The following is a 60,948-nucleotide window of genomic DNA, read 5'->3' as shown; positions in this document are numbered from 1 at the left end:
AAAATATCTACAGACCCCTCACATCCTGGACATAAACTGTTTCCACTCCTTCCCTCAAAACGAGGCTATAGAGCCCTGCACACCACAACAACTAGACACAAGAACAGTTTTTTTCAGAAAGCCATCACTATGCTAAACAAATAATTCCCTCAACACTTGGTCCAACTATTTACAAAGTCTGCACTACTATTATTATTAATTTTCTCATCACTCCTTATCACCCAGCCCCTCCCACTTGTGACTGTATGACTGTAACCTTTGCAACTTGTATCCTTACAATTTATATTGACTGTTTCCTATTGATATTGATTGCTTATTTATACCATGACTATTTTAAGTGTTGTATCTGATGATTCTTGACTCTTGACGAATGTATCTTTTCTTTTATGTGCACTGAGAGCATTTGCACCAAGACAAATTCCTTGTGTGTCCAATCATACTTGGCCAATAAAGAATTCTATTCTGTTCTATTCTATTCTATTCCTATTCCTATTCTTCTTCTCATCCTTCCTAGTATCTATCTCTTCCCACTTATGACTATAACCGTTGCTTGTATCTTTATACTTTATATTGTTTTGTTTCCTAGTATGCTTTGATTGCTTATTAGTAACCTATGACTATCACTAAGTATTGTATCTTATGATTCTTAATGAATGTATTTTTTTTCCTTTCGTTTTTTCCTGAGAGCATATGCACCAAAGACAAATTCCTTATGTGTGCAATCACACTTGGCCAATAAAGAATTCTATTCTATTCTATTACCTGGAGGTTGGACTACACCTCACATAATCCTCTGCCAGACTCAATTTAAGCACTAGAGGAGATAGGATCCACTCTTGCTGAAGCTATCAGGTTGGGGAAGGCAAGGCCTACACGCCCCACTTGGGGCAGAAAGGGTAGACTTCTCAGACTGGCCTCCCTTGCAGGGGTGTTGTGCCCAAGGGGGAGATGATTGCCCTCCTGCCCACATGAGATCATACACCCGTTCTTTACAAATGACTGTGTGCCATAAGGTTTGGGTCAACTTTTAGCAGTCGCTCAGACACAACTAGTCCTCAATTTACGACCACAACGGAGCCCAGAGTTTATGCTGCTAAGTGTTGTTAAGTGAGCTTTGCCCCCATTTTATGACTTGTTGTTAAGTGAATCACTGTAACACGGTTGTTAAGTGAATCTGGCTTCCCCCTTGACTTGGCTTGTCAGAAGATCCCGAAAGGGGATCATGTGACCGTCATAAATGTGAGTCAGTGGCCAAGCCTCCAAATTTCGATCATGTGATCCAATGGGATGCTGCAACGGTTGCTAAGTGTGAAAAAATGGTCAAAAGCCACTTTTTCTACTTGGAGCAGTCACTAAACAAGCTGTTGTAAATTGGGGACCACCTGTAGATTTTATTGCGGTTGAAAAAAAAGCCCCTTGCAAAAACAAAGCTTCTAAGCATGTGCAGAGTTCCTCCCAAGACGCCCCGCCCCCTCTATCCCTCCTTAAGCCCCGCCCTTTGCTCTCCCCCGCCTCTTCTAGCCAATCCCGTCTTCGCTCCCCGCAGCTGCTCCCAAACCCCCTCCTTCTTTCCTTCCCCTACGCGGCCTCCGATTGGTCGGCAATCGGGGGGGAGGGGAAAGCGCGAGGCGCGCGTGCCGCCACCCCGCCGGCCAATCATCCGCCTCAGCCGGGCGGCGTCGGCGTCGAAACGACACCGGGGCGGGCCAATGAGGCGCCGCCAAGCGCGTGTCCCGCCTTCCTTCCCCTTACAGGCCGGCGGCCACGCCCCTCCCCGGTTGCCTGGCGAAGCCTGAGGCCTGGCCGGGGCCTGCTCGCCCGTCGCCGCGATGCCGCACGGCTTCAAAGCCGGAGACTTGGTGTTCGCCAAGATGAAAGGCTACCCGCACTGGCCGGCCCGGGTATGTGAGAAAGCCGCGAGGGGGGGACGGACGGGCGGGAGGGGGAGGAGGGGCGGGCGGGAGGGGTGGGGGCGGCACGAGAAGAGCCGTCGCCTAGCAACCGCGCCCTCCCCCCTCCCTCCCTCGTGGCGGGGGGCGGCTCCCCCGCCTCCCTCGGAGCTCACCCTCCACGTGACTCCATCACGGGGAGGGGGCAGGGAGCCCTCCCTCTGCTCTATGGTGGGGGGGGCTCATCCTGTGGGCTCAGGAGGCTTGGCAGCAGGAGGGGAGGGGGGGTGAGTGTGTGTGTGGGGTCCTCCCCCCTTTGCAACCCCTTTTCCTTTGCAAACCTTTTGCAAACCTTTTGCAAATCTGCAGGGCTCTCCTGCAAATTCCCCTACCTTAGCATGCACATTTCAGTGCGGGGGGGGGGTTGAGTGCAACGGGGAAGTCGTGCAAATGCACCCCTGCATCCTTTCGGCGTGCAATCTGGGTCTTGTTTTCGTGTAAGGATAAAGAAACAAAAACAAAAAAAAAGCCGCCACCCACCCACCCCCTCCGCCCCGTGGGTATGCATGCAGGTGCAGGATACGGTTGCTTGCTCTTCTATAGCTGCAAAACACCTCTTCGACCGGTCCCTGCCATTGTGTGCATGCTTGTGTGGTTTATAGATGGTTTGCATATATGTGTGTGGGTGGGTGTATATGTATGTGTGTATATATGCAAACCACCTATAAAGTGCATGTGCGCGCGCACACACACACACACACATATATATATATATATATATGTTTTCTGAGGTTCTCGCAGGTATTTGTATGTGGATCTTTGGTTGTTCGGGTTTTCTCCCGCGTAAGATTCGAAAACCCGAACAACCAAAGATCCACATACAAATACCCGCGAGAACCTCAGAAAACATATATATATATATATATATACATACAGAGAGAGAGAGAGATGTTTATATGCGTGAACAGGTGAGTCCTTTATATGTGTGTACAGGGTTACTAACTTATTAACCGTAGTGATTCTCTTAACAAGGTCAAGAAATGTCCTAAAATGTTAAAACTCACTTAACAAATGTCTCACTTAACAGCAGAAATTTTGGACTAGGGTTGTGGTCTTAAGTCAAGGTCTACCTGTAGGTATGTGCATTAAATCCCATTTGGGGTAGCAATTAAGACCCTGGAGACGGTGAGTTCTAGTTCCGGCTTAGGCATGAAATCCAACTGGGTGGTTTGGGTCAATCATCGGGAGACGGTGAGTTCTAGTCCTGCCTTAGACACAAAAGCAACTGGGGGGGCGGGATTTGAACCAATCACCAGGAAATGGTGAGTTCTGGTTCCATCTTGGCATCAAAAGCAGCTGGGTGACTTTGGATCAGTTCCTCTCTGTCGTCCCAGTATACCTCGCGGGATTGTTATGCGGAAAAAATAAAAGGAGTATTTATGTGTGCCATCTTGACTTACCTGTACAATAAGAAAGCCAGGATTAGAACGGTAGACTTTATATCGTATACTGCATAGACGCACGCGCACACAGAATACATACAATATATGTGTATGTGTATACAGACAGCATATGTCCCATTTAATGAAAAGAAGGCCTAGGGGAGACATGATAGCAGTGGTCCAATATTTGAGAGGTTGCCCCAGAGAAGAGGGAGTCAATCTATTCTCCAAAGCCCCTGAGGGCAGGACAAGAAGCAATGGGTGGAAACTAATCAAGGAGAGAAGCAACCTAGAACTAAGGAGGAATTTCCTAACGGTTAGAACAATTAACCAGTGGAACAACTTGCCTTCAGAAGGTGTGAGTGATCCAACACTGGAAATTTTTAAGAAGAGATTGGACAACATTTGTCTGAAATAGTACGGGGTTTCCTGTCTGAGCAGGTGGTTGGATGGATGATCTCTTAAGCTCCCTTCCAACTCTGTTTTATGTTCTTAGAATATATATGATGTCCAACACTAAATAATAGCTGCAGGCTCCTTCTGGCCCAAGCGTCAGGCCAATGTTGACCTTCACAAAACCCCAAGGGCTCCTCCTACTTGAGTGTGGAAGAGTTACCTGCCTATGTGTCCATGGGTAGCATAGTCCATGGTCTTCTTATCAAAGACTTGTTGAGTTTCTGTTGCATTACTCCATGATTTAATCCAGAGGAGCTAGGCTTGAGGGCTTGGGGAAACTTTTAGCTCTGGCAGTCTTCTGGCAGTTATATCTGAAGGGACCTTGGAGGTCTTCTAGGCTGACCCCTGCTGAAGCAGGAGACCCTGCACGATTCTGGACAAATGGATGTGCAATCTGTTTATCTGTTTTAATGTGTCCTCTGTGCCAAAGAAGGACAACAAGCCAACTTAGCTATTCTGTTCTTTGGCTGAAGAAAGGAAGCTGCAAAAGGATTTTTTTTTAAAAAAAATTGTTTTTATCTGCTGGACTCCTCTGTTAGCCATCACTTGAGCTGTAGGAAGGATTTCCCTGTTTCTAATCAAGATTTTGTGCTTGGGTTTTATTGACAATTATCCCTGCTGTCACATTCCATGAGATTTTCACAGGTGTGAGTTTAAATGCACATCCATACTTGTGTCTGCCCCATTTCTCTCTTCAAAGTCTTAAGCCACATAATCAATACGGTAATGAAAGCAATAAATAAATTAGCATATCTGTCCCTGAAATAACTATAGTTTTCTGAGTTTAAATATTTGCCATTTGATGGGATAGGCATCGAGGAAGAAATAGCATTAGGAAAATAATTCTGTCTTCTTGCATCCCCAGTTTGGTATAAATTTGGCCCTGTAGGCTGGTTATTATTTTAAGTTTGCTCATTTTAAATTCCCACTCCTCCTACCACTGATGATGTCCCCTAGTTGGGTAATGAAACGTCTGCAAAGAAAACCACGAAGCCCAGAGAGCACCAACGACCCCACCGTGTTTTAAGTCCTTTTGACGTTTGTATAAGAAGTTGCATTGCGAACAGCCTTAGGCTAGTATTCAGAATACAGAATAACAGTTGAATGGGACCTTGGAGGTCTTCTAGTCCAACCCATTGGTCAAGCAGCAAGACCCAATGGTTGTCCAATCTCCTAAACAACTTTTAAAAAATTCTCCCGAAGCACCCACAATTTCTGGAGGCAAATTGTTCCGCGGATTAATTGATCGATTGATGGGTACCATCACCGCTATTTTAAATTAAACTCATCTGACACACCTTGTCATACATTCAGCGCTCTCTTTCCTGCACCCAGAACCTGTCCTTTGTGGGTGGCTCTGCTTGCTACCTCTCTCGGTTTAGTTGAGCATCCTTTAAACACACGTTTTCCTGACAATTACTTCCTGGCTTTAACTTCAAGCCATCCGCTCCATTAATTAGTCTGCTAATCCTCCCGTCAAATGCTCCGTTTGCAGGCTAAATTTACTTTGCCGGTTTACAGCCTTTCCCTGAGTATGAAGGAAGTGAATTGGATTGCTGGAGAGAGAGAGAGAGAGAGAGAGAGAGAGAGAGAGAGAGAGAGAGAGTAATTCTTAGAAATTTGGGCTGGCTTGGGGGGTCATGATGAGGATTTCTGCTCTGGAATTTCCTTGAGGATCTTTGTCAGCTAGTTCTCTGGGTTTTTTTCCGCCCTTTCATCCTTTTTTTGGAAAATAAGGACAATATAGTATAAGTGGTACTTTGCTCCATAGTAGTAACTCAGAGAGGAATCTTGGAGTCCTAGTGGACAACCATTTAAATAGGAGCCAGCCGTATGTGGCAGCTGCCAAAAAAGCCAACACAGTTCTAGGCTGCATCAACAGAGGATCAAGATCACCTGAAGTGTTGATACTGCTTTATAAAGCCTTGGAAAGGCCACACATGGAATATTTGAATTCAGTTTTGGTCACCAGGTTGTAAAAAAAGATGTTGAGACTCTAGAAAGAGTGCAGAGAAGAGCAACGATGATGATTAGGGGACTGGAGGCTAAAACATACGATGAACGGTTGCAGGAATTGGGCATGTCTAGTTTAATGAAAAGAAGGACTAGGGAGACACGATAGCAGTCTTCCAGTAATTTGTGGTGTTTTTAAAAATTTGTTTATAGTATAAAATACAAAAAAATACAAAAGCAAATAGTAGGACACAGAAGGGAGGGAAAGGAGAAGAGAGAAATTGGAAGGGTGAGGGAAGGCTTTGACTTCCGACTCCCTCTGTTGCAGTAAAATAAGGCATTAACGTCAAAACTCAACATTTTACTTTTTCATATGATGAGGGGACTGGAGACTAAAACGTATGAAGAACGGTTGCAGGAACTGGGTATGTCTAGTTTTAATGAAAAGAAGAACCTGGGGAGACGTGATAGCGGTCTTCCAGTATCTCAGGGGCTGCCCCAAAGAAGAGGGAGTCAAGCTATTCTCCAAAGCACCTGAAGGCAGGACAAGAAACAATGGATGGAAACTAATCAAGGAGAGAAGCAACTTAGAACTAAGAAATTTTCTGACAGAACAACCAGTAGTACGAAGTTATGAATGCTCCGACACTGGAAGTTTTTAAAAAGAGGTTGGAGAACCATTTGTCTGAAGTGGTGGTGTAAGGTTTCATGCCTAAATGGGGTTGGACTAGAAGACCTCCAAGGCCCCCTCCAACTCTGCTATTCTATTTTATTTGCTCTTCTCCAGTTACCCGGCGCCACTTTCTCCTGGGATTTTTCAAGTGCTGGGCCAGCGTTTTTCAAACCCGATGTGATCGCTTGAAGATGGGCAGACTTAACAATTCCCAGAATTCATTCCCCAGCAGCCAGCTTTGAGTTTTGAATTGAAACTGGGTTTCAGTTCTGGAAATTGGAAGTCCACCCACCTTCGTGCCCTCAACACTGTGCCGGTCCTCGACTTGCGACCGCGATGGAGCCCAACACCTCCGTTCGTCACGGGAGAAATTTGTGAGATGAATTTCGCTCCATTTGAACCAACTTTCTCGCCGCCGTTGTCCAGCGAATCGCTGCAGCTGATGAGTCAGCAAACCTGGTTGTTAAGTGAATCTGGTTTTCCCATTTGAGGGAAGGTTGCAAAAAAATAAATGAAAATGATCCCAAGATATGGCAACGGTCATAAATAGGAACCAGTTGCCAAGAATCTGAATTTTAATGGCACGATCACAGGGAAATGCTTCAAAGGTCGTAACTATTAAAAAAACAGTCATAAGTCACATTTCTCATTGCCATTGTAACAGTCACTAAATGAACTGTTTGTAAGTCAAGGACTACCCGTATCCTTGCAATACCTTGATGAGTAGGATGTGTTTGCTTTTTTGTACGCTATAACTTTTATTAAGTGTTGTATCTGATGATTCTTGACTCTTGACGAATGTCTCTTTTCTTTTATGGACACTGAGAGCATTTGCACCGAAGACAAATTCTTCGTGTGTCCAATCAGGCTTGACCAATGAAAGAATTCATTCATTCATTCATTGATATTTTTTCTGCTCAACCTGTTTTTTTTTTCCCCTTTCATGATATTCGCCCACAGTTCAGGCTTCCTCTTTGGTGTTGCTCTTTTTGGGAATGGACTCTTAGCCGTTCTGATTTCACAGATCGACAGAGCTGTGAAATCAGATTTTAACAGAGTTGGACGGGACTTGGTAGGTCATCTAGTCCAACCCCCTGCCCAAGCAGGAGACCCTACACCATTTCTGACAGAGGGCAGTCCAGTCTCTTCTTGAAAGTCTCAAGTTATGATGCTCCCTCAACTTCTGAAGGCAACTTCTGTTCTGTGGGTGGATGGTTCTCACTGTCAGAAAATTTCTCCTTATTTCCAGGTTGAATCTCTCCTGGATCAGTTTCCATCCATTATTCCTTGTCTGGCGTTCGGGTACCTTGGAAAATAGCTTGACCCCCCTCCTCCTCTCTGGGGCAGCCCCTCAAATATTGGATTCTGATCTTGACTAAGTACTTGTTATGGCATATTCCTCCCCCCCCCTCGCTTTTTCTCCCCCCCCTTTTTCAAGACCTCCTTTTAATGTATACTTCAGATGATCATCTTTAGAAATTCCCACCTGTCCAGAGTGTCTATCAACTTCTTTTTTTGTGCTGTGGATTTATTTTGGGGGTGTTTAAGGCTGCCCCAAATTAGACTCCGATAAAGGAAAATATGTGTATCTCAGAGCTGAAACGAGGCCCTGAGCTTGGCTGTCTTCTGGCAGGAGTTTCATTATCCAAAACCAGGTAACGTGATATGGTAACAATGTGATATGCGGCATGGATGTTGTAACCTAGATGGATAATGAAACGTTTTCTGCCAGAAAACCACTAAGCTCACAGAGGACCAAGGACTTGGCTGTACAGCCAGTCCTCGGCTTACAACAGTTCATTTCCTGACCCTTCAAAGTTACAACCACCCCCCTGACAAAAGGGACTGACGACAATGTTTCATAGTTGTGACCTTTGTAACGTGGGATCAAAGTTCAGGCGCTTTTGGCCGCTGGCTCATACTTAGGACCGTTGATCCCCTTTGGCGACCTGACAAGTCAAGGGGGAAGCCAGATCCGCTTAAAGACGGTGTGCCTAACTTAACAACTTCAGCCATTCACGGAATAATTGTGGCAGGAAAGGCTGTACAATGAGGCAAAACTCAACCAATTTCTCCACAACAGACATTTAGGGCTCCATTCTGGTCGTAAGACAAGGACTACCTGAATAGGCTTCAAACTGCTTGCCCCTTATTATCATTGCTGTGAATTTATTTAAAAGGTCACTTTTGAGGGTTTTTTGTTTTTTTTTTATAATCTATTATTATAAGTATATTTATAATATAATATAATATATAATGTTATATAATAACATAATATAACATAAGATAATATAACATAACATAATATAATATAATATAATAATATAATTAATATATAAAAGCGAAATACCCCTCAGACATCATTACAAAATCTCCAGAACTGTAAAGCCTACAAACTTGACATTTGGCGTGTCTGTTCCTCTTGGCTTCTAGGAGCTCACTAAGAAAGGATTTTTCGAAAGGACCATAAGAACATTTAGAGTATTTCCTATATTATGATTATTAACACGCTCTGATGCTAAGGAGTTCTACTCCCCCTCCCCACCTAAAAAAAATTTGTTCCAAATGCAAAATACAAGCAGAGGAGAGGAGTTTCAGTTTCAGTTTCACAGCACCAAGCATCTTCAGTACAGAATAGTTGAGCTAAGCCACGCCCAGGCTCCTTGCTGTCTCCTTGCTTGCACAGCAAATACCGTTTCACTTTCCAAACAGCCCTCAACTCTCTCTCACACTGACAGGACGCTAGCCAGATGAATACTGATGGATGCTGGTAGGCAGAGGCACAATTCCACCCCCACCTTATTTTCCTCCCAAAAAACTGACCGATCAGATAGTTTCATAGCGAAGCACGGGTATCCAGCTAGTTCAGAATATTTATTAGGCTTTGTTCAATTCTGACTTCCCTTAAAATCAAGACACTCTGGCGTTGCTATGTTGGGAGGGTTTTTTAAACTACAGGCCCAATTTGTCAGTTATGACTTGACCATCTTGAGTTGTTTTTTTTTGGACAGCTCTGTCTCTGATGGGTGAACCCAGGATGGGGACGTTTCCCTTCAGTCAGAAATTGCAAGTGATTTCTGAAGCTCAGCCGCGCACGTTTTTGGCAATGTCCCCGTCTTCAAATTTGAAACTTTTCCAGCTTTCTGTGTTTTTAGGAGGCAGGGAATTTTGGCGGGTAGGGAGGTGTTTCTTGGGATTATCACGTGTGTGTGTGTGTGTCTGCCTGTTGAGTCTGGTCTCTGGGTCTTAGGTGAATTTCGTTGTACGTACACTGTGTATATACGTACAATGACAATAAAGAACTAAATTCCATTTTTAAGGCAGGCAACTCTTGAATTCTGAGTCTGATTTTGGAAGCGTTTCAGCCTCGGATCAACCCAAACTGAGAGCAACGCATGAGAAAAGAAGGATTGGGGTGACATGATAACTGTTTTAATAGAATAAGGAATGACAGAGTTGAAAGAGACCTTGGAGGTCTTCTAGTCCAACCCCCCTCCTCAAGTGAGATACCCGATCCCATTTCAGGCCAATGGTTGTCCAATCTCTTCTTAAAAACTTCCAGTGTTGGAGCATTTTACAGCTTCTGGAGGCAAGTTTCCCCAGTGATTAATTGTTCTCACTCTCAGGAAATTCCTCCTAAGTTCTAGGTTGCTTTTCTCTCTGATGAGTCTCCATCTATTGCTTTCCCCCCCTGTTTTTAGGTGTTTTGAAGAATAGTTTAACCCCCTCTTCTTTGTGGCAGCCCCTGAGATATTGAAACACTGCCATCATGTCACCCCTGCTCCTTCTTTTCATTCAACTAGATATACACAATTCCAGCAACCGTTCTTCGTCTGTTTTAGCCTCCGGTCCTCTAATCCTCTTGGTTGCTCTTCTCTGTACCCTTTCGAAAGTCTCAACATCTTTTTGACATGGTGGAGATTAAAACCAGATGCAGGATTCCAAGTGTGGCCTAACCAAGGCCTTATAAAGTGATAGTAACACTTCTCGCGATCTTGATTCTATCCCTCTGTTGATGCAGCCTAGGATTGCGTTGGCTTTTTGGGAAGCTGCTGTTTTAGTCCGCCGGGGGCGTGGGGGAGCGGAGCGGACAGCAGAGTTGGACAGTGGGGAGGAGCATGGGCCAGTCCTGGAGTCTAGGGAGGACTCAGATGAGGGATCTGCGTCCGACACAGAGATGAGGCCAGGGCCATTGGAGACTTACGCGCCGACTCCGGAGCCCCCGGAGTCTGGCAGCAGCGAGGCAGAGGAACGGGGGGAGCCTGTTCCCAGTGCGCGCTTGCGCAGAGCTGCCAGAAGGCAAGAACAGTTGAGACAAAAGGGGCAACTCGGGATTAAGGCTTGGAGGTGATTGGCCCCTCCCATAAGACATAAAGGAGGAGCAAAGGGACAGGGGCCTTTGCAGGAAGCAACTTTCTTCATTCGGGTCGGTTTAAAGTCTGAAGCTCCGTGTTGTTGACTTGTGCTCCATATGGCCTTGTGTACAGCCAATCGGCAATTGAGCCATTTAGGGAGATAAAGGTGGGTGCTTATCAGCCTTATCCCGAAGGACTGTGGCAGAACTTCTGCTGGTCTCTTCACAAACTGTTTGGGACTCATTTACCGGCTGTGAATACATAGAATTCACAGCCACTGAAATACAAACCAAAAGGATCTTGGGAACAGCGTGCGATGGTTACCGTCCGGGGAAGCCTTGGTCAGAACAGCTACAGCACACGGCTGGCTCATATTTAAATGATTTTCCACTAGGACTCCAAGTGACTACAACACTATTGAGCCAGGTACCACCTGTGCCCGTGATGGCGAATCTAGTCTGCCAGCACGCAAGCCATTGCTCAGAAGAGAGCCGCCGCGCATGCCTCGCACCAGCCAGCTGATCGTTGGGTATCTGCTGCTGTTTGCAGGCTAAATTTACATTGCCGCAGGGCGGGGCGGGCGCATGTTCCTTGAGGGGCTGCCCCAAAGAAGAGGAAGGGGTCAGTCTAGTCTCCAAAGCCCCTGAGGGCAGGACAAGAAGCAACGGATGAAAACACGTCAAGGAGAGAGAAGCAACCTGGAACCAAGGAGGGGAAAAAAGGGGACCGATTTTCACCCTTAACGGCCATTGTAGCATTCCTGTAGTCACATGATCAAGAGCCACTTAGCAAGTGACTCCTATGATCGTTGCAGCGTCCCTGGGCCACGTCGGGACCCCTTCTGGCAAGCAGATTCACTTTACAACTGTGCTGCTCACTTAAGGGATTCATTTAACAACCATGACCCCAAAAAATGGTCCTACAGTCAGGCGCAACTCACTGAACGGCTGCTTTGCTTAGCAACCAAGATTCTGGTCCCGATTGTGGTCATAAGTTGAGGACTGCCTGTGATTAGGCTTGGAGAATACCTTCCTCCTCCATCGAGCTGAGTGCCATTCTTGCAAACTTTGCACGCTTGCTGTTAAATTGCCTCGGAAATTGGCGCGCGGTTATGGCCGAGGTCTCCAAACTTGGCAACTTGAAGACTTGTGGACTTCCAACTCCCAGAATTTTCCTGGCTGGAGGATTCTGGGAGTTGAAGTCCACAAGTCTTAAAAAGTTGCCAAGTTTGGGGACTCCTCTGAGTTACATGGTATCCCCAGTTGCTGTTTCCCCACGGAAGGGATTCACAAATCCCAGCCACCAGGTCTCTGCCTGGTTGCTGGGTGGGCGTGGCCATGGTGGGCGTGGCCTACCAGAACTCCCAGGAGGGCCGTTTTTCACCTTCCCCAGAGTCCAGAGGCTTCCCTCGGGCCTCTGGGAGGGCCAAAACGGCCTCCCGCAAGCGCCGGAGGCTCTCCGAAAGCCGGAAACAGGCCTGTTTTCTGCACTTTGGAAACTTCTAGAAGGCCCATTTTCTACCCTCCCAGAGTCTCCCTCCAGACTGCGCTTTCCTGCATCCCAAATAGGCTGCGTGGAGACGCCGGGGAGGGGCCAGCCGGTCGGCTCAACGACCAATTCGGCGAACCAGATACAAATTGAACAGCTGGTTCATCCAAACCGATCCAGACCCGCTGAATCTCCCACCCCTGCTGGTTCCTGCATTTGATCATTTACTTGCATAAACTAAACCAGGGGTGTCCAACCTTTCACCTTCCCTGGGCCACATTAGAAGATGAAAATTTGGTTTGGGCCGCACATAAAATAAAATAACAGTAACAATACCCGATCATCCCCAAAAAAACCATAGAAAACATAGTTAACATATTAAATTTATTTGGAAATGAAGTTAGTGAGATGCATTTATTATTTATTAAAAATTATTTATTTTCTATCACGGTTTATTTTCCGGCCAAATTTTGGGGGGAGAAAGCTCGCCTGCCTCGCGCCTACCTCTCCTCCTGCAAATGGCCCGGCTGGATGAGGCAGGACTGGAAGGCAGAAGCGGCGCGGGCAGAAGCAGCAGCAGGGGCAGAAGCGGCGGCAGCAACAGCAGGAGGTGGCGCTCTGATGGCGCCTGCTTTTTCTGTTGCTGCTTGGCCTGTCGCTTGCCTCGCCCCGCCTCGCGCCTGCCTCTCCTCCTCCTCCTCGCTGGCTCTGGCACGAAGGTTGGGGTGGGCACTGGGCCGCATTACGAGGCAACCTGGGCCGCATGCGGCCCCTGGGCCGCGGGTTGGACAAGCCTGAACTAAACGGTGCGACAGGAGCTCTGGAATTATTCCTTTGTATTCCTGCCCTGGCAAGCCCGCTCTTAATCTGTGCATCCTGTAAAGAAACACATTTCGGCGTTAGCGATTCCCGCCTTGGAGAATTATAACCGGATACAGGAACTGCTGTCAGACGTGACTCATCCCAAAGAAGGTTTATTTCTAAGGCAGGGTTCCCCAACTTTTCCAGGTTGGCGGCCCAGAGTGGGGGGGGGAGAGGGGTAAGAGGAGTTGGTTGTGTGGGAGGGGCAGGCACGTGTGCGAGCACCCGTTGCACGAGTGCGGCCAAGAGTGCTCACAAGAGTGTGCGAATGGGACTGTGCACCCCCCAGTTGCCCATTGGTGCGGCCCAGTTGTGACTAGGTCGCAGGCAGGTAGTCGGATGGGCATTCAGAGGAAGACCCAGGCCCACCCCCTCTTCATCCTAGGGCACGCAAGGGAGGAAACGAGAAGGGAGCAACGTGAGTGGCGTGGCCTACGGGGGGAGGAAGGGGCCCTGATCCCCTTCATGGGCTGCAGCTGGGAGGACTGGTTAAAAGGACCAAAAGTGCTGGAGGAAGCAAAGCGTGCATTCTTGTCAGAGCTTATCTGTGTTCTGGCTTCCTCCCAACTGTGGTTGCTGCATTATCTGGTAGAAGCCTGCAATTAATCATCCTTGCCTGCCGTAGTAATTCCTTCAGTGTGGTGTGTTGGGTTTTTTTATTTCTAATTATCTTTACTTTGGGTTCGGACTGCATTTGCTCCCCCTGTCAACTGTTTTCTTTAAGAGTTTGATCTCCTGCTGAGGAGAATTGGACATTGGGGCCAAGTTGGAGGCATTAAAGGGACTTTTTTCCCCATTTTTGTGACTTGGTTATTTTTGTGTCATGCCCCGGGACATCACGTCTGCCTGCCTGTCTGTCTGTCTCAATATCTCTTTTATACGATGGCGACCGTAACTGGATGCAGTATTCCAAGTGTGGTCAGAAGCCAGCTGAGAAGGTCGTCAAAGAGTTTCCGGTCCCAGTTATCGTTGTGAAGCAAGGACTTACCTGCTTAGCGTCCATTTCCCTTTTCAGCTCTCAGGCGGATACAGAACCGGTGTGATTCTTGCGTGACACCATTAGCCATGATCCTGGGCTGGTTCCTGCTTGAATTTTGGCCGGTCTTTCATTCCCCGCTCCGATTTTTATTGACTTTAGTCTCCGTCTTCTTTTCAGATCGACGACATCATTGATGGGGCCGTGAAGCCTCCTCCTAACAAGTACCCTATATTCTTTTTCGGAACCCACGAGACGTAAGTTCGCCAACTTTGGGAGGTTCTGTTGGGTGCGTCGGCGGCCTAAGCCGTCTGGGGTGACCCGTCCCTTTCTCTCCAAACCTTTCCGTTTCTTCTTCGCTCTTGTCCGTATCCCGCAGGGCGTTTTTGGGGCCCAAGGACCTCTTCCCTTACGAGAAGTACAAGGACAAATACGGGAAGCCCAACAAACGGAAAGGTTTCAATGAAGGATTGTGGGAAATCCAGAACAACCCTCACGCCAGCTACAGTGCGCCTCCGGTGAGTCGGACGGGATGCATTTCTGATGCACCTCTGTTTTGACCTCAGGTGGCCTGTTTTTGCAGCAGGGTCTGTATAGCAAAGGGCTGGACTGTGGGACATTCTGGGGAATTCTGGGAGTTGAAGTCCAAACATCCCAGGTACAGAATTCTGGGAGTTGAAGGGAACTTCCTAGCTAGGGAAATCTGGGAGTTGAAGGGAACTTCCTAGCCAAGGAATTCTGGGAGTTGAAGTCCAAACATCCCAGGTACAGAATTCTGGGAGTTGAAGGGAACTTCCTAGCCAGGGAATTCTGGGAGTTGAAGTCCAGGCATCCCAGGTACAGAATTCTGGGAGTTGAAGGGAACTTCCTAGCCAGGGAACTCTGGGAGTTGAAGTCCAAACATCCCAGGTACAGAATTCTGGGAGTTGAAGGGAACTTCCTAGCCAGGGAACTCTGGGAGTTGAAGTCCAGGCATCCCAGGTACAGAATTCTGGGAGTTGAAGGGAACTTCCTAGCCAGGGAACTCTGGGAGTTGAAGTCCAAACATCCCAGGTACAGAATTCTGGGAGTTGAAGGGAACTTCCTAGCCAGGGAATTCTGGGAGTTGAAGTCCAGGCATCCCAGGTACAGAATTCTGGGAGTTGAAGGGAACTTCCTAGCCAGGGAATTCTGGGAGTTGAAGTCCAGGCATCCTAGGTACAGAATTCTGGGAGTTGAAGGGAACTTCCTAGCCAAGGAATTCTGGGAGTTGAAGTCCAGGCATCCCAGGTACAGAATTCTGGGAGTTGAAGGGAACTTCCTAGCCAGGGAATTCTGGGAGTTGAAGTCCAGGCATCCTAGGTACAGAATTCTGGGAGTTGAAGGGAACTTCCTAGCCAGGGAATTCTGGGAGTTGAAGTCCAGGCATCCTAGGTACAGAATTCTGGGAGTTGAAGGGAACTTCCTAGCCAAGGAATTCTGGGAGTTGAAGTCCAAACATCCCAGGTACAGAATTCTGGGAGTTGAAGGGAACTTCCTAGCCAAGAAATTCTGGGAGTTGAAGTCCAAACATCCCAGGTACAGAATTCTGGGAGTTGAAGGGAACTTCCTAGCCAAGGAATTCCGGGAGTTGAAGGTCATACATGCTGGTTGGAGAATTCTGAAAGTCCACAGATGCTGGTTGAGGAATCCTAGGAGTAGATGCCCCACACGCTTTGAATTGGCCAGGTGTGAAAAACATTCCACAACACTTCCAGCTGCTGTCATGAATCTACTTCTCCTTTGCCAGGATCTGGACTCTGAATTCCTCCTTTGAGATGTCCAGACGCCTCCCGTTGCTACTTTTCCGGTCACTAACTCTCTTTTTGTCCCTTTCTCTCCTCATAGCCACCGAGCTCCTCAGACAGCGAAGTTGGGGACATCGACCCCGTCGGAGGCGGGGGAGGAGGAAGCGACGTCCCTGGAGAGGAAGGCCCGACCCCAACCGCAGGTGCCGGCGGAGCAGGGATGACGGTGGAGAAAGCGGAGAGCGAAGAGTCGGACAAAGGAAGCGATCACAGCAGCATGAAAAGGAAATCGTTAGCCGCGAAAGTGAGCCATTTTCCCGATGGTGCCGATTCGGAGCTTTTTTTTTTTTTTTTTACCTCTTGACCCCAGGCCAAACCTGAGTTGGGGTCGAGAACTTGGGAGCTAGTACGGTCTGGATGGGAATGAACAAAGAGCTTGATCCCCGGCAAGGCAAAAGAACGGGTAGTCCTCGGCTTACGACCGTTGGAAACGGCGCTGGGAAAAAAAGAAAAAAAAGCGATTTACAGCCTCGCACTTGACGACCGTCGCGGTGTATCCCGCGGTCACGGGATCGAAATCCGGCGTCCCTCGTGGATTTGTAAACCATTATTGGAACATCCCGAGGTCGCATGATGATCGCTCTTTGCAACTTTTCCCAGCCCGCTTCCAAGAAGAAGCTAAAGTCAGCGGGAGGAACCGGGGGGTTTTGTTTCCAAACCGCGCGATTCGCTTGAACAACCGCGACGAAAAAGGCCGTCAAATTGCGGGTGACTCGCTTCACATCGCTTAGCGATGCCAGTTGCGGTCGTAAGTTGAGGACTAACTTGCAGCTCGGTGTATTTAAAACCTTCCAAATTCAGAGAAGGTCCGTTTTGAATTCTAAAGGGAGGAGCCGTGCTTCCCCAATAAGTATGAAAATTATGAAATAATTTTTTTTTGTCGGGGTCTGGACTTGTATTAGGCCTTCGTTCGTCTCCACCCTGGAAGCAGGCATCTTACTTTCTGTCCCTCCTTGGTCATCTCTTGGATAGACTACCGTACATGGGACGGCCCTAGCTGGAAGCTTCAGTTGGTCCCGGAGGTTGGTATTAGGCAGTTATGGGTGCCAGTCGGTTCACCCATGTAATTCTTCCTGTTCATTTGCTTTGTTTTGTCAAGCAAAAATGACCATTTCAAATGAGCAAAATGGGGGGGAAAAGTGTTAAAGGAGAATATTGGTAGCTCAGGGTTGACAGGAAGAGTCCTTGGTGCTGTCTGCGCTTCCTTGTATCCTTGCAGACGTTTCAAGACCCAACTAGGTAACATCATCAGTACTAGTAAGGCGTGCTGTTTTCTCTCAGTTTATATTCTGGCATCTTGCCTGCCTGTATGGGTTGGGGCGGTCTTAGATGTTCTTTGGTTGGGCTGTTTATTGATGGCTCTTTGGAAGTTTTTTGATGGGGGCATCACTTACTTGACTGTAAGTTAGAATAGAATAGAATTCTTTATTGGCCAAGTGTGATTGGACACCCAAGGAATTTGTCTTTTTTTAAAAAACAAACAAACAAATTTTATTAACTTTACAAAGCACACAGACAATCAAGGCATAATAACATAAAAGATCTTTCTGGAAAAACCAGTAGGACGTACCAAATGTTAATTGTAATATGTATATTTACGTTATCTGCTCAACTTCATATCTTATCCCAATTTCTCCTTTTCATTCTATTATCCAGATTACATTTCTTATATTTCTTACTAATCAATATGATTTTTGAATTTGCTTCTGTACGAAGAGTTTTAACCCGGGATTAAGCAGCTTTCAGAAATGATGATTTTTATGTTTTATGTCATGTATGTTTGTGTATTGTGTTTTGAAAGACAAGGAATTTGTCTTGATGCAGATGCTCTCAGTGTACATCAAAGAAAAGATTACATTTGTCAAGAGTCAGGAATCATCAGGTACAACACTTAATGATAGGTACAATAAGCAATCAAATCGTACTAGGAAACAGTCCATATAAATCGTAAGGATACAAGTGACAAAGTTACAGTCATACAGTCATAAATGGGATGGGTGATAAGGAGTGATGAGAAGGTTAATAGTAATAGTCATGCAGATTTTGTAAATAGTTGGACAGTGTTGAGGGAATTATTTGTTTAGCAGAGTGATGGCGTTTGAGAAAAAAAAAACTGTCCTTGTGTCTAGTTGTTCTGGTGTGCAGGATTCTACAGCAATGGTTGCCAACCAGTGGGCTGGGGACCACTGGTGGTCAGTGAGAAAATTTTGGTGGTCCGCAGAGAAATGTTGTCCACAAAGCAATTAATCCAGGCTGCACGGGAATACAAGGCTTGCATTGTGAGCAGCACAAGGTAGGGGAGGAGAGGGAGGAAAGGCCGAACTCGCCCCACACGCCTGGCCTGGCCACCGGGCTGCTTCCTTCCGCTTCTTTCTTCTGCTTTTGGCTGCACGCAAGGAAAGCAGCCAAAGTCTTTCTTTCTCTCCCCCCAAACTCCGCCAGAAATGAGTCTTTGGGACCCTGCAAGGCCTCCTGCTCTGAGAGGCTGTGCCGGCACAGCAAGTCTCACAAAGACTCATTTTTGGCGGAGTTTGGGGGAGAGAAAGAAAGAAAGACTTCTGCAGCTTCTGCTGCTTTCCTTGCATGAAGCCAAAAGTCTCTCTCTCTCTCTTTCTCCCCTGAGAACAGAGCTGGAGACTGTATCCTGCAATCCCAAATAAAGAATGATAGATCGGTAGGAAAACGGGGTGGGGAATTTTCCTGCAGACTTTTTGGGGGATTTTCCCAGGAAAATCCCCAAATCCTGGTCCGCGGGATTTAAAATTATGAGTTTGGTGGTCCCTGAGGTCCAAAAGGTTGGCGACCCCAGTTCTCCAGCATCATTTTGAGAAGAGGAGTTGAAACAGTTTATGTCCAGGATGCGAGGAGTTAATCTCTGCCGATCTGCCTGCCAATTACTGATGGAGAAATGCTGGAGTCTTCTTATGTCCTTTTCGACTGGTCGATTGTCTCTCTTGCGTAGTCTATAGACGTTAACGTCTCCGTGTCCGTTGATGGCTGATTTCGTCAGAGCGCGAGGCTTCTAGAAATCCCCCTGGCATTTTTTTGGGAACTTGGCCTGGTCTTAGATGGTCACATTTTCCAATCAAAAAATTATGGTTAAATCTATCGATTGTAAAATGAAAAGAAGGTTTGTCCTGCCTTCTGACTGCCCGTTGGTGTTCACGGATGCCTTCTGCTTGCTTGTCCTACAGAGTGACCGTTGCAATCCTTAACATTGTTGTAAATGACCATGTTAGTAACTTTAAATTCTGGGGTTGCTGGATCTTTTGGTCTGCCTGGGATGTTTTGAGGGCTTTCATCGGCTAGCGTGCTAGGCCAATTCCGCTTGATCGTGGTAGTCTATTTGTGGTTTCTGAGTTATTCTAGATGTTGGGCAGTGTGTAATTCTATTTAGGGCTTGTGTTGGTTGCGCTATATTGGGTTGAGTGACATAGGCACATTAATGCACTTACACACCAGTGATAGGATTCAATTTTTTTTTTTTTACTACCGGTTCTGTGCGCGTGGCTGGCTTGGTGGGCACGGCAGAGGAAGGTTACTGCAAAATCCTCCTTCCCTCCCCACCTTAATAACCTGCTTTCCAGCTCCGTTCTTCTGGGCAGGGCAACCAAAGGAGACCCAGCCGATCAGCTGGGACTCAATGGGAGGCGGAGAATTGATGAAGGCAGGGCCAGTCAGAAGTGGGATTGGCCGGTTCTCCCAACTGCTCCGAATTTACACCAGAAGTTCTCCAGAACCAATCAGAACCTGCTGAATATCACCTCCGTTACGTACGCACCCCCCCTTAAATATGGGGTGAGGCCCAGAAAAGTGACATTAGAATTAAAACCATGGAAGTTAGTAGTTGAGACCATTGAACCCCGGTAAGGATACTCCAGAGTTGAACAATTCTGTTACAACAATAGTAATTTTTTACCATCAAGTTTAAAGCTTGCTTGAGTGGCGCAGTGGCCTAGAGTGGCAGAGCTCTCACCTCACAAATCGGGAGGCTGTGAGTTCGATCCTAGGTAGAGGCAGATATTTCTCTCTCTGAGCACGATGAGAATATATCTGCCAAACAAAACTCCGCCCTGGAGACAGGAAAGGCCTCTGGCCAGTAAACAGTCAGCTCCATTCAATTGCCCAGACTACGGGGTCATTTAAAGTAGAAGGAAGAAGAAGTTTAAAGCTGCTTAATTCTGCTGCTTGGAGAACCACACAGTTTGCCCCCGGGTGCAATTCGAGATGCTGGTTTATCACCTTGAATGCCCTGTTTGGTTCACCTCCTGGGCCTTGTGGGGAAATTCCTCCTTCCAGAGGGTTTTGCTCATCTGTTAACGTTTGAAAAATGAGATTTCTTTGACCCACGGAAGCTGCCTCATCTCCAGGCCCAAGTAAGGCCTCCCCGGTTGCCGAATGGCCTTTTCTGGGATACCTTCCCCTGGAGATTGGCTCAGCCCCATGGCTCCTGGATTTTCTAAAACACCCAGCCTCTTGGCTTTGGGGCTTTGCAATGCCTTTTTGAAACTCCCGTGGTGGGAATATTTATTTGGGACCGTCCCGGGGGATTTTAATTATGTCTTTCTGACGCACTTCGCCTCCAGCTGGTTCCCACACGCGAAGTAAGTACGCCACGCCGAATCCATCCTGATTGGACCGGCGTATACAGGTAGACCTCGACTTAACGACTATCCGTTTAGCGGCCGTTCGAAGTTTTAGCGCCACCGGGGGGGGGGAAAAAAGCGTCTGAGGGCCGTTTCTCACGCTTACGACCGTTGCCACCTCCCCACGGTCGCGGGATTGAAATTCGGACGCTTGGCAACCGACTCGCCTTTAGGACGGTCGCAGTGTCCTGAGGTCACGTGAGGTCCGCTTTTGAGACTTTCCGACAAGCAAAGTCTATGGGGAAGCCAGGTGTCACGCCCAAAATGGACATACGTGCAGCCATTTTATTTAGCCTTTTTATATATTCCTTTTCTTCCTTTCTCTTTGCTGGTTATGGCGGTGGGGGGGGGAGAAGGGTTTTGGGCTTGCCACATTCCTAAGGTGGGAGGAGCAGAGATAGAGTTGTTTAGGCTAGGTGGGTTCTTCTTCCCGTGGGAACAAAAGCTGATCCTGCTGAGACCTGGAGGTGGAGATTGATGACAAAAGGCAACGTTGATTTCCTTCTATTGGGGAACGTGACTTTTTGGGGGTTGTTTCTAACTTCCAAGATTATGTGGGGTATTTCTGAGTGGTGTCAGATCCGGGATTACCGCAGACTTTGCCAATTTTGATGCTTTCCGAAATAAAAGAAATGGTTTTGGAAGACGGACTTTGCTTTTTTTAAAATGGATTTCGTAGCTTGGAAACCTGACACCAGGTTCCCTTAACCAACCGTGTTGCTCACTTAACAACTGCAGGGATTCTGTGGGAGAAAGGTCATACAGCGGGGCAAAACTCCCTTAACGTCTCTCTGGCTTAGCCATGGAAATTTTGCGCTCCATTGCAGTCGTAAGTTGAGGACTACCCAATATAGCCAAATAATTGGCATTTCTGTCTTGGGGCTCTGCTCAGAGTAGAAGGCCCAGCTGGTACGAACACAATTGAGCCCAACATTTATGTCATTTTACGTTTGTGCTATTTTATCTTATGAAAGTTTATGCTGAGAGAGAAATTGGTGAAGTGAGTTTTGTCCCATTTTCTGACCTCGGCCGTTAAGTGAATCACTGCAGCTTTTAAGTTACTAACACGGTCATTAATCTGGTTTCCCCCTTGACTTTGCTGATCAGAAGGTTGGAAAAAGGGATCATGTGACCCCAGGACTCCAAAACCGTCGTAAATATGAGTCAGTTGTTTTAAGCATCCAAATGTGTAAATCACGGGGATGCTGCAATGGCCATAAGTGTGAAAAACGGTCATAAGTCGCTTTTTTCCGGTGTCGTCGTAACTTCGACTGGTGACTAAAATGAACTGTTGTAAGTTGAGGATTACCTGTATTTGTGTGTGTATTTTGAGAGCAACTCTCAGAATTTCATTTTTGAATACGGGCCAGTCATCATCGTCCTCTTTTAACGACCCCATAATTTTTTTGCGGGGTAGAATCTGGCCAACTGAATGGAGGTGGCAAAGTTCTTACTGGCCAGATGCCTTTCCTGTCACCAAGGCAGAGTTTTGTTCAGCAGATAAATTCTCCTTGTGCCCAGAAAGAGAAATATCCGCCTCTACCTAAGGATCAAAATCGCAGCCTCCTAATTGTTGAGGTGAAGGCGCCGGCTTGAGGCCACCGTCCCGTTCTTTAATGCGCGGCCGGTGTGTTCACAGAAAAAAAAAGTGACAAGGTTATCTAATAAATAAAGGAAACGCATCTCTTAGGCCGTCTCTGATGCCCCGTCTGATCTTATTCCCCCGCTCCTGTTCTAGATGCCGGTCGCGAAACGACCCAGGAAATCTTCAAGTGACCTTGAGCAAGCCAGCCCCTCTGCGACGGAGGAGGAAAACTCAGAAAGCTCTTCTGAATCGGAGAAATACAGTGACCAGGTCGGGTTTGTGTGGGTAGAAGGTATTTACGTGCGACCTGCGGAGTTATTTTAGCGAAGGTGGAGCAACAGGAGTAGCCCTTAAGACACTTACATACCGCTTTATAGCGCTTGGTGGCCCTCTCTAAGCGGTTTGCGGAGTCAGCCTCTTGCCCGCCAACGATCTGGGTCCTCATTTTACCCCGCTTGGAAGGACGGAAGGCTGAGTCCGCCTTGAGCCAGTCAGGATCGAACTCCTGGCAGTGGGCAGAGTCAGCCTCCAATGCTGCATTCTAATCATTGTGCTACCAGGACTCCTGAGAGAGAAAGAGGAAGGAAGGAAGGAAGGAAGGAAGGAAAAGGAAAGGAAAGGAAAGGAGGAAGGAAGGGAAAGGAAAGGAAAGGAAAGGAAAGGAAAGGAAAGGAAAGGAAAGGAAAGGAAAGGAAGGATGGATAGGGAGGAAGGAGGGAAGGAAGGATGGATAGGGAGGAAGGAGGAAGGGAGGAAGGGAAAAGAAATATCAGCCATTCAGCACCTCCAAACAAATGACAATATAGCACTAGCAACAGCACTTATATACCACTTTACAGTGCTTTTACAGCCCTCTCTAAGCGGTTTACAGAGTCAGCCTCTTGCCCCCAACAATCTGGGTCCTCATTTTACCCCCCCTTGCAAGGACGGAAGGCTGAGTCCACTTTGAGCCGGGCAGGATCGACCTGCTGGCAGCCGGCAGAATCAGCCTCCAATGCCGCATTCTAACCACCTGCACGCGGGGTTGGGGAAGGAGAGAGGAAGTGTAGATAGAAGATACGGGTGCAGCTCACCTAACCACCACCTTCTTAGCAGCAAAAAAAAAAAAATCTGGCCCCCTTCGCAGTCATAACTCACAGACTACTTATTATATGTTCTCCTCTGCCCGTCTTTAATGTTGGGGACGGGGTGGTGGAAATATTTTGGAACTGAGCGGGCTTCAGTGTCAATTCCGTGTCTCCTAACGTAGGACTTCACTCCAGAGAAAAAAACACCTGCCAGAGCTACACGACGGGCACCTGCCGGAGGGTGGAAGAAAAAGGTAAGAGGACTTCCAAATCTCTTAGAAAAGTTGATTGATTATCTCTGGGAATCCAAAGTTGATCTAGAATTGATGATGTTACGTTACGTTATGTTATGTTACGTTGCATTGCGTTGCAATGCAATGCAATGCAATGCAATGCAATGCAATGCAATACAATATTATAATAACATCTATATATATATAAAAGCAAATCACCCCTCACGCATCATCACAAAATCTCCAGAACCGTAAAGCCTACAAACTTGATACTTGTCACGTGTGTTCCTCTTGGCTTCTAGGTGCTCAGTAAAGAAGGATTTTTCAAAATGACCATCAGAGCATTTGTATTTTGTATATTATTGTTATTAACACGCTCTGATGCTAAGGAGTTCGACTCCCTCTCCACACCTGAAAAGAAATCTCTTCCAAAGGCAAAACACAAGCAGAGGAGAGGAGGTTCAGTTTTACTTTCACAGCAGCACCAAGCAGCTTTAAGTACAGAACAGTTGAGCTAAGCCATGCCCAGGCTCCTTGCTGTCTCCTTGCTCTCACACAGCAAATACTGTTTCACTTTCCAAACAGCCCTCAACACTCTCACACACTCATACTGATGAATACTCATACTGAGGAATACTGATGGATGCTGGTGGGCAGAGGCAGAGTTTTCCCCCCTTATTTTCCTCCCCAAAATCTAAGCTTGACCACATAGCAAAGTTTCGTTAGCGAAGCGCAGGTATCAAGCCAGTAACCAATACGAAAAACAAAACTGCAGGAGGAGTCGCAGAAACGGGGGTCGGTCAAGAGAGGTAGCGGCCTAGAATCCCTACGTAGCCACGTGCGAACTGTCCAGTCTCCCTTGTATTCCCTGGACTCGTATCTAATTCCAAGCAAGGGCTAACCATGAGCTGAGAAAATTCCTGTGCATAGGCATTTTACCAATAAATCGGTTTAATTGAACTTTCACTCGAGGGTCTGAATGTTTACACCTGGCAACACTTACCCGGCCGCTTGTGCACCTGAACTTTCACACCTGACTGTACCTACCCCGCCGCTCAGCCTCCAAACCGATTTTGTTCACGTTGTGTTGGACGAAACCAGGCTTCGTTCCCCTTGGCAAAGGTGGAGGAACATTGGCCTGGACAAGATTCACCGGCTTAGAATCCCCTCGGTTGACCTTCCGTAGACCTTTTTTTAGGGACATAATTGATTTGCACCTGGAACAGGTAAGTCCTCAACGACCGATCCCTTAGGGACAGAAGTTAAGCTGGACCTACCTATTTATTGCCTTTTAACAATCACATTAGTTTAATTCGCGTGCGGAATTGATCTTTCACACCTGACAGCGACGTATCTTGTCTTCAATGCAGACACCTCGTTTCCCCCCCAAATTAAAAACGACCCTGAAAATAAGACCTAGCATGTTTTTAAGCGTGCGCCTAATATAAGCCTTACCTCCCAAAAGAAGTCCTACTTAAGATCCCGCACAATTGGGCTGCCTGCCCGTTTCATCCGATCGTTCACAGTGCTGTGGCCACGAGGCGAGGTGTGGGTTGGGGGCAGAGTTGCCCCACAGGTCCTGCACCTTAGATACCTGCCAGCACTGGCCCAGTTTTGCTCATTCGTGGCTGCAGTGGAGCAGAAGGCGAGAGCAACGTGGTGGTACCGCAGCTACAAGCCAAGGCGGGTGTTGAGGCACAGGTGGCCTGGCAGGGGAGGCCCCGAAGTAAGCTGGTGCGAGGCACGTGGGGCAATGCCACCCCCGAATTGTGGCGGCCGCCCTGGCGCGTTGCGCGGCCAGCAAGAAGAAAAAGTTGTCGACTCATAAAATATTTCTAGTTGCCGGCAGAAAGGGAGAGGGAAGCAGCGCAGCAGCTTGCAAAACCGAAAGCGCATTCCATAAATAGTTTTTCAAAGATAGTAACTAGGTGACTGAAGTTTCTGCCGGACAAAATTCCAGCTGGAGAGCATGATGGATGACTCTGGGCTATGGAGGTGTCCCGTCGGAGGATATATGAATTAGGATACACCCAGGGGGTGAGTGGGAAAACCAGAGTCAAGAGTGACAAGGAATTATGTGTGCCTCAGAGTCGGCTACACCCAGGCAGTGCCGGACATGTTAACGCCCAATAAATCCTCTTGAAGTTTTGGAAGTTGGGCTCGAGACTCGTGTGATTTAATTGGGGGGTAACTGCTGGAATCCTGACAGCAGTGGGGATCCCATATATTGGGGGACGGGGGGAAACAACACCCCTCCCAGAAAATAAGTCCTAGTGTTTATTTGGGGGCCCAAAAGAAAATAAGACCCGGTCTTTTTTTCGGGGGAAACACGGGTAGCCCTCAACTTACGACGGCATAGGAGACCAGCATCTTTGTCGTTAAGCAATGCGTTTGTTAAGGGAGGTTGTAAAACGGGGCAAAGCTCACTTAACGAACGTCCCCGCTTCAGGGACAGACCCGTCGGGCTCCATTGTGGCCGTAAGCCGAGGGCAACCCGTCACGTTGTAGATTGAGGTATGACTCGCTGAGCAACTGCCTAGCTTAGCAATGGACAGTCTGGCCCCGATTCTGGTCATAAGTTAAGGACTATGTACCGCGGATTACAGCCATCCGCTTACCCCAGATCCAGGAATTGTAGGTTTTGGGTTTTGTCAAGGAGACGATTTGGCAGGATGGAAGGTGCCTGTGATCCGGCTGCCTCTGGTGCGCTAAGGCGGCTCCTCTGTTAGCAGAAAATCGAATCGGCCTCCGACTCGGAGAGCAAGGCAGACTCCGAGGAGGAGGAGGAAGAGGAGGAGGAGGAGGAGGACAACAACCGCGAGGGCAACCGGCCACTCACTCCCAAGTCCGAGTCTGACTCCAACTCAGATGAATCCGTCAAGAAGCCCCCCCGCGGCAGGAAGCCAGGTCAGGAGCCCAGGTGGCTGCCAGGGCTGGGCTGAGGGGGCCGTGGGGCACCTCCCTTCCTTTCTTTCCCTCCTTCCTCCATCTCCTTCCTTCTCTCCTCTCCCCTTCTCCCTCTCTTCTCTTTCCTTTCTTTCTCTCAGCTCCCTTCCTTTCCTTTCCTCCCCCCTCCCTCCCTTCTTTTCCTTTTCCATTATTCTTTCCTTCCCTCTTTCCCTTTCCTTCCTCTCTTCCTTTCCTTCTCTCCCTCCTCCCCTCCTTCTGCCCTTCCTTCATTACTTCCTTTCTTTCGTTCTTTTCTTCTCTCCATCTCTCCCTCTCTTCTCTTTCCTTCCTTTCTCTCCCCTTCCTTCCTTTACTTTCCTCCTTTCCTCTCTCCCTCCCTCTCTTCTTTTCCTTTTCCCTTTTTCTTTCCATCCTCCCTTTTTCTTTCCTTCCCTCCTTCCCTTTCCTTCCTCTCTTCCTTCTCTCCCTCCCTCCGCCCCTCCTTCTGCCCTTCCTTCATTACTTCCTTTCTTTCATTCTTTTCTTCTCTCTCCTTCTCCCTCTCTTCTCTTTCCTTCCTTTCTCTCCCCTTCCTTCCTTTACTTTCCTCCTTTCCTCCCTCCCTCTCTTCTTTTCCTTTTCCCTTTTTCTTTCCATCCTCCCTCTCCTCCCTTTTTCCTTCCTTCCCTCCTTCCCTTTCCTTCCTCTCTTCCTTCTCTCCCTCCCTCCCTCCTCCCCTCCTTCTGCCATTCCTTCATTACTTCCTTTCTTCCATTCTTTTCTTCCCTCCCCTTCTTCCTCTCTTCTTTTCCTTTTCCCTTTTTCTTTCCATCCTCCCTTTTTCTTTCCTTCCCTCCTTTCCTTTCCTTCCTCTCTTCCTTTCCTTCTCTCCCTCCCTCCTTCTGCCCTTCCTTCATTGCTTCCTTTCATTCTTTTCCTCCCTCCCCTCCCTCCGTTATTTCTTTTCATTGTTTGCCTTCCTGCCTTCCTCCCTCTTCCTTCCTCCCCTCCCTCCAGTGGCAGATTAAGGCTCCCTGGTGCCCTAAGCACTGACAGATCTTGGTACCCCTCTCCCTTGTGCCTCCTGTCCCCCACGAAGCCATGTTCTCAACTTTGTGGGGGGGGCCTTGGGGCCTGGTGCCCTAAGCGCCTGCTTAGCTTGCTTCACGGTTAACAGACCCCTCCCTCCCTCCCTCATTCCCTCCATCTCTCCACACTCGTCTTCTGCTGTGTCTGAGGAGGGGGAGGCCTGGATTCAGGAGGGCTGCACTTCCACAAGTTCCCTCTTTCCAAACCCCTGGCCATCTCCTTCCTTCCCCTCCCAGCTGCAGAAAAGCCGCCTCCCAAGCCCCGGGGCCGGAAACCTAAACTCGAGCGACTTCCCAGCACCTCCAGCAGCGACAGGTAAGAGATGGAGACCTTGTGTGTCGTCCCCCCCTGCACCCCCCTTGGAGCTGGCTGTTCTGACCTCGGCTTCCCGAGACCATGAAGCAGACTCCTCGTCCCGATAAAACTCTTTTTATTTAGGTTAAAGGGAATTAAAGGGAATTCCTCTCCAGCAAAGTCCCAGCAAACAGTCTGTCAAGAGATTTCACAGCTACATACCTTTATGAGGCTTGGAGAATTGCCAGGCCGATATCTTCCAAACGCCATGCTGTAGCAGCACTTACTTGGCAAGAAGTCAGGAACAGATCTTCACCCTCATGAATTGAACTAGTTGTCTCCTGCAAACGCCACTCCCCTTTCGCTCCTCTTTTATTACCTCTGGGAGGGGCCATTCACCATCCACCTGAGCCTTTACTCCCAAGTCGACCCTTGTTCTTTAGCTGTTCCCTTCATCTGTCAGCTCTGCACATGAGCACACTGGGAACAGGCTCCAGCTGTTCTTCTTCCCCACTGATCTCCGATTCCAAAGGCAGCTGGTAACTGTCAGACCAACCCCGGCCCCGTCTCTGCCTCCGACGCAGAGCCCTCCTCAGTGCCTTCCCCAGACTCCAACTGTTCTCCCCAACCCCTCCTCACTGTCTGAATCTGCCGCCAGATCCGCTGGCCGCTGGCGGGCCACAACACTGGCCAGGAGCCCCATCAGGATAGCACTTTCCAAAGTCCCGGGAGGATTGGGGGCCGTGAGCTGAGCTTCCGTGCAAGCAAAACGGCTGAGACTCCCCCATGCCTTTGGACTCTCCCTCCTGTCTCTCTCTTCTGCACCCCCCCCCTCAGCGACAGCGACGTGGATCGCATCAGCGAGTGGAAACGGCGGGACGAGGAGCGCCGGCGAGAACTGGAGGAGAAGCGGAAGCGCGAGCAGGAGCAGGAGCTGCGCCGGTTGCGGGAACAGGAGCGGGAGGAGAAGGAGCGGAAGCGGGAGAAAGCCGAGAAGGAGGCGGAGGGCGCGGAGAGCGACAGCAGCGCGGACAGCGAAACCCCCAGGAGGAGCAAGAAGGGGCAGCTTAAGGCAGCCCCCTCTTCTTCGGACTCGGAGGCAGAGAAAGAGGTGAGCGGGGAGGGGCTGGTCTCCAGGGTCCGGATCTTAGCCAGAACTTCAGTTGTGGAGCCATGGCAGCACAAAAATGCTCTGGCGTGTGGTTGGTGCACAGGCCTGTATTTGGAGGGCCACTTTGGTGTCGACAAGTGAATTTTAGTGTCACATGAAGGAGGGAAGCTGGATGGGTGACTTTGGGTCTATCACCAGGAGACAGGAAGTTCTAATTCTGCCTTAGGCATAAAAGCCAGCTGGGTGATTTTGGGCCAATCACTAGGAGCCCGAGAGTTCTAGTCCCGCCTTAGGAGTGAAAGCCAGCTGGATGATGTTGAGCCAATCATTAGGAGCCTGAGAATTCTAGTCCCACCTTAGGAGTGAAAGCATGCTGGATGATTTTGGGCCAATCACTAGGAGCCTGAGAATTCTAGTCCCACCTTAGGAGTGAAAGCATGCTGGATAATGTTGGGCCAATCACTAGGAGCCTGAGAATTCTAGTCCCACCTTAGGAGTGAAAGCATGCTGGATGATTTTGGGCCAATCACTAGGAGCCTGAGAATTCTAGTCCCACCTTAGGAGTGAAAGCATGCTGGATAATGTTGGGCCAATCACTAGGAGCCTGAGAATTCTAGTCCCACCTTAGGAGTGAAAGCCAGCTGGATGATGTTGAGCCAATCACTAGGAGCCTGAGAATTCTAGTCCCACCTTAGGAGTGAAAGCATGCTGGATGATTTTGGGCCAATCACTAGGAGCCTGAGAATTCTAGTCCCACCTTAGGAGTGAAAGCATGCTGGATAATGTTGGGCCAATCACTAGGAGCCTGAGAATTCTAGTCCCACCTTAGGAATGAAAGCATGCTGGATGATTTTGGGCCAATCACTAGGAGCCTGAGAATTCTAGTCCCACCTTAGGAGTGAAAGCATGCTGGATAATGTTGGGCCAATCACTAGGAGCCTGAGAATTCTAGTCCCACCTTAGGAGTGAAAGCCAGCTGGATGATGTTGAGCCAATCACTAGGAGCCTGAGAATTCTAGTCCCACCTTAGGAGTGAAAGCATGCTGGATGATTTTGGGCCAATCACTAGGAGCCTGAGAATTCTAGTCCCACCTTAGGAGTGAAAGCATGCTGGATAATGTTGGGCCAATCACTAGGAGCCTGAGAATTCTAGTCCCACCTTAGGAATGAAAACCATCTGGGTGACTTTGGGCCAATCACTAGGAGCCTGAGAGTTCTAGTCCCGCCTTAGGAGTGAAAGCATGCTGGTTAATGTTGGGCCAATCACTAGGAGCCTGAGAATTCTAGTCCCACCTTAGGAGTGAAAGCATGCTGGATGATTTTGGGCCAATCACTAGGAGCCTGAGAATTCTAGTCCCACCTTAGGAGTGAAAGCTTGCTGGATAATGTTGGGCCAATCACTAGGAGCCTGAGAATTCTAGTCCCACCTTAGGAGTGAAAGCATGCTGGATGATTTTGGGCCAATCGCTAGGAGCCTGAGAATTCTAGTCCCACCTTAGGAGTGAAAGCATGCTGGATAATGTTGGGCCAATCACTAGGAGCCTGAGAATTCTAGTCCCACCTTAGGAGTGAAAACCATCTGGGTGACTTTGGGCCAATCACTAGGAGCCTGAGAATTCTAGTCCCACCTTAGGAGTGAAAGCATGCTGGATAATGTTGGGCCAATCACTAGGAGCCTGAGAATTCTAGTCCCACCTTAGGAGTGAAAGCATGCTGGATGATTTTGGGCCAATCACTAGGAGCCTGAGAATTCTAGTCCCACCTTAGGAGTGAAAGCACGCTGGATAATGTTGGGCCAATCACTAGGAGCCTGAGAATTCTAGTCTCACCTTAGGAATGAAAACCATCTGGGTGACTTTGGGCCAATCACTAGGAGCCTGAGAGTTCTAGTCCCGCCTTAGGAATGAAAACCACTTTCAGTGAGTTTGCCCCATTTTACAACCTTTTCTTGACACCGTTGTTCAGTGAATCCCTGCAGTTGTTAAGTGAGTCACACGGTGGTTAAGTGAATCTGGATTCCCCCTGGTGTTTGCTCATCAGACGGACGCAAGCGGCAATCCCACCTTTTATGCAGCCCTTGTGCGTATGGACCGGTTTGCCAAGCATGCCAATTCCGATCGCGCGACCACTGCAAACCGTCATCAGTGTGAAAAACGGTCCCGAGTCCCTTATTTTTTGCTTGTAACGTTAAAACGGTCGCTAAATGAACTGCCGCAAGGCGAGGACCGCCTATGTCTCAGCTCCTGAGGATTTTGGATCCAATTCATCCGTCTCTCTACAGGCTGGAAAGTTGTGGGGGTGGAGTAGGGCTTGGTGACCGCGTCTTTTCTGTTTTTCCTTCCCACCCCGCAGGTGAAAAAGAAAAGGCAGCCATCCACAGACCATTTGAAGAAATCAAGCCAAAAGGAGAAACGAGGCCACGGGGATGAGAAGGCACGGAACAGGTGAGGGCGGTGCCCACGGCAGGCTTACTTTCAACACCTCTGTGGAGATCCTCCGTCATCCAGGTTAGAGTTGTCCCAGGAGGCAACTGGGCTTTCTTGGTTTTTCTTCGAAGACGTTTCGCTTCTCAGCGAAGACGCTTATTCGACTCTGACTGGATGGTGGGGAACGGGCGGGATTGTTAAGAGTTCGCAGTAATCCAACCAGCACACAAGTAATTAATTCAGCAGGGTTCACTGATAGAAGGGACTTCTTCATATACAATAATATCAAGGACTAGCTGGATACCCGTGCTTCGCTACGAAACTATGCGCTCGGGCTGAAGTTTTGGGGAGGAAAATAAGGAGAGAGAAAAATTCTGCCTCTGCCTACCAGCATCCGTTGGAATTCACCTGGCTAGCGTCCTGTCAGGGCGTGAGAGAGTTGAGGACGGTTTGGAAACTGAAGCAGTATTGGCTGTGTGAGCAAGGAGGAGACAGCAAGGAGCCTGGGCGTGGCTTAGTTCAACTGTTCTGTCCTAAAGCTGCTTGGTGCTGTGAAACTGAAACTCCTGTGTTTTGCATTTGGAAGAGATTTCTTTTCAGGTGGGGAGGGGGAGTAGAACTCCTTAGCATCAGAGCGCGTTAATAATAATAATAATAATATAGGAAATATTAATGCTCTGATGGTCATTTCGAAAAATCTTTTCTTAGTGAGCACCTAGAAGCCAAGAGGAAGATACGTGCCCAATGTCAAGTTTGTAGGCTTTACGGTTCTGGAGGTTTTGTGATGATGCGTGAGGGGTCTTTCGCTTTTACATATAGAGATAATAATATAAAGTATGATGTATGTATACAATACCCATGCAGCAGAAGCCAGAACCAGAACTCAGAATACAGAAATCATAATCCTAGAAGCAATATAAATGCGGTAGCAATAGAACTCATTTATTTATTTTATATATATATAAGCTGTTCCGTAGGTCCTGCCCTACATAAGAGATACTACAGACAAAATCAGCAAGATAACTACACAGGCATCACATCAAGACTGCCTTCAAAACAGACAGGAAAATAGCAGCCGTCCTTAGAAACCCCAAAGATAAAATTGACCTAGAAAACCAAGGCATATATGAAGTCCCCTGCGCATCGTGCCCTGCCGCATACATTGGACAGACCAATAGAAGAATAAGTACCCGCCTGGAGGAACACAAAAATGCAGTCAAAAGGCTGGAACACACATCCTCACTAGTCCAACACGTGAAAGCCACAGGTCGTAGCATCGACTTCAATTGCACCAAAACCCTAGCCACTATAGAAAACCCCAGCCACAGAATCATCAGAGAAGCCATAGAGATTGAAAAAAGACCTGAAAGCATGAATAGAAGAGATGATTCCACCAGACTGTCAATCATTTGGAAGCCTGCACTCACTAACAAAAAAAAATCTCCACACCACAAGCCAGGCAAACACCTGGGCACAAACAGATCCCCCCTGATACCTCCAACTCAAACACACCCCAACCAGGCACCCAGATGAAACCTAGCTTCCTAACAAATGATAGCCGTCCGTTTACCCGAAGCCAAGCCGCACTAAAAGCCTCCAATACAGGAAACACAATGTTGCCAGCCAATCAAGACAAAAAAATGCTACAAAACAGAAGTTATTAGAAACACCAATCAAGCTGAACACAGCAAACTCCAAGACCAATAAACAGAGACCAAGACTCCCAACCAGTTAGGATGAAGAAAAAACCATTCTGGCACTACAGTAGGCTAGCCCCAAATTTAAAACAGAAACGGCTGTCAAAGTCTGACTGACAGACAAACACTATACAGAAGCCTGATGATGGCAGATGTGATTCTGCCGAAACGTTGGTACAACTTTAAAAGCACAACTATAATGACGTGGGAAAATACCCGAACAAAGCTGAATACCATACATATAAATACCTGCGAAAACTTAAGAAAACACACACACACACACACACACACACACACACACACACACATATACAGGTCTTGGAGTGTTCGGGTCTTTTCCCATGTAAGATTGAGAGTATCTTGGCGACGTTTCAGCGAGGTCCCACTCGCCATCCTCAGGCTGGCGCTTTCGGCTTCGTGCCAGTGCAAGCAGTGTGTGATCGGAGCTGCCGTCTCTCTATAAATACTGGTGGGGGGGGGCTGGTGTGCTGGGCTGGTTGGCTGCACTGCTGCCTCTTGATTGGTTGATGGAGTTGATGTTGGTATAATGGGCTGTGTGATGGCCTTGTGAGTTTTGTTGTGGAGATATCCTGGATCTTGTGCTGTAATCTCCTGGGTCGTTTGTGGTGTTGTGATCTTTTTTCCATTAGCCTCTCGCGTTGTTAACAGCTTGGGTAATGGGTTGTGTGATGGGCTTGCGAGATTTATTGCTGTGATATCCTGGGTCATTTGCTGTGTTGCAACTACTTGAGTTCTTGTGGTGTAATTTCCTGAGTTTTCTGATGTGATGTCCTGAGCGGGTGGCTGTGATGTAGCATTTTGGGTTTTAGTCTGGCTTCGAGTTTGGGGTCTGGGTCTGTGTTCTTGGCGTGTGTCATCTTGTTTGGTTTTGGGGTCGGTGGGGTGCGACAGCTGACGAAGCAGCCATGGTCTGTTTTCTGGATTGCGGTTGTCCTCCGTTTATAGGATGGGCATGGGCCTGGATCTGATGAGGGGGATTGGCGGTGGTGTCCCGTGTTGTTTTGGGTCTGGTGTTGGTTTTCGTGGCTGGGACTCGTTTGTTGGTGAGGGCTAGCTTCCAGATGTCTGGTAGGCAGGAGGTGTCGTCCCGTCTATTCATGTTATGGGGGTGTTTCTCTATCTCGATGGCTTCCTTGATTATTGTCTTGCTGGAGTGTTCAGTGTTGGATATTTATTTGGTTCCTTCGAAATTAATTTCATGTCCTGTGGCTTTAAGGTGCTGGAAGAGGGAGGAAGTATTTTCTTATCTTCTGACTGCGTTTTTGTGTTCTGCGATGCGTTCATTTATTCTCCGGTTGGTTTGTCCAATGTATGTGGCTGGGCAATTGTTGCATGGTATTTCATAAACTCCTTGGTTTTCTAGCTGGATCTTGTCTTTGGGGTTTCTTAGGATGTTGGCTATTTTTTGGTCAGTGCCGAAGGCTGTCCTGATATTGTGTTTGTGGAGAATTTTGCTGATTTTGTCTGTGGTGCCTTTGATGTAGTGGAGGAGCGTACCTGTGAAAATCTACGAAAACAAATATATATATATGTGTGTGTGTGTGTGTTTTCTTAAGTTTTTGCAGGTACTTACATGTATGGTATTCAGCTTTGTTCAGGTATTTTCCCACGTCATTGTAGTTGTGCTTTTAAAGTTGTAGCAACATTTCGGCAGAATCTCACCTGCCATCATCAGGCTTCTGTATCGTGCTTCGTGCCAGTGCAAGCAGTATGTGATCGGCACGAAGCCGAAAGCACCAGCCTGAGGATGGCGACTGGGACCTCGCCGAAACGTCGCCAAGATACTCTTAATCTTACACGGGAAAAGACCCGAACACACCTAGACCTACATACCTGTACCCGTGAAAATCTACGAAAACATACATACATACATACATATATATATATATATATATATATACATACATACATACGTGTGTGTGCGTGTGTATCTTTGGTTATTCGGGTTTTCTCACACGTAAAATTGGAAGTATCTAGGCGACGTTTCGACAAAGTCTCATTCGTCATCTTCAGGCTTGTGTCTTCAGCTCTGTGCTTCTCGGAGTAATGTGAGCTTGCAGCTGCTTCCTTTTAACTGCTAGTGGGTGTGTGACTTGATTGGGTGGGGGCTTGGCTGGGTTTTGATTGGATGGGGATGTGTTCTCATTGGTTGGGGGCTTGGCTGTGTTCTGATTGGCCCGGCGAGCTCGCGGGATTCCGTTCCTCACCCGTGTCTTCAATGCCCCCTGCAAGGTGGGGCATCTGATTGGCAGTTCTGCTGGCAGCCGTTCCCGCGGCAGGAGGACGGGCATCTCCTCTTGAATCCAGAAGGTCAAAAGAGTAGAGCTGGGAGCCTGCCAGTTCCCCACAGCTTGCAGGGAGGGCCGGAGCAAATCTGGGATACTTTCATATCTTGGCCTTTTTTTTTGGTGTCTGTAGGTCTCTAAAATCCGAACGAGGCAGGAAAAAGCCTGATCTGCCGGAAAGAAAAGTGGAGAAGAAAAAAGGTAAAAAAATAAAATAAATAGCAGGAGGGGGACAGTCTTTGGGTCGAGGGCCTTGAGCGTCACTTACTGGGGGAGGAGTGGCGTTTGCAAGGTATAAGTCATAGAGCTGATGGCCTGGCCTCCACGTCGACAGAGGTTGGGCCTTAACAGAAGAGCAAGGTGGGAAGAGAGCTTTGGGGTCATCTAGTCCAATCCCCTGCTCAGGCAGGACACCTTACACCACTTCAGACAAATGGCCGCCCAGTCTCTTCTTAAAAGCCTCCAGTGATGAAGCTCCCACAACTTCTGGAGGCAGGTAGTTCCACTGGTTGATTGTCCTCACTGTTAGGAAATTCCTCCTTAGTTCTAGGTTGCTTATCTCGTTCATTAGTTTCCATCCTTACTGCTTCTTGTCCTGCCTTCTGGGTGCTTTGGAGAATAGCTTGACTCCCTCTTCTTTGGGGCAGCCCCTGAGATACTGGAAGACTGCTATCATGTCTCCCCTGGTCCTTCTTTTCATTCAACTAGACTTATCCAATTCCAGCGACCGTTCATCCTACGTTTTAACCACCAATCCCCTAATCCTCTTCATTTCTCTTCTTTACGTAACAGCAGCCATAACTCATAGATTCCAGCCATAAGGCCCAGGCTGACTCTTCATTGCTGACCTTCCTCCTTTTGCACACTAAGCTGACACCTGACAGAGCAGAAAACACAGAAGAAGAGTCGGAAGGGACCTTGGAGGTCTTCTAGTCCAACCCCCTTCTCAAGCAGGAGACCCTATCCCATTCCAGACAGATGGCTGTCCGGTCTCTCCTTAAAAACCTCCAGTGTTGGAGCATTTACAACAAGGGTCTTCAAACTTGGCAAGTTTAAGGCTTGGGGATTCCCAGAATTCCTGAGCTAACATGACTGAGAGGAGGAATTCTGGGAGTTGAAGTCCACAAGTCTTAAATCTGTCAAGTTTGAAGACCTCTGATTTACAACTTCTGGAGGCAGGTGGTTCCACTGGTTAATCGTTCTCCCTGTCGCGAAATTTCTCCTTAGTTCCAGGCTGCTTCTCTCCTGGATCAGTTTCCATCCGTTGCTTCTTCTTCTCCTGCCTTCAGGGGCCTTGGAGAATAGCTTGACTCCCTCCGCTCTGTGGCAGCCCCTCAAAATTTTGGAAGGCTGCTATCATGTCATTTTTCAAAATACTTTCAGTCTTCGCTTTCCTCGCGTTGGGAAAAAATTGTGCTTCGTGGGAAGCTTCAGAGGCCCCCCGAAAGGGAATTGGAGCATTGCCTGCAGCCAGTTGCTTTCAGCCTGGTATACTATCCATTAAGGTCATCCAGTCTCACCCTTGCTCGGTGCAGCAATCCAATAGCACGAGCCGCTCCGTGGTCAGAATGCAGTATTGCAGGCTAACTCTGCCCACTGCCAGCAGTTGGATCCTGACCAGTGCAGGGTTGACTCAGCCTTCCGTCCTTCTGAGGCTGGTAAAATGAGGACCCAGATTGTTGGGTGTGGGGGGGAGGCAATAGGCTGACTCTGTAAATTGCTTAAATAAGGCTATGGAGCGCTGTGGAGAGGTATAGAAGTCTAAGCGCTGCTGCTATTGCCGTTACATCATCTCCATTCAGCCTCTTGACAGTCTGCCAGATCTCTGGGACATTGCAAGATTCCTTCTACCGTTGAGCTTCCTTTCCCCAAGGCTGGCCTACCTTACAAGGGGGTTACTCAAGGGTGCAAAAGCAGAGGAGGCAGGGCCCCTTTGATTGCCTGGACCTAGAGCAGGAGATACACCACGCCAGTAAACGCAGCTGCTGTGGGAATCCCGTTCAGGCTGGCAGGGCAGACTTTTAAAATACCGTTCCTCCTGTTGCAGAGCCAACAGTGGAAGAGAAGCTCCAAAAATTGCACAGCGAGATCAAGTTTGCCCTCAAAGTGGACAATCCGGTAAGCAGTTTGGAGCCAGTTTGGTCTAGTGGTTAAGTTACCGGGCCTAGGAGCCAGGAGACGGTGAGTTCTAGTCTTGCCTCAGGCACAATACTGCCTCAGTGACTTTGGGCTGGTCACCAGGAGATGGAGAAATCTAGTCCCACCTTAGGCGTGAATGCTGGCTGGTGACTTTGGGACAGTCACCAGGAGACAGAGAGTTCTAGTCCCTCCTTAGGCAGGAAAGCCAGCTGGGTGACTCTGGGCCAATCATTGGGCGATGGAGAATTCTAGTCCCGCCTTAGGCAGGAAAGTCAGCTGGGTGACTCCGGGCCAATCATTGGGCGATGGAGAATTCTAGTCCCGCCTTAGGCAGACAAGCCAGCTGGGTGACTCTGGGCCAATCATTGAGCGATGGAGAATTCTAGTCCCGCCTTAGGCAGGAAAGCCAGCTGGGTGACTTTGGGCCAATCATTGGGCGATGGAGAATTCTAGTCCCGCCTTAGGCAGGAAAGCCAGCCGGGTGACTTTGGGCCAATCATTGGGCGATGGAGAATTCTAGTCCCGCCTTAGGCAGGAAAGCCAGCCGGGTGACTCCGGGCCAATCATTGGGCGATGGAGAATTCTAGTCCCGCCTTAGGCAGGAAAGCCAGCCGGGTGACTTTGGGCCAATCATTGGGCCATGGAGAATTCTAGTCCCGCCTTAGGCAGGAAAGCCAGCCGGGTGACTTTGGGCCAATCATTGGGCGATGGAGAATTCTAGTCCCGCCTTAGGCAGGAAAGCCAGCCGGGTGACTTTGGGCCAATCATTGGGCGATGGAGAATTCTAGTCCCGCCTTAGGCAGGAAAGCCAGCTGGGTGACTCTGGGCCAATCATTGGGCGATGGAGAATTCTAGTCCCGCCTTAGGCTGTGTGATTTTTGCACGAATCATCAGGAGACAGTGAGTTCTAGTCCCGCCTTGGCCACAACCCCCCCCCCCAAAAACCAGCTAGGTTCTTGACCAATTGCTAGGAGAGGCGAGTTCTAGTCCCGCCTTAGACTCGAAAGCCAGCTGGGTGACGTTGGGCCGTTCCCTCCTTCTCAGTGCAACCCACCTCACAGGGTCGTGGTTAAAATAGGAGGAAGGAGCATTATATATGTTTGCTGCCTTGAGTTATGAAGCCCCAAAGATTCTAATAAATTAAAAACAAAAACCACTCCGCCTGACCGTTGGAAGCTCACTTTCCTTGCTTTGCTTCCAGTTCCGGGGGCAGGAGAATTGAGGCTGACCAGTTCAAAGGGATTTTCCTCTGGGCTTTTATTTCTTGCTCTACTCCATCCATCAAGGGGGATAGAGGGGGTGTGGGGGGGTGAGCATCGCTTCCCTGGATCAGACTTCGGATATATTTCCTTCCCGAGTTGGCTCATTCACATGAGCTTCAAACCCGCTTCCTCCCAATTAGAAATGGGGCAGGTGATACTCGGAGTTCCTTTAAGCCAGCGCTTCTCAATCATGGTGACTTTTAAGATGGATGGACTTCCACTCCCAGAATTCCCCAGCTGGTATGCTTTAAGATGGGTGACCTTTGACTCCGATAATTCTCCAGTCAGCATCCTTTAAGATGGGGGGGGGGACTTCAACTCCCAGAATTCCCCTTCCAGCAGGCTTTAAGATGGGTGGACTTCAACTCCCAGAATTCCCCTTCCAGCAGGCTTTAAGATGGGTGGACTTCCACTCCCAGAATTCCCCTTCCAGCAGGCTTTAAGATGGGTGGACTTCCACTCCCAGAATTCCCCTTCCAGCAGGCTTTAAGATGGGTGGACTTCAACTCCCAGAATCCCCCTTCCAGTAGGCTTTAAGATGGGTGGACTTCCACTCCCAGAATTCCCCTTCCAGCAGGCTTTAAGATGGGTGGACTTCAACTCCCAGAGTTCCGGGAATTGAAATCCGCACCTCTTCAAATAGCCGGGATTGAGAAGCGCTGCCTTCGTTCTTGAAGGACACCTGAACATCCAGGTATATTTTTTCTGCTTTGTGTCCCTCTTGTGATCGGAGGCCGGAATCTCTTGTCATCAAGCCTGAAGGATTTGCTAGCATTGCACCTGTGCCCCTCCCTCCCTCCCTCCCTCCCTCCCTCCCTCCCTGCAATCTCATTCGCTGCCAGAAATGCTCTTCCGGAGACTGTCTAAACCAGGGGTGTCCAACCTTGGCAACTTTAAGACTTGTGGACTTCAACTCCCAGAATTCCTCAGCCAGCTTTGCTGGCTGAGGAATTCTGGGAGTTGAAGTCCACAAGTCTTAAAGTTGCCAAGGTTGGACACCCCTGGTTTAAACCACTTCAGCCCACCCACCTGGGGCCGTCAGCTCACCTGATCCCCTCCTTTCCCTTTAGGACATCAAGAGGTGTTTGAGTGCGTTAGAAGAGCTGGGCAGCTTGCAAGTCACTTCACAGATCCTGCAGAAGCACACCGACGTGGTGGCTACGCTGAAAAAGGTTTGTGGTGCCACGGAGAGCGAGAGGAGTGGGGGTAGCTCTTTTCTCTCCCTTCCTTCTGCCAACTCACCCCCTCCCCTCTGCTTGTACAGGTAGTCCTCAACTTACAGCACTTCATTTAGCGTCCAGTGTTACAACATTCCTGAAAAAAACAAGGGGGGCTTGTAGCCAGTTTTTCACACTTAACGACCTTTGGAGCATCTCCGTGGTCACGTGAACCAAAATCCAGATGCTTGACAGCCGGCTCCTATTTATGATGGTCGGCGTGTCCTGCGATCCCCTTTTGCGACCTTTTGAGGAGCAAAGGCAACGGGGAAGCCCATTTCGCTCAAGAACCGCGTGACTAAGTTAACAACGGCCACAATTCACTTCGACAGTGGGGGCAAGAAAAGCCGTAAAATGGAGCAAAAGCAAAGGTCTCCCTTAGCAACAGAAAGGTTGGGCGTTTCAATTGTCGTAAGTTGAGGACTACCTGGACTTTGAGCTCCTCCCGTTTTCCCTAGAACAACAACCCTGTGAGGTGGGTTAAGTTGAGAGATCTTGTCAAGCAAGGTCCACGGAGAAGCCAGATTCCAACAGCGTTGCCAACTTACCCATTGCAGCGGTTCACTTAACCGTGGCGAGAAAGGTTGTAAAACGTGGCAAAACTCAACGCATGTTTCACTTACCATGAAAATAAGGCACTCCCCGAAAATAAGGCACTGTCATCTTTTTTTGGGGCCACCAAAAAAGGCACCCGGTCTTATTTTCGGGGGATCTCATCCACTGACTAACCTCATTTGCGCATATCGTCCTCAGCCTCCTTTTCGCGGTCAGAGGCCTTCAGGAATTTCTTCTGTGGCCGGCAAAGCTTTCCTGAAGGCCTCTGCAGCCGATAAAGCAGCTTTGGATCGATCCAGAGCTTTCTTATCAGCTCCAAAAGCCTTCAGGAAAGCCTGGCCAGCCTTGCCAGCTGCAGAAGAAATGGGCCGGCAAAGCAGGGTGTCGGGGTGTGCGAGGCCTGACTACACCTGTCCAAAGGTAAGTAGTAGGGCAGCTCCAACCCCCATCCCCATCCTAATTTTCACCTGTGCACCCTGGAGTGGGCGGGATCTTAATTAGGGCTTATTTTGTGAGTGGGGCTTATATTAGGCACACGTGTCAAAATCAAGCTAGGACTTTCATGGTAGGTGGTATTTTCGGGGAAACGGTAGCAAGAGAAATTTGAGGCTCCATTGTCGTGAGTCAAGGACTACTTCCCCGCTTTCCGTTGTGGATTTTGGAAAACCGCAGAGTTCCAAGTCCTCTGTGGGTGAACATCGGCATGGCTACGTCTGATTTATCTTCGGGTTAAGTTGACACAATTTTGGCTTGAAGGAATAAGAGACGGCGTCTTATTCCTCTGTTCATCATTAAACATTTTGTTAAGGGAGCTTTGCCCCGTTTTACATTTCTGGCCACAGTGGTGAACCGAATCGCTGCAGATGTTAACTTGATAACATGGTGGTTAATTGAATCCGGCTAGCTTTGAACATCGCGCTCATTTTTCTCAGTGTGGTTTATTGGGCGACTCATTCCAAAAAAGGGCAAGTGGAGATTCTCAGGGGTTTTTTGGTTTTTTTTCTTAGAAAATCGTTTTGCCTTTTGGCCTGGATGATCGAGAATTTCCATAGACATTTATTGGCTGAGCGACGCTGGCTAAGTCCAGCAAAACCCACTTCAGCTAAAACCGATCTGAACCAGGGTGGGTAGACTTCAGAAACCATCCTAATCGACGGAGCCTGAAGGGTTCGGATAGCTGCCCTCCGGGGAGCCCTTTCGAGGCTGTCCTTCCAGGCTGCCCCAACTTGAACTTTCCTCCTTTTTCTTTTGGCCATCCTCAGATTCGACGTTACAAAGCGAACAAGGATGTGATGGGGAAAGCCGCCGAAGTCTACACGTGCCTGAAATCTCGCGTCCTGGGCCCAAAAACTGGGCCCAACCAGAAGGTGCACAGAGCTGAGGTGGAGAAGGAGAAGGAGGAAGGGGACAAAGAGAAGGAGAAATTGCCAGCGGGAGAAACGGAGAACGAGCAGAGAGAGGAGGAGGAGGAGAACGCTGGTAAGGCCCGTCCCCGGAGGGTATCGCACGAGCGCTTAGACTTATATACCACTTCACAGTGCTTTTACGGCCCCTCTCCAAGCAGTTTACAGATTCAGCCTCTGCCGTCCCCCGCAACAAGCTGGATCCTCATTTTAACCAACCTCGGAAGGACGAAAGGCTGAGTCCACCTTGAGCCGGTTAGAATTGAACTGCCGGCGGTGGGCAAAATTGGCCTGCAGTACTGCATTCCAACCAGAGTGCAAGAGAAGAGAGGGAGAAGGAGAGATTGTAGGGAATAGACGATAGATGGGGGCGGGGGGAGACGATAAGTAGATAGGTAGGTATGTAAGCGGATGGATGGGTGGATGATAGCAGTAGCACTTATATACCGCTTTGTAATGCCTTACGGCCCTCTCTAAGCAATTACAGAGTCAGCCTCTTGCCCCCAACAATCTGGGTCCTCATTTGACTGACCTTGGAAAGGGTGGAAGGTTTGAGTCAACCTTGAGCTGGTCAGGATTGAACTCCTGGGAGTGGGCAGAGTCAGCCTGCAATGCTACATACCTACCACTGCACCACCAGAGCTCTTGAGAGAGAGAGAGAGAGAAAGAGAGAGAAAGAGAGAGAGAGATGATAGATACCGTAGATAAGGAGAGAGATGATAGATTAGGTAGGTAGGTAGGTAGCAATAGCACGTCAACTTATATACTGCTTCACAGTGCTTTACAGCCCTCTCTGAGCTAGTCAGCCTCTGGCCTCCAACAATCTGGGTCCTCCTTTTACCGACCCCAAAACGACAGAAGGCTGAGTCAGCCTTCAGCCAGTCAGGATTGAACTGCTGACAGTCGGCAGTCAGCAGAAGTAGCCTGCAATATTGCATTCTGCCCACTGCGCCCCAGGGCTCCTAAATCCAAAGATTCGTGAAATCCAGGAAACGTTGGGCAGTCCCACGATTCTGAAAACCGTGAGATGGATGGGATTTGCGTCCCTGTCCCTTGGAAAAGGAGAGGCGGTTGCGCTCCTGGCTTTTCAACTTGCCTCCCGGTCCCCACCCTGAGAAGCAGCCCAAGACAGTTGCCGAGGGGAGGAAAAAATCCAGCCCTTTGCTTGGTCCCTCGTCTGGTCTTATCCTTTTCTCTTCCTCTTCCAGATCTCCCGGCGCCTGTGAACGGGGAATCAGCCAGCCAGAAAGGTGAAGCGGGGACGGAGGATAAAGGCCAAGGGGAAGACTGGACTTCGGGAGATGGCAAGAGGGGGACGTCGCCCGAGGACACCCACAACAAGTAAGTCGGTCCGGGTGGCTGGCAGGCAGGCAGGCACATGAGAGGGGGAAGGGGGAGGGGGAGGAAGGAAGGGAGGAAGGAGAGAAAAAAGGAAGGAAAAGAAGGAGAGGGAGGGAGGAAGGAAGGAAGGAAGGAAGGAAGGAAGGAAGGAAGGAAGGAAGAAGGAGAGAGAAAAGGAAGGAGGAAGGAAGGAAAAGTAGGAGAGGGAGGAATGGAGGAAGGAGGGGGAGGCAGGAAGAAAGGGAAGGAAGGAAGAGGGAAGGGCGCAGAGGGAGGGAGGGAGGAGAGAGAAGGTGGAAGGAAAGAGGGGGAAGGAGAAGTAGAAGAGAATTCTTTATGGAGGAAAGAAGGGGAAGAAGGGAGGCATGGAAGAAAGAAGGAAAGAATAAGTAAAGGGATGGAAGGAAGGAAAATAGAGTGGTGAAGGAGAGGGAGGGAGGAATGAAGAGGGAGGGGAAGAAGGAAGGAGAAAGGAGGGAGGGAGAGAATATCTCGTAAACTGCCCTCCACTTCCCCGGCCTCCAAGAAGACCATTCCCACTTTAAGGAAAGTGTCTTCCGATCACCGTTTCCCTGCCGTTCTTCCCGCCCTGATCTCTCTCTCTCTCTCTCTGCCCGCCCCTTTTCTTCCTCCCTTCCCTGGGATCTCCGCAGAGCGCAAGACTATCCCGAGACAGACCAGGCGGGGACGGAGCGAAGCGCAGTCCAGCCCGAGTCGGACTCGGCGGATGAAGACGACGAGAGTTGAAAGCGGCCGAAAGGGGCCCCTCCACCCACCCCCCGTCCCTACCCCCACGCGAGAAATGGGCGCCTTCCCCCGGATTGTTGCGATGCCCGGCGTTTCCGTGATGCTTCTCAAAAGCCGCGCAGTAGATGGCGTTCTAGGTCATGTCCTTCCTGAGAACTCTTCCCCCCACCCTCCCCTCTCCTCCCCTCCTTCGCTCCCTCGAGAATGATGAACTTCGGGGCGGGGGCAGCCCCCCACCGCCACACACACACACACCCGGTACGTTTGTATTGGCCCCATGTTCCCTTTGCGTCCCGGCGCCTTCCCTGTCCCACCCTTCTCCCACCTCTCGCCTGGAATCCTGTGATTTCCACAGACACGAAATGAATATATAAAGGGTTGTTTTTTAATGAAAAAAAAGAACAGAAAAAGACCGCCGATCTTTGGTCCATCCTTCTTTTTTTTATTTCTTTGCTTTTATTTTATTTTTTTTATTTTTTCTTCCCCCCCTCTTTCTCCGCCTCGCTGGGTTGAGGAACGAGAAGAGGCAGGGAGCGCAAACTTTGTGGAGTTTTCGCCGTACGGAGCCCTGCCCGGTGGTTAGAAGGCGGTACTGCAGGCTGACTCTGCCCACTGCCAGCCGTTCGATCCCGAAGGACTCAAGGTGGACTCAGCCTTCCGTCCTTCAGAGTTCGGTAAAATGAGGACCCGGATTGTCGGGGACCGTGGGCCGACTCTGTAAACCGCTTAGAGGGGGCTGTGAAGCAGTATAAGACTTAGACTTAAAGTGGGATCACTGGGGAGGGAAGGAAGGAGCCAAGGAAGCAAACTGGGTGGCCCAGTTGTCATAATGCAGCATTGCAGGCTGACTCTGCCCACTGCCAGGAGTTCGATCCTGACCGGCTCAAAGTGGACTCAGCCTTCCATCCTTCCAGGTGGTTAAAATGAGGACCCAGATTGTTGGGGGGACAACAGGCTGACTCTGTAAAGCGCTTAGAGAGGGTCGTAAAGCACTGTGAAGCGGTATATAAGTGCTTTTGCTACCTTCCTGCCTTTCCCATTTTCTTCTTCCCTCCTTCCTTCTTTCCTCCCTCTCCCTCCCTTCGTCCCTTCCTTCCTTCCTTCTAAAGATTGACTCAGCCTTCCGTCCTTCTGAGGGTGGTAAAATGAGGACCCAGATTGTTGGGGGCCATAGGCTGACTCTGTAAACCCTTAGAGAGAGCTGTAAAATGGTATATATGTCTTAAGTGCTATTGCTAAGTGCGAAGAGAGGGAGGAAAGGGAAGGAAGGAAGGAAGGTGCCGTGGTGGTGCAGTGGTTGGCATGCAGTATTGCAGGCTAACTGCCCACTGCCAGGAGTTCGATCCTGACCGGCTCAAGGTTGATTCAGCCCTTTGTCCTTCCCAGGTGGGTAAAAGGAGGAGCCAGATTGTTGGGGCAAGAGGCTGACTCTGTAAACGGCTTAGAAGGGACCGTAAAGCCCTGTGTTAAGCGGTATATAAGTCCAAGTGCTGGTCTTATGGCTATATCCTGACACCCTGGGACTGGGGCCAGCTGAAGGGCTCCCAATAGAAGAGAATATTTGTAGCTCAGGGCTGAACTCTGGGGTGCCTGGTACTCCCCGAGCTTGATTATTTTATAGCAGATGTTTCATGACCCAACTAGGTAACATCATCAGTGGCGGAAGGGAGTGTTTTTGTGGAGGAGGAGGACTCTGGGTGTTCCTTGGTGCTCTGCTCTCAGAGCAGGGTGGTTTCCCGGCAGATGTTTCATTGCCATACGAAGGGACATCATCAGTGCGAGAAGGGAGGGGGTTTGTGAAGTGGAAGAGGAGGAGGAAGAGGAGGAGGAGGAAAACGACTGTGGGGTCCTTGGTGCTCTTTGAGCCGGGTGGTTCTCTTGCAGACGTTTCATGACCCGACAAGGTAACATCATCAGTGCTACAAGGGAGTGGAGTTTGCGGAGAGGAGGAGAAGGGGAGGACTAGGAACCTTTTTTCCAGTTCTGTTGTAACTTTGAACGGTCCCTAAAGGAAATCTTGTAACTCAAGGACTCCCTGTGCTAAGGTACCTTCACACCTGTTCCCTTTCGACACGCAAGGGGAGTTAGAAGTCGAGAGCCCCCATATTAAAAATCCAATATACCTTCCCACCCAGAGAAGGACCAAAAGCCTGGGAAAGTTATAGGCAGTCCTCAACTTGCAACCATTTTCATTTAGTGACTGTTCAACATTAACAATAGAACGGGGGGAAGAAACCCAGACTTATGACTGTTTTTTTTCACAACCCGGTGGTCACATGATTGTAATTCAGAGGCATGGCAACTGGCTCAATTTATGACGGTTGCAGTGTCCCCGGGGTCACGTGATCCCCTTTCATAACCTCCAGACAAGCAAAGTCAACGGGGAAACCCGTTTTACTTAACGACCCCGTCGCTCACTTCACAACTGCAGCGATTTGCTGAACTGCTGTGGCAAGAAAGGTCCTAAAATGGGCAAAATTCACTTAACTGTTTTGCTTAGCAGCAGAATTGTTGGGCTCATTTGTGGTCGTAAGCCGAGGACCATCTGTATTTCAAAAAAGAACATTCAGTGGGGTGCTGGATGGGAATCCCGTCGCCCGCCCTGTTTCCGTCTTTAACCCGTCTTTAGATGTGCCAGACTACAACTCCCAGCCTCCACGGCCAATGGTGGGGCTTCTGGAAGTTGTAATTTCCACCAGGTCACCCAAGAAGTCAAAATCCACCTTCGTCCCCAGCTGTCAACCCACAGGGCAGATTAACAAGAGTTAGAAGGGACCTTGGAAGTCTTCTAGTCCAACCCCGTGCTTAAGCAGGAAACCCCAGACCATTTCAGGCAACCGGCTGTCCAGGGCTGAGAAATCCCCTTCCGGTTTCAGACAAGAGCAATGAAGGTGATCAGGGGACTGGAGGCTAAAATGTACGGTGAACGGTTGCAGGAACTGGGCCTGGCTAGTCTAGGGAAGAGAAGGACCAGGGGAGACAGGAGAGCAGCCTTCCAGTATTTGAGGGGCTGCCACAGAGAGGAGGGAAGGGGTCAAGCTATTCTCCAAAGCACCCGAAGGCCAGAGAAGGAACAATGGATGGAAACTGAACAAGGAGAGATTCAACCTGGAAATAAGGAGAAACTTTCTGACAGAACAATCCACCCGTGGAACAGACATTGTCCTTGGAAGTTGTGAGAGCGCCATCACTTGAGACCTTCAAGAAGAGACTGGACGGCCACCTGTCAGAAATGGTGTAGGGCAGTGGTGGCTAACCTTTTGGGGCTCCCATGCCGAAAATTGCACACATGCTCGCTCATGTGTCAGCACCTATGAGACAATGCGCGCGGGAGCCCCTACACGCCCCCTGCCCATGTGCGTACGATCCCCCCCCCACATGCTTCGTGTGTCTCCGTGCATGTGTGGGCATCTCTGCCCCTCCCACGCACGTGCATCAAGATACCCAACAATCAGCTGCCGGGTGAGTGGCGCGTGCGCCTCCGCAGTGAGGCTCTTCCGGGTGATCCCTTGTGTGCCGGCAGAAGTGGCTCTGCCTGCCACTTCCGGCAGACGTGCCGTAGGTTCGCCATCACGAGTGTAGGGTCTCCTGGCTTGGCTTGGACTAGATGACCTACAAGGTCCCTTCCAACTCTGTTCATATGACGATTGGTTGCAGAAATCAGGTTTGGCTAGTCTACTGATGAGAAGGACCAAGTGTGAGATGACAGCAGTTTCCCGTTATCTCAGGGGCTGCCCCAAGCTCTTCTCCAAAGCCCCTGAGGGCAGGACAAGAAGCAATGGAAGGAAACTAATCAAGGAGAGAAGCAACCTAGAACTGAGGAGAAATTCCTTGACTGGGAGAACAATTCACCAGCGGAACTACCTGCCTCCAGAAGTTGTCAAATGCTCCAACACTGGTAGTTTTAAAGAAGAGACTGGACAACCCTTTGTCTGAAGTGGTGTAGGGTTTCCTGCCTAGGCAGGGGGCTGGACTAGAAGACCTCCAAGGTCCCTTCCAACTCTGTTATTCTATTCTAAAACGAATCAAGATCCCACGAAGCGTTAATGCCACATTATAAGGCCTTGGTAAGGCCGTACTTGGAATTCCGCATCCGGTTTTAGTTGCCACGGTGTAAACAAAGATACGGAGACTGGAAAGAGTGCAGAGAAGAGCAACCAAGAGGATTAGGGGACTGGAGGCTGAAACAGGAAGAACGGTTTCTAGAATTGGGTAGATCTAGTTTGATGAAAAGAAGGATTGAGGGTGACATGACAGCAGGGTTCCAATATTTGAGGGGCTGCCCCGAAGAAGAGGCAGTCAAGCTATTCTCCAAAGCCCCTGAAGGCAGGGGTGGGATTCTACCGGCTCGATAGAAAAGGTAGCTCTGAAGAGCAACTGACATGGCACCGGTTCGCTGCAACCATCTTCCGGTCTTTTGTTTGGCCCACCCGTCCATCAGGACTCTAGCCTGTCCTTTATTGCCTGCTTTTTCCTCCTCATCTGCTTTGCGCAGCACAGTTGAGTGACGCCCATCAAGCAGGAGAAGGACTAGAGACAAGGGTCCCCCAACTCCTGGAGCTGCAGCCAGTGGTGGGCTGCAACCAATTCAACAACCGGATCGGTGAGCGCGCGCAGCACAGCGCTAAAAAAAACCACAGATTTTTAACCTCAACAGCTTACCTTCTATGGGAAGCCCCCCGTAAGTAGAACAGCTGAGGCGCGGAAATCCACTCTGCCGTGCGAATCCGCTGAGCTAAGACGGAAATATAATAGGATAGGGCGGGAGCGGGTGGGCGGGGCCAGCTGATGGTCGGAACGACCGAGTCGCTAAACCTGTATCAACCGGCATCAGCCACCAATTGGCTGTGGTCCGTTACCAGGCAGTGGCCCCGTTCAGAACCAGGCAGCGGATGTGGCAGGCGAGCATATGCGCAGCTCCATTTGCGTGAGCAGCAGACAACTGCGCGCACGCACCAAGCTCCATGCGTGCCTGTCACTTGTGTGGAAGCATCGCCTCCCTTCTCCACTGGTCCACAAAACTGGAAAAGTTGGAGGACCACCTGACGAGAAGACCTCCCCAAGGTCCCTTCAACTCTATTATCCTGTATTCGGAACGGCATCCATTGAAGCAGAGAAAACCTATGGACCTTGTAGTTCCCGACCTACGGAACCCGGGAGTGACAAGGCGGGAGCGATAGCCGGAAGGAAACACAACAAGCAACGTTCAAGTGAGCTTCTGACTCAACATCTCATTCTTTAGTGATTCATGCTGCACACCTAGATTTATGGAGACCGACTGCCTGGGTCCTTCTCCGGGGTGAGTCCACCGTCATTGGCAGCCTCCGCTAAGCACCCCTGTTTCCGAAGCATTTCCCCTCCTCCTCCGCGCATTCTTCCCACCTTCCTACTTGTCTTCCTTCTCCTTGCTAGAATCGTTGTCCTTGACACTCTTCGGGAGGTAGGACTGTACGAGTTTGAAGAGGCTCCACTCTGAATGTCCGGAGGTCGCGGGTGCTGCTGTTGAGGCCTCCTCCGCCGCCTCCCTGCTGGGAGGAATGTCCTCACACTCCTTGGGTTCGTAAGCCTGGAGTAGCTTCAAAATGTCATCCCTGCTGGGCGAGACTTCTTCCTCTTTTTCCTGGCCAGGAACGTCTTCCTCTTCCTTCTCGAGAGAAGTTGAGGGGTGCTTCTTCTCCAGGAGGCCTTGGATGGTGGAGATTTTGGGCACGTAGGGCTCCAGCATTTTCATTATGCCCCAATCCTTTGACCCTTCCTTGCTAGCAGGTGACCCTTCCTTTTCCTTTTCATCGTCCCTGCTAGGAGTTACGTTCTCCTTACAATCTTGAGGGTCGTAGGCTTCTTGGACTTTGAGGATGTCCTTTGTGTCTCTTAAACTAGAAGGTGAGGCCTCCTTGGCCGCTGCCGCCTCTTCCTTCTTCACGAAAAGAGTGTCATTGTCACACTCTCCAGGGTCGTACGCTTTCTGGATTTTCAAGATGTCGCTCTCTATCTTCCTCGTGTCGAACGGGAGGATCTCTTCTCCGGCTTCGTCCTTGGTCGTCTCCTCCTTGTTCAGGATGGGAGGAAGATTGTCCTTCAACCAAAGCAAGGCCTTGTTTTGGAGATGGGAGGGAAGATCTTTCAGGTTGGCCAACAAGGTCTCGGTGTTATTCAAGTTGCTGGTTAGGCTACGGGACATTTCTAGGGTTTCGGCTTCTCCCTGTTGGAACCAAAGGACATTCCTTCAGTTGTATAGTCCTCCCTACCAGGTAGGAGCTCCGGTCAGCAATTAAACCAACTAAAACCCAATTTCCACCAGGATAACAACCTCCTCGCTGCATTAGCAGGTACCGAAAGAATCAAGGAACATGGATAGGAGAGAATATTTGTAGCTCAGCGTTGAACTGTGGGGTCCTTGGTGCTCTCTGAGCTTGGTGGGTTTTTTTTGCAAACATCTCATGACCCCACTAGGGAACATCATCAGGGCAAGAAGGGAGTGGAGTTTGTGGAGAGGAGGAGGAGGACGATGACTGTGGAGTCCTGGGTAGCCTCTGAATTTGGTGGGTTTTTTGCAAACATCTCATGATCCAACTAGGGAACAGCATCAGGGCTAATGGGGAGTGGGGTTAGCGGGAGAGGAGGAGGACTGTGTGGTCCTGGGTAGCCTCTGAGCTTAATTTTCTTGCAAGCACCTATGACCCAACTAGGTAACACCGTCATTACTAGAAGGGAACGGGATCTGTGGGGAGGGGGAGGAGGAAGAGGAGAAGGAAGACTGTGGAGTTTTTGATGGTCTCTGAACTTGGTTGTTTTCTTGCTGACGTTTCATGACCCATCCTCAGTGCTAGTAGGGAGTGTGGTTGTGGAGAGGAGGACGATGACAATGACAGCTATGGGGTCCTTGGTGCTCTCTGAGCGTGGTTATTTTCTTGCAGAGGTCTCATGACCCAACTACGTAACATCATCAGTGCTTGATTGGACAATTGTTTACTTCTTGAGTATTAATTCATGTTAACCTTGATATTAATGATCAAAGAACTACCAACTTGGACAAGCTGACCGTCAACCGCAGCCTACTCAGGGGGCCACCAAAAATACTCCCACCCACCCACACTGACAAGGCAATCCATTGTTATATAAAATGAGAGCAAACCTCACTCCTTTCTAGCACTGGTGGTGTTGCCTAGTTGGGTCACGTCTGCCACAAAACCAGCAAGCTGAGAGCGCACCAAGGACTCCACGAACCAAGGGATCTTCACGCGAACAACATTAGGAATGAACTGGGTGCCAAACTAGGCGCCCAGTGGTCAAGATTTTGGTAGCCAAAGCAAGCGGGATACTTTGGAATGCTTTGCAGAGAATTTTAGAAGATCCTTAAGTTGAACTTTGGAAAAGCTCGATTAGCAGAAATGTAGCGAGGAGTGGAGAGACACAACTGGTTGCTTTCTGCACTTTCCCATTAAGGCTAAAGTCTTCACTATCTGCGTTTCCCTGAAAATAAGACCCGGTCTTATATTAAGTTTTGCTCCAAAAGACACATTAGAGCTTATTTTCTGGTTAGGCCTTTTTTGGGGGAAAAATACGGTACTAAATGCGGCCGTCTGGCTGATGATCTTAACTGGGGCTTATTTTTGGGCTAGGGCTTATATTACGAGCACCCTGAACAAAAACAGGCTAGGGCTTATTTTTCAGTTAGGGCTTATTTTTGGAGATTTAGGATTTTTTTTTTTAATTTGCGATTTGTGGTGGTTTAACCTCATAAAAATACGAAACTTCATCGAAGACATAAAATCAGAGTAAAAACATCAAGCTTGAAATATACTTTTCTGGCGTTCAAAGGTTGAGGGGCAAAGCATTCCAGATTTTCAATTTCTAGCTGTATATTTTGTTTGTGTGTGTGTGTGTGCACGTGTTTAAATGTTACCCTTTTTTTTCTGAAGCAAGAGTAGTCCTCGACTTACAATCAACTCATTTAGTGGCTGTTCAAAGTTACAACCGCGCTAGAAAAAGGGACTTGCAACGAACCCTCACACTTACAAGCCCACTGTGACAGCCCCGTGGTCGCACAATCGAAATGCAGGCACTTGGCAAATAGTATGGACCTGCAGTCACGTGATCTCCATTTGCAACTGGTCCAAAAAGACAAGCCAGTGGGGAAAGCCAGATTCACTTAATGACTGCAAGATTCACTTAACAACGGCAGGGATTTGCTTAGCAGCCGTGGCAACAAGTTTGTAAAACTGAGTTTGCAACTCACTTAATAAGCGCCTTAGGTAGCAATGGAAATCCCGGTTCCGATGATGGTCGTATGTCGAGGACTACCTATATTTCCTTTGGAGATTTGGCCCTCTCACCATGTGTTGGCATCCCAGAATCCCGATTGGGAATTTTAGGGATTTGGAGGCCTCTAAATTCAAGAAGGATATTTTATTTCCCAGCAGAGAGAGGAGTACGGACTATAGCCTTGAAACGGGTCAGTCATTAGAGGAACAAAAATCAGTTTAGCTGGGAAAATCAAACCAAGTGAGGAAGGAATTCAAGACTGCTCCATGTTGATTCTCTTTGGTTTAAGAAGGGGATGGAAAGAGATTGTCCGGCTTGTGAGAATCTGTTATTATAGCTTACGATAACAGAGTTTCAGTAGCTCAGTGCTTTTCCGATCAGTTCCCAGAATTTCCTAGCCAGCCTTTGGAATACAGTGGGGCACCCACAATTTCTGAAGGCAAAAAAGCCATTCCTCTGAGCAGAACAGATTAACAGAGTTGGAAGGGGGGCCTTTTGGCCATCTAGTCCAACCCCCCTGGCCAAGCAGGAGACCCTACACCATTTCTGACAAATGGCCGTCCAGTCTCTTCTTGAAAGCCTCCAGTGATGAAGCTCCCAACAACTTCTGAAGGCAACTTCTGTTCCATGGGCCGACTGCTCTGTCAGAAAATTTCTTATTTCCAGGTTAAATCTCTCCAATTTCCATCCCTTATTCTTTGTCTGGCCTTCGGGTGCTTTGGAGAATAGCTTAACTCCCTCCTCTCTGTGACAACCGGTCAAATATTGGAACCCTGTCATGTCATCTCTGATCCTTTTCTTCACTAGACTAGCCATACCCAGTTCCTGCAACTGTTCTTCACATGGTCCTCATGTGGTCTCTGGCTTATCTTGGAGAGCTAACTCTCAAGATTCTACATTGCTGCAGTCATAAAACTGACCCTAAAGCAAGGTTAGGTGCTCCAAAGCACCAGAAGGCAGGACAAGAAGCAATGGATGGAAACTCATCGAGGAGAAAAGCAACCTGGAATTAAGGAGAAACTTTCTAACAGTGAGGACAATTAACTAGAGGAACAACTTGCCACCAGAAGTTGCGGGGGCTCCGTCACTGGAGGATTTTAAGAAGAGACTGAATGGCCACCTGTCTGAAATGGCATAGGGTCTCCTGCTTCAACAGGGGGCTGGAATAGAAGACCTCCAGGGTCCCTTCCAGCTCTATCCTGATTCTGATTCTTGAAAGAGGACAGACGGCAAGTGACAAAATACTGTACTACAAACACCATGTGTCTGCACATTCCTCATCAAGGAAATGGGTAGCCTTCTCCCCACATCACCAACGGAGGATTATCAAAAGAATCAAAGCCTAACAAAATTAGAAGTGAATTGACACGCTGAAGGAAGCATCCGGTTGCCAAGACTTTCCCTTTTGGGTTTCCCTTTCAATAAATCCAGTTAAAGAAGAATCCGGCTTTTTAGCTGTTAAGCGGCTGCTAAGGAAAGTGTGAAATGCCTAAAACATACAATGAACGGTTGCAGGAAATGGGCCTGGCCAGTCTAGTGAAGAGAAGGACCAGGGGAGACATGATAGCAGTCTTCCAATATTTGAAGGGCTGCCCCAGAGAGGAGGGAAGGGGTCAAGCTATTTTCCAAGGCACCCAAAGGCCACACAAAGAATAATGGATGCAAACTGACCAAGGAGAGATTCAACCTGGAAATAAGGAGAAACTTTCTGACAGTGAGAACAATCCACTCATGGAACAGAAGTTGCCTTCAGAAGTTGTTGGACCTTCGTCACTGGAAGCTTTCTAGAAGAGATTAGATTGCCACCTGCCAGAAATGGTGTAGGGTCTGCTTGGGCATGGGGTTAGACTAGATTGACCTACAAGATCCCTTCCAACTCTATATTGGAAATGAATCTGCCTTCGCTAATTTGCAGCTTCATAAATACTCCAGATTGCAATTGTGATATCGAGATTCCACACTGATCGGGTTCCAGATTAGGGAAATAAAAGTCCAGGACTGGCTGGGGGAATTCTGGGAGTTGAAGTCCAACAGAGCATTGGTCGTATTCTACCAGATCGGCCCAGTTCGAATGAACCATTAGCAAAAAAAAAAAAATGATACCAGTTCGGCTGAACTGGTATTTCTTTACCCCACCTCACCCAACGATCAGCTGTTTTACCCTGATCAGCTGTTTTACCCTGATCAGCTGTGCAGCGCGATTTAGATTATCTAGAAAACAGGAAATCATTGGACAGATGATTCCCCACCCTCACTGTTGTAGAAACCACCACCCCCCAACTGCACTGGGGGTTACTGAAAGGGGTACTTCGGTATGAGTTGCTGTTCTGCATTTTGTGTTCCAAGATTTGAAGTCCAGAACAGGGACTCATGCAGAGGCATCCTTGTCCAGTTTGTGTGGTAGGGTGTCTTCAACATATTGATCGCCGAGACACTGATAGCGTTATGACTTGGGGAGGGGAGCAGAGGGCAAGGGAAACTTACTTCAGAAGGGATATCTTCACTTCTCGCCGTCCTAAACAGCAGATTACCGTCTTCATCGCAACCGGGACTGGTTAGAGTTATGTGCTCCACATCTCTGGGGATCTTCTCCTTGGGCACAGGGGTCAACACTGCCATCTTTGGGGGCTTGGTGATTTCTGGTGGAGGGGTTGGCGGCTTCTCAGGCTCTACCACTGGTGGAGGGGTTGGAACTTCTGGGCTTGGTGGCATCTCTGGCTCCACCTCTGCTGGAGGACTTGGTATGACCTCTGGCTCCACCTCTGCTGAAGGACTTCGTATGACGCCTGGCTCCACCTCTGCTGGAGGACTTGGTACGACCTCTGGCTCCACCTCTGCTGAAGGACTTGGTACGACCCCTGGCTCCACCTCTGCTGGAGGACTTGGTACGACCTCTGGCTCCACCTCTGCTGAAGGACTTGGTACGACCCCTGGCTCCACCTCTGCTGGAGGACTTGGTACGACCCCTGGCTCCACCTCTGCTGAAGGACTTGGTACGACCCCTGGCTCCACCTCTGCTGGAGGACTTGGTACAACCTCTGGCTCCACCTCTGCTGGAGGACTTGGTGGTACCTCTGGCTGAAGCTCTGCTGAAGGTCTTGGTGGGACTTCTGGCTGAAGCTCTGCTGAAGGACTTGGTGGGATTTCTGGCTGAAGCTCTGCTGAAGGACTTGGTGGGATTTCTGGCTGAAGCTCTGCTGAAGGACTTGGTGGGACTTCTGGCTGAAGCTCTGCTGAAGGACTTGGTGGGATTTCTGGCTGAAGCTCTGCTGAAGGTCTTGGTGGGACTTCTGGCTGAAACTCCGCTGAAGGACTCGGTGGGACTTCTGGCTGAAGCTCCACTGAAGGACTCGGTGGGACTTCTGGCTGAAGCTCTGCTGAAGGACTTGGTGGTACCTCTGGCTGAAGCTCTGCTGAAGGACTTGGTGGGACTTCTGGCTGAAGCTCCGCTGAAGGACTTGGCGGGACTTCTGGCTGAAGCTCTGCTGAAGGACTTGGTGGGACGTCTGGCCGAAGCTCTGCTGAAGGTCTTGGTGGGATTTCTGGCTGAAGCTCTGCTGAAGGACTTGGTGGGACTTCTGGCTGAAGCTCCGCTGAAGGACTTGGTGGGACTTCTGGCTGAAGCTCTGCTGAAGGACTTGGTGGGACTTCTGGCTGAAGCTCTGCTGAAGGACTTGGCGGGACTTCTGGCTGAAGCTCTGCTGAAGGACTTGGTGGGACGTCTGGCGAAGCTCTGCTGAAGGTCTTGGTGGGATTTCTGGCTGAAGCTCTGCTGAAGGTCTTGGTGGGACTTCTGGCTGAAGCTCTGCTGAAGGTCTTGGTGGGACTTCTGGCTGAAGCTCTGCTGAAGGTCTTGGTGGGACGTCTGGCGAAGCTCTGCTGAAGGTCTTGGTGGGACTTCTGGCTGAAGCTCTGCTGAAGGTCTTGGTGGGACTTCTGGCTGAAGCTCCGCTGAAGGACTCGGTGGGACTTCTGGTTGAAGCTCTGCTGAAGGTCTTGGTGGTACCTCTGGCTGAAGCTCTGCTGAAGGACTCGGTGGGACTTCTGGCTGAAGCTCTGCTGAAGGACTTCGTGGGACTTCTGGCTGAAGCTCAGCTGAAGGACTTGGTGGGACATCTGGCCGAAGCTCTGCTGAAGGTCTTGGTGGGATTTCTGGCTGAAGCTCTGCTGAAGGTCTTGGTGGGACTTCTGGCTGAAGCTCTGCTGCAGGTCTTGGTGGGACTTCTGGCTGAAGCTCCGCTGAAGGACTCGGTGGGACTTCTGGCTGAAGCTCTGCTGAAGGTTTTGGTGGTACCTCTGGCTGAAGCTCTGCTGAAGGACTCGGTGGGACTTCTGGCTGAAGCTCTGCTGAAGGACTTGGTGGGACTTCTGGCCGAAGCTCTGCTGAAGGACTTGGTGGGACTTCTGGCGAAGCTCTGCTGAAGGACTTGGTGGGACTTCTGGCTGAAGCTCTGCTGAAGGACTTGGTGGTACCTCTGGCTGAAGCTCTGCTGAAGGTCTTGGTGGGACTTCTGGCTGAAACTCCGCTGAAGGACTCGGTGGGACTTCTGGCTGAAGCTCCTCTGAAGGACTCGGTGGGACTTCTGGCTGAAGCTCTGCTGAAGGACTTGGTGGTACCTCTGGCTGAAGCTCTGCTGAAGGACTTGGTGGGACTTCTGGCTGAAGCTCTACTGAAGGACTTGGCGGGACTTCTGGCTGAAGCTCTGCTGAAGGACTTGGTGGGACGTCTGGCCGAAGCTCTGCTGAAGGTCTTGGTGGGATTTCTGGCTGAAGCTCTGCTGAAGGTCTTGGTGGGACTTCTGGCTGAAGCTCTGCTGAAGGTCTTGGTGGGACTTCTGGCTGAAGCTCCGCTGAAGGACTCGGTGGGACTTCTGGCTGAAGCTCTGCTGAAGGTCTTGGTGGTACCTCTGGCTGAAGCTCTGCTGAAGGACTTGGTGGGACTTCTGGCTGAAGCTCAGCTGAAGGACTTGGTGGGACGTCTGGCGAAGCTCTGCTGAAGGTCTTGGTGGGACTTCTGGCTGAAGCTCCGCTGAAGGACTCGGTGGTACCTCTGGCTGAAGCTCTGCTGAAGGACTCGGTGGGACTTCTGGCTGAAGCTCTGCTGAAGGACTTGGTGGGACTTCTGGCTGAAGCTCAGCTGAAGGACTTGGTGGGACCTCTGGCTGAAGCTCCGCTGAAGGACTCGGTGGGACTTCTGGCTGAAGCTCTGCTGAAGGACTTGGTGGGACTTCTGGCTGAAGCTCTGCTGAAGGACTTGGTGGGACTTCTGGCTGAAGCTCTGCTGAAGGTCTTGGTGGTACCTCTGGCTGAAGCTCTGCTGAAGGACTTGGTGGGACTTCTGGCTGAAGCTCTGCTGAAGGACTTGGTGGGACTTCTGGCTGAAGCTCAGCTGAAGGACTTGGTGGGACTTCTGGCTGAAGCTCCACTGAAGGACTCGGTGGGATTTCTGGCTGAAGCTCTGCTGAAGGACTTGGTGGGACTTCTGGCTGAAGCTCTGCTGAAGGACTCCGTGGGACTTCTGGCTGAAGCTCTGCTGACGGACTTGGTGGGACTTCTGGCTGAAGCTCTGCTGAAGGACTTGGTGGGACTTCTGGCTGAAGCTCTGCTGAAGGACTCGGTGGGACTTCTCGCTGAAGCTCCGCTGAAGGACTCGGTGGGACTTCTGACTGAAGCTCTGCTGAAGGACTTGGTGGGACTTCTGGCTGAAGCTCTACTGAAGGACTTGGCGGGACTTCTGGTTGAAGCTCTGCTGAAGGACTTGGTGGGACTTCTGGCTGAAGCTCTGCTGAAGGTCTTGGTGGGACGTCTGGCCGAAGCTCTGCTGAAGGTCTTGGTGCCACCTCTGGCTGAAGCTCTGCTGAAGGACTTGGTGGGATTTCTGGCTGAAGCTCTGCTGAAGGTCTTGGTGGGACTTCTGGCTGAAACTCCGCTGAAGGACTCGGTGGGACTTCTGGCTGAAGCTCCCTGAAGGACTCGGTGGGACTTCTGGCTGAAGCTCTGCTGAAGGACTTGGTGGGACTTCTGGCTGAAGCTCTGCTGAAGGACTTGGCGGGACTTCTGGCTGAAGCTCTGCTGAAGGACTTGGTGGGACGTCTGGCGAAGCTCTGCTGAAGGTCTTGGTGGGATTTCTGGCTGAAGCTCTGCTGAAGGTCTTGGTGGGACTTCTGGCTGAAGCTCTGCTGAAGGTCTTGGTGGGACTTCTGGCTGAAGCTCTGCTGAAGGTCTTGGTGGGACGTCTGGCCGAAGCTCTGCTGAAGGTCTTGGTGGGACTTCTGGCTGAAGCTCTGCTGAAGGACTCGGTGGGACTTCTGGCTGAAGCTTTGCTGAAGGACTTGGTGGTACCTCTGGCTGAAGCTCTGCTGAAGGACTTGGTGGGACGTCTGGCTGAAGCTCTACTGAAGGACTTGGCGGGACTTCTGGCTGAAGCTCTGCTGAAGGACTTGGTGGGACTTCTGGCTGAAGCTCTGCTGAAGGACGTGGTGGGACTTCTGGCTGAAGCTCTGTTGAAGGACTTGGTGGTACCTCTGGCTGAAGCTCTGCTGAAGGACTTGGTGGGACTTTTGGCTGAAGCTCTGCTGAAGGTCTTGGTGGGACTTCCAGCTGAAGCTCTTCTGAAGGACTTGGTGGGACTTCTGGCTGAAGCTCTGCTGAAGGACTTGGTGGGACTTCCAGCTGAAGCTCTGCTGAAGGACTCGGTGGGACTTCTGGCTGAAGCTCTGCTGAAGGACTTGGTGGTGCCACCTCTGGCTCAACTGGAGGACCTGATGGAACTTCTGCCTCAACCTCTTTTGGAGGACTAGGTACCACCTCTGGCTCAACTGGAGGGCTTGGTATCACCTCTGGCTCCACCTCTGCTGGGGGACTTGGTGACACCTCTGGTTCAACTTCTGATTGACTTGGCAACTTTTCAGAGCTGACATCTGGAGGTGGCGTAATTTCTTCGGTCGGCACTATCTCAATCTCCTCCGTGTAGCGAATCTTTGTGGAAAACTTTGAAACCATCTCTCGGGTCTCACCCTGAATAGGAGATTCTTTCTTTTCTTCAACCTTGCTGCTTATAGGTATGTAGACCCCAAGATCTTCATTATCGCTACTCTCGGCAAGTCGACGACCAATTTCGTCAATACTGGTGTCGGGGGAGAATGTTTCGGTTCGCAGGCTCATGGATTGTTGCTGTTGGGCATATCTTTCACTCCATTGGATGCTGATTTCACTCAGGTTCTCAAAACAGTTCTGGAAGTCCATAACATCCACATGTTGGACCTGTCCAATCTGGGGAAGAGCCCACCACACAAGTGGGGAGAGGAAGAAGAAAAGATGAAGTCACAAGTTGGAGGGTAAACATGTACAGACGGGGTCCTTGGTGCTCTCTGACCTGGGCTGTTTGCTTGCAGACATTTCGTTACCAAACTAGGTAACATCATCAGTGCAAGGGTTGCATAGATGCTTGACACAAACCCTGGAGGGTACAGAAGCCTTTTAAGCTAAATTATTGAGGCTACTGAGTCTGGATTAGATATCTCCAGAAGGCTAGTGAGTTGGGCAGCTACTTACGCCTACAGTCCAGCCCCAAACTTCTGTGCTTAAGATATTGGTTTGGTGAATTTTGCTCACTTTTATGAACTTTCTTGCCACAGTTGTTAAGTGGATCACTGCAATCGTTAATAACACAGTTGTTAAATGAATCTGGCCTTCCCATTGGCTTTGGCTTGTCAGGAGGTCGCAAAAGTGACCCCGGGACATTGCAACCATCATAAATGTGAGGCAGTTGCCAAGCATCTGAATTTTGACCATGTGACCGTGGGGAGATTGTTAAGTGTGGAAAATGGTCGTAAGTTCCTTTTTTCAGTGCCATTGTAACTCTGAACAATCTCTAAATGAATCTTGGTGGCACAATGGTTAGAGTGCAGTGCTGCAGATTACTTCTGCTGACAGCCGGCTGCCTGCTATTTGGGCAGTTTGAATCCCGCCAGGCTCAAGGTTGACTCAGCTTTTCCTCTTTCCGAGGTGGGTTAAATGAGGGCCCAGATTGTTGGGGGGCAAAAGGCTGACTTTGCAAACTGTTTAGAATGGACTGTAAAACACTGTGAAGTGGGATATAAGTCTAACTGCTGGTGCTACGGCTATATCCTAACGCCCCGGGACTGGGGATTCTCAGTGGGGCCAGTTGAAGGGCTCCCCATAGAAAAGAATATTTGTAGCTCACGGTTGAACTGTGGGGTCTTGGTACTCCCTGAGCTTGATTATTTTCTAGCAGATGTTTCACGGCCCAACTAGGTAATGTCATCAGTGGTAGAAGGGAGCGGGGTTTAGGAGCAGGGGTGGGATTGTATCGGTTCAGGCCGGTTCTATAGAACTGGTTGTTATGATTCTGCACAGTTCGGAGAACTGGCAAATCTGGGCCCGCCTCTCTCTGCCCACCCCACCCCTCCTCGCTCAGTCAGTCTTTGTTGCGTATGCGCAACATGGCTGACTGCGTTCTTCCCCACCCGGTCACTCCTTAAGGTATTTTCTTTTTCCCCCTCCTCCCGACCATCAGCTCTTCCTATGATCAGCTGTGTGGGGATTCCCCTCGCTCGCTTCCTGCTTCACCCAGGAGGCTTCCCTGAGGTCCAGGAGGCCCCAAAAATGAGGAGAGGGTGCTGCAAAAAAAAAGAAGCCATGCCCACCTAGTCACATGGCCACACACCCCTGGCCATACCCACCTAGCCGCGCCCACAGAACCGGTTGTGACCAAATTTGAATCCCAGCTCCGTT

At 49.4% G+C, this 60,948-nt stretch overlaps 1 protein-coding gene across 2 annotated transcripts; it reads left to right on the top strand.

The window, feature by feature from the left end:
- The first annotated feature begins 1,740 nt into the window (after positions 1-1,740).
- HDGFL2 (HDGF like 2) lies at positions 1,741-44,343 on the top strand. Of its 2 annotated transcripts, none has more exons than XM_026720360.2 (16): positions 1,741-1,901; positions 14,274-14,350; positions 14,473-14,611; positions 15,960-16,163; positions 22,304-22,420; positions 23,400-23,471; positions 26,183-26,357; positions 27,665-27,743; positions 28,560-28,833; positions 31,186-31,277; positions 35,396-35,463; positions 37,310-37,380; positions 39,734-39,835; positions 41,698-41,914; positions 43,047-43,179; positions 43,833-44,343. In XM_026720360.2, the coding sequence occupies exons 1-16, from the start codon at positions 1,830-1,832 to the stop codon at positions 43,924-43,926; spliced, it is 1,986 nt and encodes a 661-aa protein (XP_026576145.1). In that variant the 5' UTR covers positions 1,741-1,829; the 3' UTR covers positions 43,927-44,343. The 2 variants fall into 2 exon arrangements, with proteins under 2 accessions (XP_026576145.1, XP_026576144.1); XM_026720359.2 differs by having other exon boundaries at positions 1,743-1,901; positions 26,180-26,357.
- The last annotated feature ends 16,605 nt before the right edge of the window (positions 44,344-60,948 follow it).

This window comes from Pseudonaja textilis, chromosome 1 (assembly GCF_049901715.1).
Source record: "Pseudonaja textilis isolate UNSWEBS1 chromosome 1, rPseTex1.2, whole genome shotgun sequence".
In the NCBI taxonomy this organism is placed as follows: Eukaryota; Metazoa; Chordata; class Lepidosauria; order Squamata; family Elapidae; genus Pseudonaja; species Pseudonaja textilis.
Note: the sequence above shows the minus strand (reverse complement) of the source record. Positions and strands in the feature narration are given on the sequence as shown.

Bases quoted from the DNA above. Each gene is read 5' to 3' on its own strand.
- HDGFL2 (XM_026720359.2), top strand. From the start codon at position 1,830: ATGCCGCACGGCTTCAAAGCCGGAGACTTGGTGTTCGCCAAGATGAAA. The intron at 22,421-23,399 runs GTCGGGTTTGTG...CTCCTAACGTAG, and splicing joins CGGAGAAATACAGTGACCAG to GACTTCACTCCAGAGAAAAA. The intron at 26,358-27,664 runs GTCAGGAGCCCA...TTCCCCTCCCAG, and splicing joins CCCCCGCGGCAGGAAGCCAG to CTGCAGAAAAGCCGCCTCCC.